We start from the raw sequence: 72,089 nt of genomic DNA, 5'->3' as shown, positions 1-72,089 counted from the left end.
TATTGCAATAATCAGCGGTAAGGTGTCTGTAATTAAACTTTATTGATAATCCTTGGTCCCAAGCAAAAAATTTTTAACCCCTTAACGCTCTGCGCCGTAGCTCTACGGCGCAAAGGTATAAGGGATGTATGAAGAGGGCTCACGAGTCCTCTTCATACAGAGGTGGGGGTTTTTGCATTTTGCACAAAACCCCCACCGCTAATAACCGCGGTCAGTGCTTGCACCGATCGCGGCTATTAACCCTCTAAACGCCGCCCGCAGAGTCGCGGGCGGCGTTTAAAAGACGGCGGCGCGCAGGCGCCGCCATCTTTTTTTCGATCGCCACGCCCCGAACGTCATCGGGGGGCAGCGATCGGTTACCATGGTAGCCTCGGGTCTTCTTTTGACACGAGGCTACATGGTTTATGCAGGTTCGTTACAATGAGCCAGTGGCTCATTGTAATGTATGACCTGCAAAAATGCCATATATTGCAATACTGTAGTATTGCAGTATATGGTAGGAGCGATCTGACCATCTAGGGTTAATGTACCCTAGATGGTCTAAAAAATAGTTAAAAAAAAAAGAAAAAAAAAAGTTTAAAAAATAAAAAAAATTAATAAAATATTAAAAGTTCAAATCACCCCCCTTTCCCTAGAACGGATATAAAACATAACAAACAGTAAAAATCACAGACATATTAGGTATCGCCGCGTCCCAAAATGCCCGATCTATCAAAATATAAAAACGGTTACGGCCGGCGGTGACCTCTGAGGCGGGAAATGGCGCCCAAATGTCCGAAATGCGACTTTTACACCTTTTTACATAACATAAAAAATGAAATAAAAAATGATCAAAATGTCGCACAGACCTCAAAATGGTAGCAATGAAAACGTCGCCTCATTTCGCAAAAAATGACCCCTCACACATTTCCGTGCGCCAAAGTATGAAAAAGTTATTAGCGTCAGAAGATGGCAAAAAAATTTTTTTCTTTTTTGTACACATTCGTTTAATTTTTGAAAATGTATTAAAACACAATAAAACCTATATAAATTTGGTATCACCGCGATCGCACCGAACCAAAGAATAAAGTAGGCATGTTATTTGGAGCGAAGAATGAAAGTCGTAAAAACTGAGCCCACAAGAACGTGACGCACGTGCGGTTTTTTTTCAATTTTTCCACATTTGGAATTTTTTTTCAGCTTCGCAGTACACGGCATGTTAAAATAAATAACATTACGGGAAAGTAAAATTTGTTACGCACAAAATAAGCCCTCACACAGGTCTGTACACGTAAAAATGAAAAAGTTATGGATTTTTGAAGTTGGAGAGCGAGAAATTAGCCGAAAAACCCTCCGTCCTTAAGGGGTTAAAACTCCAATTGTCACCTGGGGCCAACATTTTTTTTGTCTGGATCTACAATTATAAAATATACAGTTTCGATTTACATACAAATTCTACTTAAGAACAAACCTCCGGACCCTATCTTGTACATAACCCGGGGACTGCCTGTATTTTAATCCATTGGTAATGAGCTAGAAATAAGGTACTATACTTAGTCTGCTCCTGCTGCCAGTTCCAGCATGAATAGATGGCACCCAAGGGCAAACGCAGGTACACTTTTTTTCCCCTTATGCCTGCCCCTACCCGCTTTAACATGAATTCCAAGAAGATGCCTAAATGGGGTTTGCCCATGAAAGAATATTCTCAAATTTAAATACCCTAGTGATGTTTACACAATAAAGACCATTTTAACCGTTTTATTGCTGTTTTAGGTCCTATTACTCAGTGATGGTCAGTGTAAAATTCCAGGGTGTGTGCAGGGACTCTCTAAGCAGACACATTACCATAGCGCATGCAGCAGATGCTGTAATTTTGAAATGTTTATGCCTTGGGCCCCCTGATCCCTGTATTTCCCCCTCCCTCTCCAATCAGTCCTACAGGGGTGGGGAAGTTGGGAAGAAGCATGGCCCCGGGCTTGATTCCACCTTTCAATTTTGACAGTGGAGCACTCTGCTGCTCTACATCCATCTCTCAAACCAACTGCTGTGTGAAATAGTGGAGATGCGCAGATGCACAATAGACATAATAATAATATTAATTCTTTTATTCATATAGTGCACACCGATTAGCACTGCACAGAGCTTGCCAAATAAGTCCCTGTCCCCAATGGGACTCACAATCTAATCGACCTAACAGTACGTTTTGGAGTGTGGTAGAAAAACAGAGGAACCAGAGGAAACCCACGCAAACACAGAGAGAACATATTAAACTCTTTGCAGATGTTGACGCTGGGACCTGGTCCCCAGTGCTGCACGGCTATAGTGCTAACCACTAAGCCACTGTGCTGCCTTTATGTGATGATACTTTTGCATGCACAGGGTCTGCACCACAGCTCATGTGTCAAGTAAATAAGGCTTGAAGAGGATAGAAATAAGACAAGTATTTTATTTTTTACTTTTTGGAGACTATGGTGCAAGGGACTGGGACTAATGACTACTGTGGGGGGAATGGGATTGGGGCTACTGTGAGGGCTCTGGGAGTAACAGATACTGTGGGTGCCTCTGGTACTAATGGCTAATGTAGGAGGGAATTGGGACTTGGCTACTGTGGGGAGCACTGGAATATGGATATTGTGGGGGCATTGTGAACTGGCTACTATGAGGGGTACTGTGACTTGGGGATACTGTGACTCTATTTACTACTGCAGGGCCTCTGTGACTATATTGGCTACTGTGGGGCCACTGTGACTATATTGGCTACTAAGGGGTGCCTGTGACTTTATTGCAAATGTGGAGGCACTGTTACTAGATTGGCTTCTGTGGGGACAAGTCATGGCTGGAAGAGGCTGACATGATGGACAGATAGAGGAAGACAATTAGAAATTAATAAGAAAGGGACTTATTAGGAACTTTGCGGCAAGGCTCAGAGGACTCTAATTACGCCACTGCCCTTATGTATTAAGTCATGACAAATAAAAATATAAAGACACAAATCTTTCACATTTAAGGTATTACCTAAAGAGGAATTGCAAAAATAAAAAATAAGTAGCTCCCACGAATCAAAATGTGTAACAGTGTCACAAATAATGAAACAGAAATACTTGCTTTATCATACACAGGTAACACTGCCAAAACATGACGGCATTGCTATTAAGCAAAGTGGCAGGATACTGAGAATATTTGAATAAAGCATACTTCAGAAGAAAGCAAATAAGGAATTCCAATTAGAGAGATGACACTTAAAGAACGCTATAACAATACAGCTACTTGAGCTTTCAGTACAGTCTGAGGCTGTCTGCAACTATGAATATTAACCCTGTTAGAACCTAGTCAGGATTGTATAGAGCAGGCGCCCATTCCTCATGAAGCTGGCGCTCCTGCACTGGCCCGACAGAGTTTACCAACTTTTTTTGGTACACCTTTAACATAGGAGTATGTGACACAATTCTGTCGGAATTTACATGATAAATATGACGGTTTGACTGAGCATCAGAATGTCCCATAATTAGTGTTGCATGATGCCTAATGCAGCTGCTCCACAAAAGGGTTGCGTGTGACACACCTGTGGTGCAGAAACTTCTTAAATACATGTGCAAGCAGTTTGCACCTAAAACATGAAAACTGGTGCACAGCCCTTAGTAAATGTGCCCCAATATGCATATAATGGTGCACATCATTTAGTGTTTCAAATCGGGTGACCAGGGCCCCCTGACACTGCGGGTCCCATAGCAGCTGCTACAGCTGTAGTTACGCCCCGGTTATAGAGGTTTCTGTTCTTCAAGAATATTGTTGTCATATCACTGTCACTTGGTGCAATGTGCAATGATACAATCCTATTTATCCCAGGTGTCTAATGATTGCAGTTGTATCAGTATCATGGTGGGATTATAACAAATTTAATCCATATGCCCTGACTAAACTAACCTTTGGCACAGAGTGAACACTGATGTAAAAATAAGACAACCTCTAGTTAATTCAACGTAGAACTGTGTGGTTGCATTACGTAGCACCAGTTTAAATGAACTTTTTGGTTATGACAAACCAATGGTAACTTAGCCTCAGGCCCTTAGTTCTCCTGCTGCGGGCCGGGGAACTAGCCCAGCTCTCTCCACACCCCGGCTCTGACGTCACCAGCCAGATCATAATTCCCCGGCCGGGACCAGGAGGAGGCTTGCAGGATGGCGTGCATAAATTATAAGCCTGGCGCTGTCAGCACGAACGCCTCCGGCACTTTTACAAAGTTAATATTTTGTTAATAAAGATGCAAGAAAAGGTCTAATAAACAGTCCCTCCATCCCCTGTATGTAATGAGCAGCCTAATAATCAGCAGTTATTTAGTGATTATGGTATAAGACTGAACCTAAATGTATGTGAAAATGGTTGTCAGCTCACATACTGTAACTACTAGTATATCAGCACAAGAGTAGTCTGACTCCCATTCTGCAATAGAAATATATGCAAGTGAGCGATAAGTATTTAGAAAATGAAGAAAGCAACAAATATGACTTATGACACAGCTTTCCTGCAAACATCTCCAGTGATTCATCAGTGACGCTTCTCCATTACATTTGAGGTCCATTACCCAGTGCTGCTATAAATACCATATGTATAAATATATTCTGCTGGACATGCCCCCAAGACAAGGACATGAGATATACTGGGCTTTGATGTTGTATTGTCATTTTTCATATGTATAATTCTTCTTATCTGGACACCAATCCTATAAACACTGTAGACTTTCTCCAAAATACACCTAAGGCTACATTCACACTACAGTATGGGGGACATATATATACGGCTGACGTATATACGGCCGACATACGTCCCCCATACACTTCTATGGGCTCACGGCGCCCTACGGGAGCGGTACGGTGCAGCACACGTGCGGCACCGTACCGATCCGTAGCCCGGGAAAAGATAGGACATGTCCTATCTTTTCCCCTATTACGGCGCCACGGCCATATATTGCTATGGAGAGGGGCGGGGGTGAGCTGCGGTCACCTCCTCCTCCTCTCCCCGCGCTGCCATGTGCCCGCCGTGCTACGGTGCGGCGGGCTCACGGCAGTGTGAATGTAGCCTAAGTATACAGCATGGAACCCAATATTTTTGGGTTCCTGGTTGGGTTGGCTGAAATGTCTGCCAGACAGCCGTTCCACTTTTTCCGGCACCCACTGACAATGGAGCATATAAGTGACATACTGCCAACTCCTGCCCAGGCCTGGATTTTGGAAAAGAAAATTACATTTTTTTAAGTTTTATTCTTTAAGGCACACAAACGTATGATTTCTCCAGTTCTCTAATTCTGTGTTGTATGAATCTGTATATATGTGATGTTTTTCATGCGTATTTTCATGTATGTCCCTGTATCTGTATAAAATACGGTGGGCTGGCAAATGATGTATGGCTGACTATTGGCTGGCTCATAGAATGCACCTCCCACTGGTTCTGGTCTCCCTGGATACTGTACCTATGTATGGCCGCATAAGGTGCACAACAGTATTCAATAATTATTTTAAAGGCTACCATAGAATTCTATTGGGCATACGGAATAGAAACACTGGAGAAAATAGCACATGCTCTATGTTTTTTACGTCTTGCTCAAGGTATTTTATGGTGGACAATATGACTATGTAAGTGGTTGACCATATTGCCTATTAAAATGAATGTGGCAGTGTGCTACCTATATAAAAACAGTACTATATGGGCAGTATACAGCCTTTTACATACATTCGTGTAAAAGGCGCCTTAGTTGGTTAAAGTGTACAGTTATAGTGCTAGCTACATATAACACCCACATAGCAATATCAGCAACACAAGTGAAAAATACAGATACAACTTAAGGGAGGTCATTTATCTTAGTAAAGCTAAATGACCCCTAAGGTGTCATCCGTATTTGTGGATCAGTTACTAGGTTAAAACAATGCAAAACACTGGGTTCTCATTACTGACCACAGAGGGAGTTGATGGCAGGGGCAAAAGAGGGGGTTTTAATATGAGGGGAGCTGGGAGCACATTATCAGAAGGGGTACAATATGACATGGAGCTGGTGGGACACAATTCGAGGTAAAGATGGAGACGCTAAGGTGGAAATTATACTGTGTGGGGTTGGAGTAAGGTTGGAGAGAAATTTTGTCTTTCACCCACGCCGCATTCTTTATCCCTCCATCTCTGCTATGATAGTTGGAAGGAATGCTGGGTGCATTTTGAAATGCAATTGAGACAGAAAGTGTGAACACAGCCTAAATGCTGCAAGTCTCTTTGACACTACTGTCAAAGACTTTTGCCTTTCTGCTTCTAACAAACCCTCCAGTAACTTCCTCTCTTTGCGGGAATACCATGACACAGGCTTTAGTGCTATGAAATGGCATAACAGGAGACACACTTTAAAAAAAAAAAAAACAAGAAAAAGGAGGAGGATACATAAAGTAGACAGATGGTGAAAGTACTAAAAGGTTATTACTTGACCATTCCCCGGTGCACACAATGCATTTTTTTCAACACTTTACAGCCTATGCTGTTAAATATTAAAAAGCATGGGTCAGGAACTATGGAAAGGTTCATTGGAGTGGCTTTCTGTATGTTATTTAGTTTGCTCCCTAGAATTGAGAACTTTCACCCACTAAAACAATTTTAGTGGAATTTAGGTCATTCTGAGTGATTTCAACACGCAGGTGCAACCTTATGGTCATCATCACATGACCAGAGCAAAGCTCTTATTCAATGACAGAAAGCATAGATCTTAAAGTAAATCTATTACCAGGATGAAGGATTGTAAAGCAACTGTAAACCGACTGACCTACTGGTGTGTGCACCCTCTGGCACGATATGCTTTTTATGCCATTGTTTTTAGAATGAAAAGGCTTTAAAAATCATGCAAATGAGCCTGAGGGGTTCCAAGATGCATATGTGTTAATGGAGCCTGGAGTCCCTCAGGCTCATTTGAATGATTTTAAAAGCCTTTAAAAAACAGGGCATAAGAAGCTAAACGAAGAGCAGATCCTGTCAGAGGGGGCACACACCAGTATGTCATTGTGCTTGGTTTACAATCCTTCATCCTGGTGGTAGATTTCCTTCAAAGAAAATCATGAATTGTGACAAAAAGTCCCATTTATTATTGACAAATTCTTTTACTATACAATGGATAAACTTTATTGGCTGTAATATTCATTCCATTCAATCTATCATCTAAACGTGATGACCAAAACCTTCTAATTAAAAATGAGTTTTTAATGATTTGTATGGTGTCTCCGGTCCTATTATTGATTAACTCCAAAGAGAGGTTTCCATTTTTTAACATTTGCATGTAAGTTCTGAGATGGTAAAATTGCAGCTGTCACTCCCTATTCCAACAGTGACACTTAATGAGGCCTCTGTGACAATTAATATTACAGTTTGGTCTAATCACAGAACAGGGATTTCACTAATGTTTTGTGATTCAAACCATTTAACCTATAAAGCTTCATTATTCTCTAGCTGGTGATATTTGCCAGTCCCATGGTTACCTTTCATTTAATTTTTAGCTCTGATCCATTACTGGTTGCCATATAATGAAAATGTTGTCATTATAAAAGAATGAACATAGTTTTAGTATTCCTCCATATACAGATAAAACTAATTTCTGAGTCACAAGAGTTCTTGTGTAGCGAATAACTAATGATCTCCATATCCAAAATGCTGAGGTGCCCATTTATCATGGCTTATATGAGAGGTGGTTTTATCCATGCAATTGTATGAAGCCTAGGAGCTCAATGCAGCTGTTTCAGAGAAGGGAAGAGCAGGGACCTTCATTCCTGTGCTTTGAACTGTTCAGGGCCAATAAACTTTAAAGCTATGGCAGAGCTGAGAACAATAAACTTCTAAAATGTAGCTCTGTAATGGAAGGCACCCAGCGAATAATGGTTTTGCATTGAGTTTTTCCCAGACACATCAATACTTTGGGCCCAAGAAATGCCAAATTTGCCACGGCTTGTACTCTAGTTTTCTGATCTACAAGGCATGGCAATAGTGGGTCTCATGCTGGCAGTATAAGGCTAAGAGACAGGCAGAGGTTAAAACCCTGAGATCTACCGTATACTTTTCATGTGCTGATTACTGACTAAACAAACCCCCCCTCCTGACTCCTGTTGCTGTTTTGGCTATTCTGACTTTTCTTGGGACTTCTCCTTTGAGCTTTGACATATTCTCCTGTTGGGACTTTTTGCTTGGATTATCACTTGGCTAGTTATTTGGATCTTAACATACAAATATCTGGTAAAGACCTGGCTGACTCTTGCAGTGCTCTAGTACTCCTTCCCCTTTTTACCTAGTGTAGGGATTGTCACCCAGTTGGGGCCCATCATTTAGGATGGTCATGAAGTAGGCAGGGATAATTTAGGAGGTTTATACAAAGATTTGGAGAGGAAAAAAAATCTGGGTTGTCTATTCACACATTACATTACACTATAATCTATTGGCGGTAGAATAAATTAATAAATAGAACTTGAGGTTGGTAGTAGCATTTTGATGAAATTAACCTCTACATAGTGACCTCATTTTAGTGGGATCCTAACTCTTTTCTTTGTCAATATGATGTCCATATTTTTTTCTCCCCAAATGTTGATATAGTTTCACATCATTTATTTTGTTTTATTTCAGGTTCTCTGCCCCATTTGGCCCAGGTGGTAATTCACAGGAGACTGCATAAAGTACTTGCCTACTTGCTCTCATCTCAGCTTCTAAGCCCATATAGAACACAAAACATTCAAGACCTTTGATGTCTTTGACAATGTCAACAGTTAGATCACCTACACTTAAAAAAGAAATCAACTGTGAGCAGAATTAATATTACATCATTGAATATCAAATAGTAAGTACTCTAAGTTTGAGTCATTATGAGACTTGCAGTTCAACAGCTAAAACAACTGGTTCCAGTGCTTACAGGATAGTGACAGTTATTTTGGACCAGGTGCACGGAGACCAAACCGGCTTTATGCCGGGTAAATCCACCACTATTAATATTCGCCGTCTATTTATGAATTTGCAGATGTCCCCGGAGAATGCGACCTGCAGGGCTATCCTCTCTCCCAAAGCTTTAGACAGAGTTGAGTGGGAATTTCTATGGGGAGTCATGAGGAGGTTGGGATTTGGGCCATATTATCTGCGGTAGGTACAACTTTTGTACTCAGAGCCAAAAGCCAGACTCAGGGTAAATGGAATACTGATGGATCCCTCCACGCAGGGGGGCGGAGCTTAGCAAGTGGCCTGGGTATCCCGCCAGTGAGGATTTTGGTGGGCTGGAGCTCCTTGCGGCACCACACAGACTTCCAGAGGTTTTGCAGGGTTTAACCTCCTGGATTCTGGAGCAGCGCTCGACAGCATGTGGCAGTGAAATAACACAGTCTATGTTGTAGAACACAATCACTTAACCCGGATGGCAGCAGGGTTAGGCAGCACAGTCTTGTAATAAAAAGGACAGTCTTAAGTGCCAGTATAAGGCACAGGAGTAAATATCCTGTTTGTGATGCCACTTGAAACATCCCCCACCAGGGCCTAGCCTTTTCTTGGGGCCTGGAGGAAGCCAGGGCCCAGAATACCAGAGTGGCTGGCGGTTGCGGCCTAGGCACGCTGATGTCATGTTGCTTGGTATGGGGACTGGAGGGCTGTCTTACAGCATGGCAGGTCTCCAGCAGGTGGTGTGTGCAATAAATATGGAAGGAGAGGCTGATGTACTGGTTCACCCTGGGGCAACCACTAAGTGTCTGTAAGATATGTCCCTGGGTAATGGATGGGGAGCCCATGGTGGTAGTCAGCTGTATCCAGGAAGGAGGCAACGTTGTGCAAAATAACTCATGGTTCTTTATTGAACAACAACAGGCAATGGGCCTTAGCACTCTCACAGCAGATTCGGATAACTGGAGTGGTCATGGAGAGTGGTCCTCAGGAATAGTGCACCGGCCTGGTAGAAGATGCAGGCTGGGATGGAGCTGTGTCCAAGTTGTGTCCAAGCCGTGAAAGCTGCAGCTCTGAGTCTCCTGACTCTGGTCCTGCGATTAGGTTAAGTGTCAGCACTGATGGTGCACTGACACTGTCTCTCTCTTCACTCAGTCCATGTGCTGAGAAATCTGGTGTTAAAGCAGAAGAGCAGGCTCCTGAGAAGGAGCATGAGGTCCAAGAGGCCTGTGCTCCCACTGCTCAGGGGTTTTATCACTTCCCCTGGTCAGGTGGTAGCACCTCTCCAATCACACTCCAGTTTACAAGGCAGCAACATCATTGGTCAACATCATACACATAGTTAACTGTTGCCTTTCCAGGCAGTATTCACAGGCTGTATTTACTAAGTCTCTCATGTTACAGCTTCTGACATGGAGCGAGAAACTTTCACAACACCTACCTAACCCTTTGCATCTGCAGGGGTGTTGTATAGGCATATGGAGTTCAGGAGCATTTTTCTGCACACTGCTTGTGATTGTTATACACATTGATATGTGTTTACATTGTTTTTATCTTTGTTTGTGATCTCTGTGATTAAATAAAGATTTAGTTTTTTTCCCTATGTAAGTACAGGCAGTCCCCGGGTTACGTACAAGATAGGGTCCGGAGGTTTGTTCTTAAGTTGAATTTGTTGGCAATTCAAAACTGTATATTTTATAATTGTAGATCCAGACAAAGAAAATGTTGGCCCCAGGTGACAATTGGAGTTTAAACATTTTTTGCTGTAATGGGACCAAGAATTATCCATAAAGCTTCATTACAGACATCTTACAGCTGATTATTGCAGTCTGGGACTATAGTAAAGCATTCAGAAAGCTTCACCAGAGGTCACAGGGGTCTGTCTGTAACTATGGGTTGTTTGTAAGTCGGGTGTCCTTAAGTAGGGGACCGTCTGTAGTGGTATTCAAAGAGCCATAACACATCAATGTTTTTTTGTGTTTACTTCTTGAGCATTCAAGACCTCTTCACACAGTGCAGTGCTGCATAGCGTCCGCTGTTTACGTGATGCAGTGCCATGGGTGCTTAGTCTGCCATTATGGATACTGGCCATCTTCTGGATCTTGGTTCCTGCTTGTGCTGTGATGCCGCCACCACCAGCCTAGCAACCCACTAAAACGGGTTCATTGTGAAGAGGTTAGTGAGCTTATGCAATTACATCAAAATGTAACCAAAAATCTTTAGTTTGATTTGTTAATGTAGCTGAGTGGTAATAGATCATTGTATAATGTGTGGATGTGAAGTCTTTTCCTCTCCAAATGTTGGTATAGTTTAGATGGTTTAATGTTATGAATCTTTATGAGTCCCGAGAGGAGGCGTTGGTGTAACCAATTTACTTTAAGGTGTGCCAGAAAGCTGGAACAAGAAACCTATGACAGTACCTTGCTGGTGCAGATTTCAATGCTGGCAAATGGGACCTTTGGAGAATTACAGTTCCACACTTGTTCCAGACTTTGCTCCACAAAACATATTTATCCTATATATACTTAATAGGAGAGGACTGAGTATCCAACCACTGGGACCAGCGATGAGGAGAATAATGCACTGAAAGTCCCTCTTTGAATAGAGCATGGATACACATGTGAACGGAGAAGAAAATAACTTCACAGCACAGGTCAAGGCCTCTTATTCTGGCACATTTTATGGCAGTGGTTTAATGGATTAAGTCCATAATATAAAAGCACCATACTGGAAGTTTAACAGCAATTTCAATATAACACATTCTTTATTCACAAAAGTCATTGTAAAAACAGAGAATCTGAGAAAATTATTTGATACCATGACATTGGCAGGGAAGGCTTGAAGGTGACATACTGCATGGAGGAGATTGTGATTAATTACAGATTAATCTTAATTAACAGGAAATCATATCTTATAACCAAGAAATCGTGTCCCTTCATTGTACATTTTCAATATATAACCTTCTGCTATTACTGATGCACAGTCTAATCTAACCAAAGCCCTACATGTTTTTCACTGACTTAGGGGAATGACAATTGTGAAAGTAGAACAAAATGTAACCTCTTTTTTAGTCAATTATTAAAAATGGCCGAAATGTGAAAACAATAGACCTGACTAGCAATGTGACTTATAGGCACCGTGCCCAGGGATGTTGGCTACACTTCACAATCAACACAGCCTAAAGTCTGAGTTCTGCAGGCAAAACCTGTATTATGGAGAAGACTTATTCATACAATCTTAAAGTTTAACAGATAAAAACCAGACCCCAAAGCCATGTATTGTGTATTGTCTGTTATGCAGATCCTTTGTGAAATTTTTACACGTGGGAATAAATTTGCAATAGGCAGAGCTGCCACATCTCTGGGAATAAGTTACTGGAATTTATAACCAAGCAGATTGTGTAGATCTTCGTTAGAAAAGGTTACCCCCCCCCTTAATACTTGGTTTGGGGGGTTAGTACTCCCTTGAAATCATAACCAGAAGTGACTAATATTCTAAATATATAGTATTTTTCACAATCAATAGTATTACAGTTTTTTTTTAAATATACCTTTTATATATTTAAACCTTACTTGGATAACTATAATTTTTTTAAAGACAATTAAATACACTAGAGCTCAGTTAATAAAAGTTATATTTTAACAGTGAAATATAGCATTTTGTTTCTTTGATGAAGAATGGTACGTAGTTACATAATAGAAGCACTGTTACTTGTCTATTTTTATTGACTATATGCAATATCAGCATCTGGATGCATCACATTTACTAAGCAAGACATCAAATAACAAGCAATGTTGCCCACAGCTGGGTATAACATCCTTAAAGGAAACCTACCACTTAAAAGTGGTAGGTTTAGACACATATACATGGCACCATGCGCGTGCCCGTGCGTGCGCCGGATTCTAACGTGCTGGAGAGCCGGTGACGTCACCGAGCTCTCCGGCACACGAACGCCTGCGCAACTTAGCACGGAGAAACAGGCCGTGCTAAGTTGCGCAGGCGCGCGTGTGCCGGAGAGATCGGTGACGTCACCGGCTCTCCAGCACTTTAGAATCCGGCGCATGCACGGGCATGCGCATGGTGCGCCGTGCCCAAGTGCGGTGCGCCGAGTTATAAGTTAATAAAACTTATAAAACGGCGATAGGGGCTTTGTTCCCCTAACAAAAAGGTGCCATGGTGCCATGTATATGTGTCTAAACCTACCACTTGTAAGTGGTAGGTTTCCTTTAACCCTCATGCACACAACAAGGACTTGGTGCGTTGTATGAAGCTCAATGAGTGCTGCATGTCAGAAATATATTCCCCTAAAGGCAATGGGGAACATTTGGTAAAAACAGTACAAACTGCACTATGTGCAGTTTTTCTGTTTAGTGTGTAGAGGGCGCTAGATTCATGCACCAACTTTATTTTGGTGCACCTTTAATATGGGGCATGCAACACACTTCTTTTGGATTTTGCATGTTAAATGTGGCGCATGATCCGATGTGCAACGGAACACCTATTTGACTAAATTTGTATTGTGTGAAGAATAGTGCAGCTGCTACACAAAAGGGTTGCATGCATCAGCCATGTGGCTTGGGCACTTCTTGAATACATATGCAAGCAGTTTGCACATGAAAGAAAACTGGTACAAGCACCTTAATAAATGTGCCCCAATGTTTCAGACAGAATACCTATAACACCGTATTCCATATAAAAGCCTCCATATAACTTCATATGCAATAATTTTCCCAACATTACATTAGTTTACAGTTAAAGGGGTTGTCTGCAGGTTTAAAAACATGGCTGCTTTCTTCTAAAATCAGTGTCTCTTTGGAACATGGTTTGTGCTAGGATTACAGCTCAGCTGAACTGAGATGACTGAAGCTTAGATGCAATACCATGCATTATCCATGGTCAGGAAAGGAGGTGTTTTTGGAAGACAGTAGCCAAGTTTGTCAACCTCCAGACAACCCCTTTAAGCGACAGTGACATGCATGGTATGTGAAAAACATCAGATGAGGTAATAATTGTTTATATTCCCTTTAAGCTGGATTAGAACTATTATTGCTGTAATAATTTCAGCAATGAATCCAATGGCATCATCTTAGGTACACACTTACAAATGAGTTCAGGCACATCCCTGCTGAGCAGTAAAAGGGAGGATGACACAGGAGAGGGGGAGGAAAAAGGAGAGTGGTAAAGGAGGGACCAGCAGGAGAAGGCCGTCTAAAATTGGACACCCTGAGTAACAGGTCCAGTCCCTTCTGGGAGTCATCAGCTGTTGCAAGAGCAGATTCTTAGAGGGTGTTTCATAGGCTCCAAATACCCAGCTGACAGGCCACAGGCTGCGAGCATAGAGAGGAGGATATAAATAGGAGCCATTTACTGCAGCGCAGAAGTTTACAGAACTTTCTCGGCTGATGGGAGTGATGTTTATTATAGCTGGTGCAGGGCATTTGCAGACTGAAGCCAGAGGATCAAGACGCAGCGCTTACTCCCAATGACTCTGCTTAATTCTCTGAAGAATTTATAATACTTTTTGGCTGAGCTTCAACCTCTTTGCATTTTCATCCTCTGGAAGTAACTGATCATTGCAGCAATAGTAGCCTGAATACTATTCCTTTCATTTGGAGTTTTTCTCTTTTATTTTGTTGATATCTTTTCACGGATATGGCAGACAGTCAATTGCCCTTCACTTGTCATTATCCTGCAAGTAGACTTAGCAGATCTCGGGATCCTTTCCGGGAACAAGGCCTGCCTTCACGTATGCTAGATGATGATTTTGGATTTCCAGATGAGTTAACTATGGACTGGCCAGACTGGGCAAGGCCTAGGCTCACTACCTCCTGGCCAGGCCCTCTGAGATCTGGCCTGGCACGGACAGCTGGTGTCTCCCCTCCTGGATACAGCGCTAGATACACTGGTTATCCTGAACCTCGTAACACTGTGGCTGCCCCTAGCCAGCCCTGGAAGGTCTGTGTTAATGTGCAAAGTTTCAAGCCAGAGGAACTGACAGTGAAAACCAAGGATGGATTTGTAGAAGTGTCAGGTAAGTGAACAGTAAACTAACCTTGACAAAATATTTTGTTAAAAAATCATATGGTTGCTTCCAGGCAATGTCACATGCTTTAATAGCATAATTTAGATTGACAGGAGTAGCTGTGGATGACAACCATACCAGATCAGCTCTTTTATCCTTATACGGCAGGTTGCAGGCACATGACTTTGCATTTGAGAAAGGACTGTAGTGAATTATCCAAATTTGTATATATAAGTTTGGTGATTCTCCTTCTACAATGTTTTAACGACCTACAATCCAGGATATTTTTGTCTATTTAACGTACTGTCCTATAAACATAGTCATGAACCCTTTAATGTACCTCTGCCCAGCTATTATAATAGACTAAGAGAACCTTAAAGATACAGAGAACATTACAGAACTGATATAATGCTGCACAAAAGGTTGTCTTGTAATGTGTAAAGTAAGTCCAGGGCCCTTTATAGGCTTTGATGTTTCCCAATGATCTGTTATTTTATAGAAAAAATTTTCTCTAAAATTAACATGTCTAGAAAGTTTCTAAAATGCCAATCAAAATGCTCATTTTACTTGTATAGAAATTGGGGAAGACTCCTTCAAAATATAAATTTAAGGGGTTAATAGGCTGAGCTCCTAGAGCAAAAGTTCATCAGTAGGTTTTATCTTCCCCATTCATGACTTTAGGATGATATTAGTGCCTACACATTAATGTATAACTATGTAAATAAACACTCCCCCCTCCTCCCATCGTTCCCAAGATCCATTCTCAAGGCCCAGTTTTCGCAGTTCTACATGTACTCAGCAATCCCTGCATTATGTATGACCTCAGCTCGCACTCATGACTTTCTACAAATGTATAGTAGTCATTGTTGTTGGTTAGTCCAAGTGATAAATAGAACCTGACTCTGCAGATTAGAAGCTATACTGTTCTAGTAGGCCAAAAATCCAATTTAGCCCAAATTTTGTTCTTTTTTATTAAATAGCAGATGTTCTCTTGGGGTTTCTGTATGATATTTTCAAATAAATTTCTAGTGTAATAGTTGTTTGAACAATTTTGCTCCGAAAAAAAAAAAAAAATCAATGTCACTGACTCAAGGACGTATACTGCTCTCACAGTGCTTAAACGTGTAGCTCTTTGTATCACTTTAAATGAAGCTTTCTTTTACTTTTTAATACAATTTTCTATAGAAAAAGGTAGTTTTGAAGAGGGGAGATGTTTTATAACTGAGAAAAAAAATTCCTTCATAATTCTATCTAATAAGAATGACATAGAACTAGTGTAATATAGGTAATTTAGGTTGAAGCTACATGTGACATTACATTAACCACATGGTACCAATGAAAATACACCATTACTATAGTATACTATACTATACTATGTACTATGTCTACTACTGAGATCACTAGAATCTAAAAGAGGGCCTCTCTATAACATTGAAAGACCCTTATAGGGCATATTTTTTAAAGATCTACCATCATATTTACAGGGTAGACTGCCCAAACTTACTCGATTGTTATGTCTGCCAGGGTGATGACACCAATGGCACCATTTTTTATGTCCAGGAATGGCTGGATTCTTCTAAAAAAGACATTATAAAAATATAAAAATTTACTTAATTTTACAATTTTTACACCATGCATATATCTGATCACATGAAATCACAGCAGCCGGCATGGAGGCATGGAGAGGAGTAGAAGTCCATGGAATCTTACTGTGATTTCATGTGATCAAATATATGCATGGTGTACAGTTTGCTAATAATATTAGGAGGATTTAAGGACCTGATATGATGTCACCCTGGTCACATGACATTATACCTGCATGCTGAGAAAGCATGGGGATAAGTTGCTGGATTCGGCCTGTGGAGGCCACGCCCCCTCGATTAGATATAGATAGCCCTGGATACCAGGTAAAATCATAAAGATGATTATATGAGTGGAAACATTTTTAGCAAAAAGAGGGATGTTAGTTAGTTAATAGGGCTCTATGGGAACCTGTCTTTAGCTGTATTTGTGAAAAATGTGGTGCAGATTCTCTTAAACGATTTTGACTCAAATTGAATATCATAAGACATGAGTGTCAAACTCGTTTTCACCAAGTGTCCCATCATCTCTAAGAAAAATGTTTTATTTTTTTTATTGAAACGAAAGATTTTACTTTGGAAATTTTATTTCATTGTTTCCAAATACCATAAAATTGATGAAGCTCTTGCAGGGCTTCTGGTGTTTGTTATGGAGGCGGTGGCACGTGAATGCTGCAGCCAATCACTCCCGAGGGTAGTGTGCTATGTAAGTTGGCCTATAAGGTCATCTGGTAATTGTTTGCAACTATTTCTGTGTGTTTAGATAATGAAGATGGGCCTCTCTAGGGGTATTCATCCATTAGCTAAGCTTGAAGGCTATGTGAATACGCAGCTCTTAGTTGAAAAGGATCAGATCTAGTCTTGTAGCATAAATTTAAAAAAACAGATTTAAAGATGAACGACTGTGTAATTTCACAAATGTAATGTTTAGGTGTTTCTCTCTTAAATAGATATACTATAAGCAATGTGAAATATTAAATGACTACTGTGAGTCAATTCATGTATATAAAGTAACTAGGAGAGGATCGGCCCTATAGCAGATTTCTGCAAATATATACATATTTGGACACGTTTATACAATTACACACACATAGGCCCACATTTACTAAAGTCCCAGCACTCATTTTTGGTCTAAGTTTGCACTTTTTAGTGCAAACTGCTTGCATATGTATTTATAAAGTGTCCAAGACACTATACTCAACGTGTCACAAAATTCTGCACTGAAATGGGCGCTCCGGTGCACAGTCAGACTGTGCGACACATTTATCATGCATTGTGTTGCACGCTCTATGTTAAAGGTACACCAAAAAAGTTGGTCCACACTGTCTGAGCAGTGCGGGGGGCGCCAGATTTTTAATAAATGTGGGCCATAAAGTTCCACACTCAAAAACACACACATTTATGTACTCATGTATACATATACTTTTATACATATACATACACACATAGGGGGAGATTTATCAGTTCTTCTACAACAGTTTCTGGTCGCAAAATTCTAGGTTTTTATGCAAAGGTTTTTATACAAAACCATTTGCCTGTGTATATTTCAAAGGGTGCCAGATTCAGGATTCCTGGTGTCTGTTATTCATAAATCTGGTGCCCTCTGCACAGATCCAACAGAGTGCACCACTTTTTTTGGTTCTCCTTTAACATGGGGTATGCTACACACTTCAGACTTTGCATGTTGAATCTGGTACAAGGTCCGAATGTGCAAAGTCAGCTAGAAAACTGGCGCACAGCTCTTAGTAAATGAGCCCCATACTGTATAGCACATCCACATTGTATTCATACATATAGTATATATATCATATACTTAGACATACAGTATATACTCACCATACAGTATATACACATACATGCAGTATAATATAATGCACCATATACACAAATACTGCTTATATATACACAGCATATACACACATACAAAGGGGCATATTTATCAGGACTGACGTGACGTAGAGGCCCTGAAATAATCGCAAATGCTAGCACCGGCGATTATTTGCCCCAATCCGTGTGAAGGGGGGGCGTGGCCGGTCGAGCGGAGGGTGCGGCCGGCTGGGAGTGGGCCGGCGCGGGGTGTTACTGTGCTCCAGGTTCAGGAATTATGGCGAACATTCTTCACTCTGTATGATAAATGTGCTGCATGGCCAGACTGAGCACCAGAACACTCCTTTCAGTGCAGGATTTTGAGTTGTTTCGGGAATAGTGCAGTCGCGACAGAAATCAGTAGCCTGAGACAGATACATGGTGCAGACACTTCTTAAATACATGTGCAAGCACTTTGCACATAAAAGAACAGACACAATTCATCACAAAACTGGCAAACTGGCCTTAGTTAGTCTGGGCCGTTGACTAGAGAATAAGCCTTGGGTGACAAATGCATTGGTCTCATCTCCAGTAATGAAATGCCCCACACAGCCTCTCGTATTAATCATAGTATCATAGTATATAAGGCTGGAAGGAGACGCAAGTCCATCAAGTCCAACCTTTAAGAATTAAATAAATGTTTTATCCCCATAACCCGTGATATTTTTTCTCTCCAGAAAGTCATCCAGGCCTCTCTTGAACATGCAGCCTCCCCCATTAATCAAATGCCCAGCAGCCTCCCCCAGTAATGTAATGCCCAGCAGCCCCCTGATAATTTAATGCCCAGCAGCCTCCCCAGTAATGTAATGCCCAGCAGCCCCCCCGCTCTGCCCTGCAGACTGCTGATAATGTGATGCCAAGCAGCCTCCCCCAGTAATGTAATGCCCAGCAGCCCCCCTGATAATTTAATGCCCAGCAGCCTCCCTCAGTAATGTAATGCCCAGCGGCTCCCCCCACTCTGCCCTGCAGCCCCCCTGATAATGTGATGCCAAGCAGCCTCCCCCAGTAATGTAATGCCCAGCAGCCCCCTGATAATTTAATGCCCAGCAGCCTCCCTCAGTAATGTAATGCCCAGCGGCTCCCCCCACTCTGCCCTGCAGCCCCCCTGATAATGTAATGCCCAGCAGTCTCCTCCAGTTATGTAATGCCCAGCAGCCTCCCCCAGTAATGTAATGCCCAGCACCCCCCCCCCCACTCTGCCCTGCAGCCCCCATGATAATATAATGCCCAGCATCCTCCCACAGTAATGTGCTCCTCTTCTCTCCCATCTTCTTGAGCGGGCAGAGGCACATCTATGTGCTCTGCTGATTCACACACTATGATGCAGTGGTATCATCGCTGATGACGTCATAGAGTGTCTCTGTTACACATGAAGCTGCCGGAGGGGGAGTACAGTCAGTCGCCGACTGTAATAGCAGGATAAACTAAACATTTCAGGTTAATAAGCAGTAGGTTCAGCCATCTTTTATTATAATGCATAGGGTAGTAAACATGAAATTGAATGGGCAATAAAGGGGTTGTCCACAAGTTATACAATTTTCCAATACATTTTGTGTAACAGTTCCGCATAAATCTCTGCTTGCTGTATTTCTATTGGAAGCTTCTTTGTTTACCTCCTAAAGATAACCACCTTGTTTATCACACAGCTCTGATCACACTATGTGTTATAATGAGCCGTGCACCTGTGTGACATCACATGACCAAGGGCCAGTGTTTATCTACAGGAAATAAACAATGAAGCTTCCTGTTGAATGACAGCAAGCAGACAACAAGCACAGATCTTGGAAACTGTGAAGAAGTGATAGAGAATTTTTATTGGAAACATTTATATATTTTCATTACACAAACAATATCAATTAATTTCTGGAATGTGCTTAAAGTGGACAACCCCTTTAAGTTTTACAATGTTAATGGACTGCATGAAGCTTATTAAGTTGAATTTAAGAAGAATGTCAATAGTAACACATTTGATTGAATTAATATAGCTGTGGTGACTGGTTCCCTTTCAAAGTGATATCTCAATATATACAGGGTAAGAGTATCAAAAACTGTGTTGTGCCCATATATGGAGGATGTCAGTATTAGAACTGTGCTGTGACTATAGATGAAAACTCATTGTAGAGGTACTCTATAGTGCTCATGTATGCAGGAAAGGAGTAGTAGTACAGTGCCATAATCATATATGCAGAGTAGTATTAGTAGTTGTGCAGAGCCCATACACAGTTGCAAAGTATTAAATTATTAACTCTTTGTTTCATTGCAGCCAATTGGTAAGATAAAATTGTTCTTTTTTTTGGCTCGTTAATATATACTCTGCCCCCCATCTTGGAAAAACAGAAATGTAAATGTTTTTGCTAATTTATTAAACAAGAAAAACTGAAATATTACATGGTCATAATTATTCAGACCCTTTGCTGTGATACACTGTCCAAGTACTTCAGATCCTCCTGGAGTTGGTTCTACTCCTTTATTAGAGTGCAGCTGTGTTTGATTAAACTGTTTGGACTTCATTAGGAAAGGCACACCCTTGTCTATATAAGACCTCACAGTGCATATCAGAGCACATGAAAGCCATAAGATAAGGTTACAAAAGAATTTCTTCAGCACTCAAGGTTCTTAGGAGCAAAGTGGCCTCTATAATCCTTAAATGGAAGAAATTTTGGTTGACCACAACTCTTCCTTGACCTGGCCGTCCAGCCGAACTACGCAATTGTGGGAGATGAGCCTTGGTGAGAGAGGTAAAGAAGAACCCCATAATCATTGTGGCCAAGCTGCAGAAATGCAGTAGGGAGATGAAAGAAATTTCCACAAAGTCCACTATCACTGCAGCCCTCCACAATTTGGGGCTTTATGGCAGAATGTGCAGACGGAAGCCTCTCCTCAGTGCAAGACATATGAAAACCTGCAAACAGTTTGCAAAAACACATAACGGACTCATAATATAAGAAATAAGATTCTCTGGTCTGATCAGACAAAGATTGAAATTTTCGGTATGTGTGGAGAAAACCAGGCACTGTTCATCACCTGCCAAATACAATTGCAACAGTGAATGTGGCAAAGTACAGAGATATCCTGGATGAAAACCTGTTCCAGAGTGTTCGAGACCTCAAACTGGGCTGAAGATTTGAAATGGTAGATTTCCTTTAAAGAAGAGCATCTCCTTCCAGAGGGGGAACAGACCTACATGTCAATGTGCTTGGTTTACAATCCTTTATCCAAAGTGTCTTGTGGTTCAAAGGTTATCAACACAGAAAATTGTTGCAACAGCCATCTTAACCACTTACTGACATGTGACATATCTGTACGTCAAACGTTGGCCCCCCCTGTATGGGGAGGGCTCATGGTATCACCGCTCCATACAAGGTGGGCGTTTGCTGCTCCATACAATCTGGGCAAAGCTGGTGGAGGCATTGAAATCCCGGCGGCGAGCGGGCGCAAATGCCATATTGGATTTGTTCACCGCCCCCTGTCAAGAATGAAGACTGTCTGATTTTAACCCATTTATTTTCACATTGTAATAAAATGATGTGTACAATTCCCATAGACTGCCATAATGTAGTATGCCAGTATATGCTGGGACCAATCAGACAACCTAGGGTTAAAGAAGGGAAAAATAGTAAAAATAATTAAAAAAAAATATAATTAAAAAAATCTAAAAATTCTAATCACCCCCTCCCTTTCCCTTGCTCTCCCATGCTCCCAGTATGTGTTGGTCACAGAGCTGAAGGCACTGGATCCAAATGTTATAAATGCACATGAGAACCTGTGGAGAATCTCTGTGTTGGAAACTTTTGAATCACAAAAAGTTTTGCAAATCTGATTGCAGCAACTGGTTTCTGAGACCATTATCCCATTGCCCTTTATTCAATATGGAGGCTTTCAAGACTATGTTGATGTTAAAGACATGTTGCGGCCAGGCTGGACACAGGACATCTACCACTAGGATGAATGACTGTATGCAAATGAGCCTAAGGGGCTACAGGTTCCATTAACACCTATGTAGCCTGGAGCCCCTTAGACTCATTTGCATAGAAGTCCTTCATCCTGGTGGTAGATGCAGGAGAGAAGGAGGAGGTGACCCCCTCCTCCCTCCATAGAAAACAGCATAGAAACATCTTTTCTCGGTGTACGGCGCAGATCGGTGTGGCACCGTACTGCCATCGGACAAGCATTGTGGTCTATGGGGACGTAGATGCGACCACAAATATGCGGCTGCATATAGGTCCCCATAGACGGCCGTCTGAATGTACCCTTAGAGAAAGGCTCCTCACTTATTTCATGCTGGAGTATTCAGATATGTCATTTTCCATTTTTTGACTCTGTATATAAATGTTGAATTTTTCTTAAATTCTTTGGAATAGGGGAGATTAGAGTCTTCCCTGGTCTATGAGATTGCATGTAATATTCCTAACTGTGCTGAAAAAGTATTCTGGACAGAGTTGCCTTTAATTAAACATTCAATAATAGAGAGAAATCATGATCTATTCAATGTTATTAGGGTTTGTGAAGGTCTGTAACAACTTCTCACTTGTTTCCATGGTAAACATCTGAATTATAGATAAACTTGTGCAGCTATAGTGTAACTGAATTATATTTTTTGGAAATCCAGTATAAAGAAATGTAATAACTGCACAGTTGGCCGGCCATATACGATGTGAAAGACGTATTGATCATTTAAGCAATGATTACCCTTGTAATGTCCTATAATACATTACAAAGTATCAGTTGATTAAACATTGAAATCTTTATAATAATGATATATCTTTGTACCAGGGTGTAACTAAGAGACGCAGGGCCCCGTTGTAGACTTCTGAATGGGGCCCCGTCTACGCTCTTAAAATAATATACATATTTGTATACTCACACGTGTGTTACAGTCACACAAATTTATGCAATCATATATACACACAGTTCTTCACTCATACACATGTATATACTCTCACACACATACACATATTCATACACTCATTTGCATGTACAATGTGTAGCATTACATGTATATAATGGTGCACATCCTTCATTTTTTTGTGTGTCAGGTTGGCTTCTGGGGCCCCCTGACACCAAGGGCCCCATAGCAGCTGCTATCGCTGCTACTCCTGTAGTTACACCCCTCCTTTTTAACTTTTAAATATTCTCATTGGTGTTCTCAGTACATGCAATTAGATTGTACATCAATTTCACCTAACATGTGCCCGACACCAGGCACACATGCATTATTGCTGCCGTTTACTGCTTTGGCCACATTGAATCTGTTTTAACAGTAAAGGCATTTTAAGTGCCCCAAAATGGTAAATGTACCATAAAGGTCTAATAGATAGGACGTACTATTCTTGGACCTAGCATCTACTGTAACAATATTGTTTCAGGTCCTCTGTGCTGCTGTTAATAGAGATGTTCAAATTAGGGTGGAGCTCTCACCCAACCATTCTTTGGAAGTCCTGAAAAGGGCCAGAATGAACATATTTTTGACACACATGTATGATAAAAACTCTTTAGCAGATTACAAAAATATAATGAGGGCTGAATTTAAAGCTCTTCTTCATATAATCATTGTGCTACAGGAGCTTGTGGTATTCATAGCTCAGTATAGTTAAAAATGTTGTCTGCTCATTACAAGTTTTCCCCTATCCATAGGAGAAGGGATAACTTTCTGAGCAGTGGGAGGTCCAATGGTGGGACCTTTGTGGATCTAGAAAAAATTTTGTAGTACCGCATATGATTGAAGTGACAGGTCAGACATAAATCTTGATTACAAAATGCAGGGTTGGCGCTAGCACTGGGCATATTCGGGCAAGTGCCAGGGCCCAGAGCTCCTGGGGGGGGCCCACCTGTGGCTGTACATAAGGAAATCATAAGGGTGAGGAAGGCTGTATCTAATAAATCCATTGGGGGTTATGGGGCTTTATACTGTTTAAAATAAACACAAGGGGGCTGTATAAAAAAATAACCATGAGGGGGGTGTTTGATATGATAAACTAGGGAACATTTTAGGGAACAGGAGACTTTTTTAGTTTCTGAATTTTTTATTGCGCCACATGAGTTTACTGAAAAGGGGCCCACTGAGGCTCTATCGCTGTGGGGCCAATGAAAACCCGGAGCAGACCCTGACAAAGTGGATGTACAAATGATATAAATTTGGGACCAACATTACACAATATCCCAATGATATGTTCTGGTTATATGATGAAGAATACAGGTCTGCTGATCATTATTGGCTGCCTTATGTTGATGTTCCTGATTAGTTCATTTATTTTTAGATCATAGGAGAATAATACTATTTGTAAGTATATTCAGACAACTGGAGTGTGAATATCTTCAGAGCTGCAAATGACCCTTCTGACATCTTCAACAACAGCTGCGCCAAAGGGCCATGTGCATGAGAATAGATTAGGGAACAGCTGAGGGGGAGGGTTGAAGGAGAGCACCGAATAACAGCTCAGATCATTCTTATAATTAATATGCATTAAAGAATCTAACTAGCTTATTGCCATATCATTGACTCATACTTGCTACTTTTTAATCCAATTAAAGAAATAAGGTTCAAAAGGACGTAGGAAAATAGCACAGATGATTTCCAGCAGTGATTGCATCTACTCAAAGATTTAATTGCTGCTTCTAAAGTACCAAATATTAACATAAAAATGACTTATGACTAACAAAAAAGCTAATAAAAGCTTCTGATTTCACCGACTTATTTAACATATCTGTCACTGCATGTGCTATAAGGTCAGGCAGATGTACAATCTCTACAGGACATAAAGGTATTAGTCAAAATATGTAAGCAGAATTCAGAATATACAAAAGGATTAAAGGAAACGAGTCATCAGTTTTGTGCTCCCCAGGCCATGGGCAGCATATTGAAATAAAATATATTCTAATCTAAAATATTATTTCTTTTCATAAAAAATAGTAGAGCTAATTTACCGAACTAAATATTTCAGTGTTATGGCTTAAAAGAAATCTATCATCAAAATCTATAATGATAAACCAGGAACACTTACTCATAGATCCAGGCACTGTGACTTATATTTCATGACCCTTTCCCTCCTTCCTTCTAAAATCAGCTTTTAAAATGATGCTAATGAGCCAAAAGGGTTCTGGGGGGATTTCTAGAGCCCCTCCATGCTGTAGCTTCACAGGCTGTTGCACTGTTTAGGAGCCCCTCTTCTCTCCCACTGTGTGAGGGGGAGCAGGGGGAGAGAGTGTAAGAGCCTATTAAGCAAGACATGACTACGGACTTTGTCCGAAACGAGTAGGCTGATTCACTTGATATAGCCTACATGTTTTGTCACATACCATGTGATTGTACTAAATTTGAAATAAATCATAAAGATTTTAATGGATGTGCTGAGGTGTTTCTCTTGAATCTTTGGGATTAGGGTCTTAGTATCTGCAGTCACTGGCCACTTGAGCACTCGTTTTCTTACATTTTCATAACAGTATGTGAAGCCAGAGCACAAAGGGCTCTGGTAATGCCCCACAGAGCCTTTCTGGCTTAATAGCATCATTTTAAAAAGTTGATTTTAGAAGTAAGGAGGCCATTGGTCACAAATATAAGAATATTACCAACGTCACGGTGCCTGAATCTATCAGTAAGTGTCCTTGGTTTATCATGCTTAATTTTGATAGAAGATTTCCTTTCACATGTTGTCCCAAACTTATTGGGGGCAATCTACTGATTCCCCCACAATGACCTATTTACTATAATCCTATGACCTATTTACTATCGTCTCTGCCGGAGAAGACCTGTTTTGAAATGAAACGCTTAGCCAGCTAGGGGAAAATGCCAAACTCTGCTCATTAGGTGTTTCAGACATTTTTAGCCTTGTTCAAAAATGGTTGTAATCTTTGTTGTTGGTTTAACCCTGGACTACAAGTTCTGAAGGAGTACCAAATGTATCTTCCATAATGGAAAATATAAGGATTTGAAGCTTGCACTGTAGTTATAATAATTTTTGACTATAAAGAGTAACTTGTGGGCTATGTGGAACAGTGAAAATGAATGGAATATTAATAAACATACCAATACTTGCTGAGTCTTATTTTTTAGTAATCTTGTATTGGGAAATTTGATGATGGACAGTTTCTAATATCTATTATTCAAAACCATCATCTTCACTGACTTAAAGCTGCAAAAGTTAAACACGGGAGTAAAAATGAAATGCTAATACATTTCACCATTATGAATAGACACTCTTGTTTTGCATCTTATACTGAAATAAAAACGACATGTGTGATTCCAGCCTTATTGGGTTTTTAATGTGTAGGTGTCTAGATTACGGGAAAGTACGGCTAAGTTCATTTTCTGTTTCTACCGTCCTCGGATACATTCAACTTCAGTAAAAACTGTTGTATCCAATAAAAATCCCATTGAAATCAATGTAAATTTTTATGCCATCCGTTGTCATCCGTTATTCCTCTGTTTTTTGGACGGCAAAAATGACTGAGCTTGAAGTACTTATTTCCGTTTGGAAAAACAGATTCATAAAGAATGATGCCTAACTGATATAACAGATGACATTAAGTTATCTTTTACATTGAAGTCAATGGGGATGGATAGTAAGTGTCAGTTTTTAGAGTTTTTTTTAGATGAAAAAAATAAAGAGAGACAGAAATAATTAATATATAGATAGAAAAATAGCTGATGGAAAGATTGTAGAAAATGTGAGGTATAGGGAGAAAGATAGGTAGGCAGATAGAAATGAGAGATCAATAGGTAGAAAGATAAGTATTGGAAAGTCCAGAGCAGCACAGCAACTAGGTCGGGTGCAAAGTCCTTGACACTCTGGCTAAAGCGTCCTGAGTATATAATTCCACAAATAGGCAGCACTCCTGGTTAGTGTTCAAAAGCGGTGGGGTATCTTTATTCCATGTGCAACGTTTCAGCTCACGCAGAGCCTTTATCAAGCATAGTGTGTATGGCCAGTGAACAAACATATAAGGGCCAACATTACATTTCATTGGTCCACAACCGGACCGTGCCAATTACATTCAATAGGTTACAAAACATGATAAAGTACTTAGTACAAGTGCAAGGGTAATACATCAAAACTAATCAATAGTTGATACTGTGAAAATATAGCATTAAATCAGTGAACAATGCAAGAGTATGTGCAGTTAAGTAAGTAAATACCCTCCCATCTGGGATCGGACCGCCCACAGTCTCGGCTTTCCATTGATAAAATGTGATGGGCAGCTGGATCTGGGCGTCAGGAGTGTCAGCATCCAATGGTGTTCAAGCCGCGTCACCGGAAGTCAACGAGGTCACATGAGCGGCCGCCCTCCGCGTGATCTTGGCGATGCGCACTCGCTGTCTGTGTAGCGGTCGCCATTTTGTTTAAGGGAAAAAACCACACAGTCACAGTCAGATCCCATATCAGGGTACGAACGATGTTGTGACACTCCAAAACCGGGTGCATGTAAGTGACAACAGGTAGTGGTAACACCACCGTTGTCCTCCTGCTCGGATTATCGGGATTTCATACGGTATCCTGTAAAAGGACCTCCGTTGTTCCATCCCTTCATCCTGCCTAGGTAGAAAGATAGGTAGATAGAAAAACAAGATTGATAGGTGGGTAGAAATGAGACATCTATAGATGACATCTATGAGGGATAGATAGATACTTTAAGAAAGCTCTCAGCACAAGCTACCAGGGCCAGGCAAACATGTCCTCAAAAATATGTACAAGAAAAAAAGCAGCACTCCACTGCAGGTAGATGTAAGGTGAAAAGGTGGTGTCATTATTCCATTGTGATAAGTGGTGAGGTTTCGGCTCAGTATGAGCTTTTCTGGGGGCTTTTTCCAAACCCTGCAAAGGCAATCTCCAAAGAGATAATGAATGCCTTCCTGACGTAGGTTCATTGCCACTTACCTCGTCAAACTAGTTCCATATACTACTACTATGTTGACATCAAAACTCAGTTTGAATTTTATCCCTTATGTCAAAATGCTCCTTAACAGTCAGACATAGATGTGTAGGGAGCCTCCTTCTTTATGGTTTCATTGGAGACATACTGTAGATCTCCTGTTCTCACCCTGGAAAGTTATTTGAGTATTATTTTATGAAAACTAATATGCAAGGGTTGATTTGGTCATGTCATGGTGTCAGTAGATATAATATTTCACTTTGAGCAGGTGCTAATTTTTCAACGGTTTTATAATAAATGCAGCCGCCCACATTTACTAAAGCCTGTTCTGTCTGACTCTACACATTTTTTCTAGTGCAAACGGCTTGCACATGTATTTAAGAAGTGCCATATGTATGCAATGTATGCATGGTACATATGTTTGCAATGAAATGGGTGTTTCGGTGCACAGTCGGTCGACAGAAATGTGTTGCAGGCCCTATCCTAAAGGGGCACCAAAAATGTTGGGGAAGTGCACAGGGCCCCAGATTCATGAAGAACATGCACCTGAATCTGCCACCTTCTGCACATTACATAGGCAAACCACATGGTTTTTGATAAATGTGGACCAGGGTGTTTATATAAAATTGTGTATTTTTGCACTACCTAAGCTTTTATAATGCTTTCATTTTTGTTCAGTTGCATCCAAGATAAAAAATCATCTACATGTGGAGCCTGAACTTCTCTAAGAGACTGTAGTGGATATAACACATCCGATATGAATTAAAATTTTTCTTTGTTGTTTTTAATTCCAGGGAACCATGAAGAACAACAGAAGGAGGGAGGGATAGTCTCTAAGAATTTTACCAAGAAGATTCAGTAAGTACATGTTACTGCTGATCATAACTGCTGACCCCTGACTGTGTGTTATTTAGAAAATGCCAGTAATGATCGCTATCTGTATCAGGCTATTAAAAGCTGCAGACACAATGAAGGTATTAGTGACTGTAGCCAGGGAAAGACAAACTAGATACAACATAATATATTAACATTTTATAAACATGCTGGAAAAATCCATATCCATTACCATGGCAGGTTAGGGTTACATGGCTTCTATATATTACAGAGCCATAATCACCGAGGATCACAGAGTTAAGATGTTTTACCCATACTTTTACAAGGATATCTTATGTTTAGTACACAACATGATTTTGGGACTTTATTTACAGGATATTTATTCAAACTGCAGAGACTACAATTACTGTACATACAAAAAATGTGCTGAAAAACCCTAACTCGGCTTATACTGGAGTCTAGAAAAAAAAAAAAACTGTGTGCTCACCTCCCGACGCTTCCAGGCAGGTCCTCTTCAACCGGTCGATGCTCCAGTATCTTCTCCGTGTCCCCGTGCCGTTACCCCAGGGGGCTGGCAGGCTATATACCCCAGGGGGCTGGCAGGCTATATAACACAGGGGGCTTGCAGGCTATATACCACAGGGGTATACTACCACAAAAAACGGAGTTACAACGTTCTTTAGTAAAACCAAAAAATCAATATCTTTATTTCATGCATAAAACAACACAGAATTGTATTGTCATAAAATAATTAATATGACAGAGGAATTCCAAACAATAAGTCAGACAGGACAAAGCCACATGACCACATTGAAGGGTATATTACTCATTCCCCTAGATAGCACATGGTTAATATCAAAGGTAAACATAGGATGTGCACCCAAGAATAAAGTTTCCCAAGTAAAAGACTAGTGTCCTACCCATATCACGCGGTCTGTGGTTGCCTCTCAGACTCCCATATACCACAGGGGGCTGGCAGGCTATATACTACTTGGGGCTGGCTATGTACTACAGGGGGCAGTCTGGCTATATACTGGGGGCTGTGACCAATGAATTCCCCACCCTCGGCTTAAAATTAGGGGTCTCAGCTTATAAATCATAATATAAAAACTTAGAAAAATAATCCTCAAAGCGACAGGAGAGTAAAGGAAGATGGAAAGAAGACACAGAAAGGTATCAAGGCGTTGAAATTAACTATGAAGGATACAAGTGTAAGACTATAGGGCAAAGATACATGACCACAGAACCCAACCTAGCTCTACTAATGCTGATAGAGAGGTGAATTGTGAAAAAGCAACAAATAATTAGCATTATAGAGGAATTGCCCTCACAAGGGGAGCAGTCAGTCTGAGAGTGGAGTGTTAGAAGACGAGCTTTCCTGGCTACTGCTCTCACTGCTGACACATTTCTCAGTTGGTTTGGTGTCATTTATACTTATTCACTCAAAATACAGTTCAGAGGGAGTCTGCCTATCAGATCTAAGCAGTAGTATTTTACATACACCAGACGTGGCATAAAGTAGAGCATTAATGCAATAGTAGGATAGGAATCAGGAGAAAGCTTGGGCTTATTAATATTCATGAGATTTACTTTGCCTGTGCTACATATAAGAGGCTTTATAAGATCTTTTGTAACTAACAATAGAAAAAGACATAGTGACAGTGACTGGTGTACTTGTGGCAAAAATGTGGCATAAAAGTCAACATATAAATGGTGTATTTGAGGCACAAAATGTACAGTACAGTAGCATACATTTTTATAACACAAATGTGCCGAAAAATACAGTACATAAAGTACATCCATGGTTACCCTTGCTGGACACTTAAACCAGAGTTTCATAACTCTGCATCTCACATGCTCTAGCGGGTCTTGTTTCCCAGGCCTTTCTTATTGTTGCACAGATGCAATAATGATTATTATTATTTATTTATATAGCGCACAGAGATTAAGCAGCACTGCACAAAGCATGACAAATTGGTCCCTGTCCCCATGGGGCTCACAATCTAAACAACCTAACAGTGCGTTTTTATTGAAGTGTGGGAAGAAACCGGAGTACGCGGAGGAAACCCACGCAAACACGGAAAGAACATACAAACTCTTTGCAGATGTAGACCTGGGTGGGATTAGAACTCCAGGACTCCAGCCCTGCAAGGCAGAAGTGCTACTCACTCAGCCACCGTGCTGGCCTCAACAATCACTGCAGCAGTAAATACTATAAGGGTCCTTCCCTATACTACTAGGGGAGTATAGCAGCGTACAAATTGGAGAGGGGATTTATCACAGCTCTAATTGGTCTGCTGTACGTGTGTGTATTTTGGTGCACATCTATAATATTTTAAACAAAATTGGCGCCATTACAGTGAATGGTATTATTCAATCTTGCATTTATTTAGGATGATTCTCTGGAACTCAACAATGTTTGATAACAGGATTGAACTACCATAGCAAAGTACTACTAGTGTTATCATGGGGAAACATGGAACAACACTGCCGGAAAAATGATACTTCCAAAGCCAGATCAGTTAAAAACTGTTAAAAGCATTTATTGTAGTTTTCTCCATAACATGGTATTTAAACCATAGGAAATGAAAAGGGAAGTAGGTGAGAACAAAAAAGGTAGATGTTACAAGTATAGTATAAACCTATACACAAAGCATTAGTTTATTGCAGAAATTATCATGTTACTCAATAGTATATACTACAGGCAGTCCCCAGGTCACGTACAAGTCAGAATTGTATATTTTATAATTGTAATCCCAGCCAAAAATTTTTTGGTCTCTGTAACAATTGGATTTTAAAAATGTTGGATTGTCATAAGAACCAGGATTAATAATAAAGCTTAATTTCAGACACCATTAATAACTGTTACAGCTGTTTGATGTATCCTGGGACTAAAGTACAATAAATTACCAACAGCCAGTGGTCCGTTTGTAACTAGGGGTCATCTGTAAGTTGGGTGTTTTTAAGTAGGGGACCACCTGTATAGTAAAATTAATAGTTTAATTCATAATAATTCCAAACTTCTATGTATCGATTGGACTACTGATCAAATGATTCAGTCACATTACTTGTACTTCTGTATAAATCGCAGACCAAAAATATTGTCCAAGAGAGATATTATTACTAGTCGGGTGGTAACGTGACTATGACGTCTGAAGTCTCACTTGATGACTGATTAATATGTCTGCAAAATTGGCCTCATTTAGTTGTGTCCCCTAGACAAGGTGGAGAGTCTCTGGGATCTTTCTAGTCTCCTAGGCTTGTGTCCTATACATGCTATTGTAAAGTTTGTTCAAGACCTTCCTAAAAGTCCTTGTATGGATGAAAATGTATTGTCACATAGCATTGGCAGGCTGCCATGAATGCTGCTGATTCGCCTTTCTTCAGCTTGCAGAAACTTCAAGAAATTTCACGCCGAGCACTTGTGAATATAGTCCAAACTTTGCAGATTAAACAGAAAGTCACAATGAGGTGTAAGGCAAACACTTTGTCAGCTTATTTATACACAGTGTGATGGAAGAACGTGCGCTGGAATTGCCTGTTCCTGAAGTTTATTGTAGATTTCCCGGACGACACTGGGTTTTGTCATACAGTGTTATATGACTTCAGGTTATCTGGCTCACTTACAGTATCTAGCCATATACAATGATGGATCCATAACATGGGAGCAGGTTTAGTGGAGTGTCTGAGTATTTTTAGTTTATGTTTTCTTTCTTCCTTTTATTGTAACATTTTCAGATGTTAAAACATGAAAGCAGACAATTACAGATTTATAGATGTAATGATCCAGGCGCCAAATACTGAGAATTTCCAGAGATTGTTATTTTCACTTGTCTTTGGATGATATACAAGTTCTTTATGCTGATTATGTTACACGGAGCTCGGGTTTTAGTTAGCAACAAATAAGGATTATAAGGATCTGAAAAAACAGGTTAAGAAGGAGGTGAGGTCATAGCAGGCGAATAACAACTATGTCTCATAGGATTACTCACATTATGGAGGGTGTGGAGCAATTTAGGGAGATTGTATTTCATTTCTTCAGCCACAGATCAGTGGCCATGTTATATTTTATTAGGTTTTTGTAGGCTGCAAAGGAATAAATAGATGCCTACAAAATGTGACTTTATATTTTCACAATAAAAGTTAATAGAAAGTAAAGACATTAGTAAAGATGTGTATATCTTTCATTTTAGCATAAGCCTAATTAAATGTCCAATAATATTATGGATTCAAAATACCCTTCTGAAGAAAATGTTAAGTTTTAAAGTCTCATTGTATGGGTTCCGTGGCCCCTACACTGGTTTGAGACAAATATTTATACCACTGAATAAAAAGTTCCTGAAACCCACATCTGTACCCAATTCCTTTTGTGTCTTCGAATCCCTCATTACCTCTGAATCTGGTGGAAATCACAATGGTGTTCTATTTTGACTAAACAGCAGCAGCCCTAAACACCTCAAATTATTAAAGGGATTGGCCACTTGATCTGACCTCATCAACTGTAAATCCTGTCCATAACATGGGAGGAGATGGAGGGTCATTTGATCCTAACAGTCCATGATCAATCAACCTTTCAGGACCTTATGGCAGTATTCATGAATACAAGCTTTTTCACGTGGTTTGCCCATGAAAGAAAGTTCCCAAATTTCAATCCCCTAGTGATGCTTACATAATAAAGATCATTTTTAACCCATTACTTTACAATTCTACTCAGTTTTATTGCAGTTTAGTTCCTATCACTCATGATGGTCAGTGTAAGAGTGTGGGCTGGGAATCTCTAAACAGACACTTCATGATTCCTGTGTGCTGTATGAGTTGCTGTGTGCTGACAATGTGCTTAGATTATCAGGGTACAGGGTTTTATTTAGCTGACTCATAGAAAAAGAGAAGAGACAGATCAGAGATGAGAGATGATGAGATCCATGAGATAAATATAAAACACATTAACACTCTCGGCTCTGTTCAACTCACCTATAACACCCACAGAGTCAGCTCTGCTATATGCCTCGCTCCCAGATAAAGACCTTATCTTTCCTGTAGCTAGTAGAGTAAGTCTCTGCACACTGCTGCTTGCTTGTAGGAATTGCTTGTGTTGGAGCTGGCCTTGGTATGCAGAGGGAAGGTGCAGGAGGCAGAAAGCACACTCAGGTGTGCCAAGAGAAGTTATTTATGAGAAGATTCCGACCGTAGTCAGAAGAATGACAGTTGGATCCAAGGGCAACCAAAATTGTAAACACCAGGACTGATAGAGACAGGCTGGAATTATATCTGTGAAATGCTGTATTTTTATTAAAGACAGTGAATTAGCAAATGTGTTATTTTGAGTACATCTAAGAATCTTTTCTTCCTGGGAATACCCTTTTAAGGGGGATTGGTCAAAAAACATTAAAAAAACCTATAAATACCCACCTCTGCTCCTTATCATATCGGCAGTGTCCTTTACTAGTCTTGACACGCCAGAATCACCTAGGAAAGAAACTTATAATTAACAGTATAGAGCATGGGGACAAGATGTCCAGAGCTCCAGGCTGCTAATTATGCATGCCCTCCCCACCTCCCTCTCCCATGCAAGAAGTCATGTGACCTCATGTGACGTCATGCGAGAGGTGTGAATTCAGGTGCAGGGCTTGTATAATTAGCAGCCTGGAGTGCCGGACATGTTGTCCTCCCCCTTATAAGTTTGTTTCCTGGATGATTCCGACATGTCAAGACTAACGGAGGACAGCATCGGGATCAAGATGAAGAGAATTGGAGGTGAGTATTTCTAGTTTTTTTATGTTTTTTAAGTGGTAGATTTCGATTAAGTCTTTTTTAATCAAATCTATTATATGTTTACCTATTAAGATTGTGCCTAGATTTTTTCTACAGACAGAGCAGTATGTCAACACCACTCCTATACATATTATTCATCATCATTTATTCCTGTATAATTGATTGAGATAAGATATTTAACATACAGTATCCACCTAACATACAGAATCCACCCAAATTCTTTAACTTAATAAAGTTATTGAATTCAAGAGAATATATGATTATTCTAATCACCTGTTATACTTACATGGGTGGAGGGAGTCAAGAATCTTTTGGTGTGACCGTTTAGGGCTTATATTTTGGAACAACTGAAATACATAATAAGTAGTAAGACTAACAGTGACTGTCACTTCTAGTCCATTGTAAGATGAGCGTACATATGGGTGCGGGTCGTCTGCCAGACCAGGAGCTACAGAAACAACCTAGTGGGGTGTGCTATGCAGCTTTCTACCTCCCAGAGAGCTGAAAGTTAGTTATAGAAACAATTTAGCATGGAAAACTATTCTGTGTAATATCTATCCACTTTTATGACAGTTAGGAAAATGGTGCACCTTTGCAATCATTAGGGCAGTATCATACCGGTAACTGTTGTATGGTAAGAGAGTGGAGAGCTAGACGTGACAGCTTTATACTCCACCAGTTTTTTTGAGTTACTTGATTTGTTGTATGTTGAAGTCTTATTACATTTGCCAGCAGTATCTCTGCTATCACTTCCTCCATGTTGCAATTATGGAGAGGCCCTTGTCTTGATTTATAAAACACCCCATAAAAGCGGTTTTCCTACAAAACAAGTGGAGCTCGGAGTGGAGAGTTAGATGTGACAGTCTTATGCTGCACCAGTTTTTCTGAGTTACTTGATTTGTGGAGAGTTAGATGTGACAGCCTTTTGCTGCACCAGGTTCATTACGGTGTCGGTGTCGATGATAAATCTGATGTAGTATAAGATGTAGTCATATTCTGCAACTCCTATTAGTTGCCTGGCGAATCAGCATTATTTTTGGCACACTTTTTGCTACAGAACCACGCCCCCCTTAACATAGACCACGCCTCTTTGTCACACTAGTCGTAAAAGTGGAACAGTATTGTGCATGGCATATGATGCAGGTATAAGTCACCGTGTAGCCATGGTTTTATTGTATGAACCAGACAAACAAAAATCTATATACATCAATTTTGGGATCAATTGTCCTGTCGAAATATACCATACAATAGATCTTCATGTCTCGGATACAAAATTATATTACCAGTATTTCCCTGTCGGCAAGATAATATGTTCTAGTACTAAATAGCTGCATTTATGTTACACCAGGCTAAATCATGTATAAAACGACTTAATTTGTGTAGTAGTTCCCCTTTAAAGCTAGTCATTGGCAGGGAAAAAGTTAACATTGAATAATTTCAATCCATCTGTTTCAATTTCTAGTTACAACAGCAAATAGGGCATCATTCACAAGTGGTGTCGTAAAAGAGGAAGATAAAAGTGATTTAAATTCCTTAGAACTTCATGACTACACCATAGGATGCATCTGTTGTACTTGGTGACGTGTATAAATCAAAGAATTGGGAGGCCCAGGTCTGGTAAATGCTAACCTGCTAAAATATCTGAGAGGAATAAAAACTGATGCTAAAAATTAGGTTCCGATGAAAATTCCATCTTTAGTATGCCTGAGTTTATCAATTATCCATGGGATGATGTAGCAGTTAGGAGTCCATTGTAATTTTTTGGAAGCACATAGTAAAAATGAGTGTCAGTAAACATTCATCAGATCAGAACTTTTCTTCAAAGAGCAAAGTGGATGACTCTAAACTTCTGCAAATTCCAGGCAATGATGTCCTATATCCATGGCAAAAATTGGTCAGCAATATTACATACCAAGGCAAACAGTTTGTAGGTTATTTATCATACACCGGCACTTGTGTGATAGCCCCACCATGCATTTAGAGACATATGACCGGAGTCAGCAATATAAATCAATTTTTCTTTATATCCAAATGTGAAAAGACATAAAACACCAGTACATCACCATATCTTCGGCAAACAGTGTCAATTGTCCATAAAATTGTAGCACGCTAGGAGATCATGGCTTTTCACTGAGCAACTGACGCCCGTATGGTCTAGTGTGACGTTTCGGAGGTGTGTCCTCCTTCCTCAGACATGCGTGATACTAGGTAGGTGGAGATTTAAATGCTTTCTTAATACTCATAGTTACACATAACTTATTATATAGCAAAATCTACATCAAATACCACTAACCTAGAAACGAAATACAACAGACATACATACTTACAAAAATACATTAAAATGACATTGTTCGTTCAGACCACGGGGCTGGACGGTGTCCAACGCTGCTATCCAGTAAACTTCACGCTGAAGTAACTTTTTCTTAAGAGCGGTCTCTTCTTTTATTTCCACACTCTCTAGCACTAGCCATCTAAGATCACTGACATTATGTCTATACTCACGAAAGTGTCTGGCAACACCAGTCTCATGTTTAACCCTTTCACTGACGCTTTTAAGCTCCTCCTCCGTTTTACTAAGGAACTGTCTAATAACAGATCTATGTTCATTAAGTCTAGTTTTGATGGATCTTGTTGTTTGCCCTACATATGCCAAGCCGCATGGGCATTTTAACATATACACGACTGACTGAGTATTACAGGTAAAAAATCCTTTAATCTGTATTGGTGTCCCTTTCCTAGGGTGGTTAAAAGTGTCTCCTTTAATAATACCTGTACAATTTTGACAAGATAGGCAAGCAAATGTACCCTTTTTTATTTGTAGCTAAGAACGTTTGTCGTGTTTTTTTCTTTACTGCGATGTCAGATCTGATTAACTCATTGGCGATCGAGCGCCCTTTCTTATAAATGAATTTTGGACAGCTTTTGAATAGTGATCCAAACTTCGGATCGTGGGTAAGTATAGGCCAGTGTTTGGTTATGGTCTTTTTAACCAAATGGGCATGTTTATCGAATTGGGATATATATACAATATCCTCTCTTGGTTATTCTTAGGTTTAAATGACCTAACTTGGTCTCTGGGTAGACGGGAAACTTCGATGCCAACTCTTTCTACTTCTTTTCTCGGATAGCCTCTCTGTACAAATTTTTTAACTAATTTTTCCATCTGAATCAGATATTCACTATCATTACTACAAATCCTGCGAGCTCTTATAAATTGCCCTTTCGGGATCCCTTTAAACGTCTGAGGGGCATGGTAGCTATCGTGTTTAAGCAGGTTATTTCGATCTGTTTCTTTAGTATATAGAGTAGTGATGAATTGGTCTTGAAATTTCCTCACTTCAACATCTAGGTAATGAATTACTTGCTTACTTTTCTCTGCAGAAAATTTAATAAGGGGATGACATTGGTTCAGATATGTGATAAATTCTTCTAGACTTTGTTCAGCCCCACCATGCATCTCACACAGACGAATACATCAAGAGGCTCCGGACTATTGTAAATTGATTGGGGGAGTGGCAGGGAAGTGACCTGTGCAGCAATACACAAAGAGGGGAATGTATTTTTTCAAGACTTCTGGTGTAATTTGTAAAAAAAAATGCTTTCCGCCACATTTATCAAGTTTTTTAGACCACTTTTCCATTGTGCCTTGTGGTGCAAAATAAGTAGGAGATAGCAGTTTTAAACTGCACCAAAATTAACATCAAAATTATGAATCTTGCACAACAAAAAACAGTGGCGTCTACTTTGCACTGCCGGACCCTGTGCCACATTGATATGCTCCCCCCAATATGTTGGCACCATGTAAGCAATTAATGAGTAGTTGACAGACACATATCAGAAACATTTTGCTGATTGCTAAATGTTTAATAATGTATAACAAGTAAATGTCTAACTCTTGGACATATGGCACACCAATCTTATTTTCCACGTGGGTGTATTCAGAGACCTAGACCTCTTAAGAGCACAGGGAATTCTCAGGGCTATTAATACATTGCAGAGAACAGAGGCAGTGCAGGCTGCTGGACTCCACTTAGTGCTTAGTAATCAGAACAATAGGAATTTTTGGTAAAAGATGTGTAATGAATAGGTTCAGTAATGTTATGAAAGGTTTTATTACGAAGGTAGAAATTTTATGTGGTAGAATATAAGCCTGATGGAAACAAGAAATGGGAGGGGAGAGCAATGTATATCAAGCATACGGCAGCAAAATAGCTTCCCCCAACATGTTTATTGTAATAATTGTTTCCCTCCTCCAAAGGACCTTGAGCTCATGCCGATGAGTATTGTGCTGGATGAGCTGCATTCTTTTGAAATCATGTGTCTACTGGCATAGAGCTGCTCCAAACATTATTTATTCATCGTTTATGCATATAATTGTTTTCCCTTGGCTCTTATGATCAAAGGTGAAATTAATTTTGCATCCTTTACATGATTAAGAATGCCTTCTTCTATCCCTTGTCGATAGCACTGATAATTTTAGAATTAGTCTTAAAGTGCTGTTACCATTTCAGCGTATGAATGTTGTACGTAGGAAAAGTAATAGAATTCTTCATTATATTTTCTGTATCAATTCCTGATTGTGAGGTGCACTGCTTGTTAAAACTAAGAGCTCAGATACCGAGCCTTGTGTGACACCGGTGTGACATCACATGACCATGGACAGTTTTCTATCCACTGGAAGTAAACTTAGGAAGCATAGAATGACAGGAAGCAGAGATCTAGAAAACCATCTGGAATTGATATAGAAAATGTATTGGAAAATAGTATAAATTTTCATTATAACATTTGCCAAGACAGCTCATCATCTTATATTTGCTATGACAGTGTCAATTATTTTAGAAATGTTCCTGTCCTTACCAGACATACCAAGCTTTTGTTTAAGCCATCAATGTGAACTCTGGGCAAGTGGTGTCCATTTATGTAATACTTGAAAACTAAAGCATCTCCTAATTTAAAGAGAACCTGTCATGGCGATACCAGTGGTTCATCGTCCAAACTTCCCTGTTTGATTTTAAGTCATCCTGGAAAAAAAACGTAATATTCACCTTGTATCTTCCAGCAAGTGAAGCTGGAATATTGCCAGGTAAATATCTAAGGTTATTTTTCACATTTTAACATATCAAAACTTCAAAAAGGGTTGGCTTAGGGTCCCAAATCTACATGACAGGTCTTCTTTAAAAAAAAAACGGTACACACTGCTGTGGACAGTAAACAACCACACAAAAAATGTAGCAGCGCCTAAAACGCATGCCAAGATAAATATATTCTGAAACTATAAATTTAATTTCTGCTAAAATATGATGTTCTTAGAGTAAACTTCGATGTCAGTCGGTCTCCATATCCAGGCACCCTCACATTCTATGAATGATGAGGCCAAAGCCAAAGCCCTGCCCTGGCACCGAGTCGCCTCCACTGTTTGTTTCTGCAAAGCTGATCTCCATCACTTGATTTGCAGTAAACCAAAATGTGGCCCCATCCAATTGAAAGAGGTTGGCAACTGTAGAAAGCGTTGCCTCTTATAACTTTACAAATAATAAGATTAAACATATTAGAAAAAAATCTCATAATATGCTATGTATGTAAAGATTTATTATTATGTATTATGTTCTCTATGTAGGATAATAAAGGACAATAATTTCTTAGATGCTTGAAATATGACTCTGTAAAAGTAATTTGTTATATCAGACAAATTATAACAAATCATATATTCACATATTTGATGGAATGAAAAAAAAAAGTTAATTTAGAGAACATCCAGCCCTACAAACAGGATTCCAACTTAGTAATAGCATGGACAAAGGCAAACACCACAGACAACGACCAACATTTTTCGGCTACAGGTAAACAGGTGAAAAGAGTATGTGAACAGAGAAGCATTGGAGGAGATGTATTCATGAGTCGATCTTTAGAGCAATACAGAGTAGAACTAGACAGGTCTCTGCTGCGCCAGATTAATTCTTGTGTTGGATGCTGGATGTTTAATCTGGTGCATTATAAGACTGGTGAGTCGTATTTTGTACCCCCTATTAGTTGCTCTAGTTTGATAATATTGGTTAAGCAGGCAAGAGACAGCAACCAAAAAATTACCAGTTATTAAATTGGGTGATGCATGCAGCTCATGCTTGACAAAGATTCATGGCGAATTGAAACGTTGCAGTTTTTTCATGCCTGTGTGAATAAAGGTTTATCACTTTTTTCATCATATTGGATGCTTTGGCCTTTTCCTATTGGTTGTTTTTACAGCACAGACTGAATGTTCTGATTCATGGGTTATTTTCGGGCACAGCTACGCCCCCTTTTACCTAGGACACGCCCTTTTTCAGAGGGGTTGACAGATTGATACATCTCCCCTGATGTGCTCTGAATAATGTAACTGTTAAGTTGTACTTTGCACATATTATTTGACTTAGTTTACCAAAAACTCATTCCCCTTTTTGTTAGATAACACCTTCTTCGTTATACTAGTCGTAAAAGTCACTGGAAACAAATTATTACAGAATTGTGACAATACTGATTGACAGATTAAACCACACAGGCGCGGATTTATAAATCTAATTCTTTATTTATATAGCACACACAGATTATGCAGCGCTACACAGAGCTTGCCAAATAGGTAGCAGCTTAGCCTGCAATGTATGCTTTTAAGTATGCTTTTATTAGTTTGGAAGTGAAGGAAGGGCAAAAGCAGGAGTGAGGGACTGAAGATGTAGAAAATACAGGTAGACATGTAGGATGTCTTATATGAGAGCAGTTTGTAAAAGTTTAAAGGGGTATTCCAGGAATCAGCATAATTCATATACAAATGGGTACTAAAAATATAAGCTAATATGTAATTACCGTATATACTTGAGTATAAGCCGACCCGAGTATAAGCCGAAACCCCTAATTTTACCACCAAAAACTGGGGAAACCTAATGACTCGAGTATAAGCCGAGGGTGGGAAATGCAATGGTCACAGACCCCCCCCACAGTATATAGCCAGCCCCCTATAATATACAGCCTCCCCCCTGCAGTGTACAGCCTGCCCAGCTTGCCCCCAGTAGTATACAGCCTGCCCCAGCCTGCCTCCAGTAGTATACAGCCTGCCCCCAGTAGTATACAGCCACCCCAGCCTTCCCCCAGTAGTATACAGCCTGCCCCCAGTAGTATACAGCCTGCCCCCAGTAGTATACAGCCTGACCCCAGTAGTATACAGCCTGCCCCCAGTAGTATAGAGCCTGACCCCAGTAGTATACAGCCACCCCAGCCTGCCCCCAGTAGTATACAGCCTGCTCCCAGTAGTATACAGCCTGCTCCCAGTAGTATACAGCCTGCCCCCAGTAGTATACAGCCTGCCCCCAGTAGTATACAGCACTGCCCAGCCTGCCCCCAGTAGTATACAGCCACCCCAGCCTGCCCCCAGTAGTATACAGCCACCCCAGCCTGCCTTCAGTAGTGTACAGCCTGCCCCCAGTAGTATACAGCCACCCCAGCCTGCCCACAGTAGTATACAGCGTGCCCCCAGTAGTATACAGTCAGCCCAGAATAAAAAAAAAACTTATATACTCACCCTCTGGTGGCCCCGATGGGCAGCGCTGCTCCCCCGATGTCTTCTTTAACATCGTGCTGGGCGCCGCCATTGTTCTCTCCCAGCACGATGTTAAAGAAGACAGAAGACGGGCGCTGAAGCAAGAAGAGGAGCCGGGAAGCCAGAAGAGGATCCACAATGACATCGGGGGAGCAGCACTGCGCATCGGGGCCACCGGAGGGTGAGTATATAAGTTTATTATTTTTTAAGTCCATTTTTTATTATTTTTTACTTGTATTAACTCGTGTATAAGCCGAGGGGACGTTTTTCAGCACATTTTTTGCGCTAAAAAACTTGGCTTATACACAAGTATATACGGTAGTTGCTATTTAAAATTGTGATCCTCTTAGCAGAAAAATGCTGTTGACATAGACTGTAATGAAGAATTAAAATGCTACTGGCCCTTTAATCAGTCTGTTAATTTCCTCTGTGCGGAGGAGACACAGGACAAAAGATGGAGGCTGGTCACATGTCCACATCACATGTCCTGCACCTGCCTGGGCAGGTCATGTGATCACCACTAATTTTGGCTATAGTCGATTGGTTGCAGTGCATCCAGTATATCCAGTGTTTTGGTGATGGCAGTTACACATCATTACTATGGTAATAGAGCAAGAAAACCTGTTACATCATCACCGGGAGCAGAGCATAAGAGGGAGGAGGAGTTACTGAGAACTAAAGGATCTTGGGACTTTCCAGTGGCGGCCATCTTGGTGATAACTCCTTATATTTTAGAGAGGCCATAACATTTTGTGAATCATAAAATCAAACTAATTAAGTTCCATTTTGTGACTAATGACATTGAGTTTTGTTACATTCATTTATTTATAGCATCATGGGTTTGTTTTTTCAGATGTTCTTATTCCTGGAATACCCCTTTAAGTTTGTATCATCCATGCAGAACCTGCGCCAGCACTGGGTGTACATGGGCAAGTGCTGGGGCCCAGGGCTGCTGGGTGGAGGGGGCAACATTAGGCTGTACATAAGGAATCCAGGGGTGGTGAGGGGGGCTGTATGTAATGAATCCATAGGGGTTGAGGGGGCTTAGTATAAAATAACTATAAGGGGCTGTTTGTGTTGATAAACTAGGGAAAATTTAGGGAACAGGAGACAGTTTTAGTTTCTGAATTTTGAATGCCACCACGTGAATTCACTGCAAAGGGGCCCACTGAGGCACTGTCACCCAGGGGCCTACTGAAACTTGTAGCCGACGCTGCATCCATGCATTGTGAGAATATCTCGAAGTGATTATAACTGGAGATATATGAGATATAGTAGAGGTCATGGAAACACCATGCAAGCTTTACCCATGAATTGGCTGCTTTATGAGAACAATAGGTTCCATTCAGCTGCACTAGAATAGAGAAAATATGGACTTTAGTTTCTCTGTGAATGCACAGATTTTCTGACTCTGTAGTAAATGACATAAAAGACATAAGCATTAAACAAAGGAGGCTAGTACCAGTTATTATACCACTAGTGACAGGTTGCAGAGGTTATTTAAACATGGACACAACACTGTATTGCTTCCTATTTCACAGAAAATGATCCCCATGTCTGCACTTGCAAAAACAGAATTCCATGCATAGGGCACATATGTTATCAGTATGTAAATTATTCTAAAGGTGGTGTCTATTTCTTACTATACTTTAACAATAGAAATAAAGATCTATGACAAAGTACATAAAGCTTAAATTATTGACAGATATGAGGAAAAGGGATAATTATTCAGGCCATAAATGTTACAAAGTTGGAAGAAATATCATCTATTGTGTCAGATTCACAAACATAAGATCATTAATTAAGGAGAATTAAAGACACTGGCCCAGATTTATCATTAGTGAGGCAAACACCATTACATGCACTTTGCCTCACTAAAGTGCAGAGTGCGCCAGGTTATTGAAGACCGGCATACAGTTTTCAATAATATGGTGGATCCTTCATGCGCCAATAGCGCTAAAACTGCATTCAGTTTAATTGGCGTGTGCCACAATTATGTCAGACTTTTGACTTAAATCTTACTTCCGGTGCAAGGGTTTTTGGGTTGCTGCAGACATAGTACATCTGTGACACAAAACTGGCGTAAACATTTCATAAATACATATGCAAGCAGTTTACACATGTGTTTATGTGCAAACCGCTCTGGTAAACTGGTGCAGCCAGTATGATAACTGTGCCCCACTAAGGAATGCCTGGTGCCACTTCCCCATGGAGACAAATGACAACCCACTCATCTAGCTATACTCCCATCTGAAAGGAGGGGGGGTAGCCTATGTGCCATGCCTGTAGGCCTCCTCCACCACCACACGGATGGACAGGCTCAGGGGAACACGTGAAGTAAGAGATGGTGGCCCATGTAACATCCAATTTGGCACAACACTTAATCACAACCCTGAAAGACTCCCTTACAGTAGCCCCAGTAGAGGGGAGCCCAGTCAGCTTGTAGAACTGCCACATTGACAGAGGAACACAGTGGACAGAGATGCAATCTAAAGGTGATTGTACAAGTAAGTTCATTAAACAAACTATAAGTTGGTTACAAGGTCTGATGCTGCACCACTGGGAGACGAGTGAGGCAAGCAGTTACAGGTTTCCTTCTAAGATGTACAGCATAATCTCCCCCAAAAGAGAACATAGGGGGTCAATTTACTAAGGGCCTGAATCGCGTTTTTACGTCGGGTTACCGGTATTTTACCGTTTTGCGCCGATTTTCCCTGAATTGCCCTGGGATTTTGGTGCACGCGATCGGATTGTGGCGCATCGGCGCCGGCATGCACATGATGGAAATCGGGAGGCGTGGCCGTCGAAAAACCTGCCGTATTTAAAAAAAAAAGTGTCACTTGACACGTGTTTACCTGCACCCGGCCTGCCTTTGTGAACTTCAGTGCACTCCAACGGAATTCAGCGCAGCAGCTACATCTGGTGGACATCGGGGGAACTACCTTAGTGAATCGTCGGAAGACCCGGATCCTCCACAGAGAAAGCGCCGCTGGATTGCGAATAGACCGGGTAAGTAAATCTGCCCCATAGACCCACATCTTGCCTGAGATTTAAACTGGTGCCATCTGGATCTAGAAGGGACGCCAGCACATTTGGACCCTAAATGTGTCATTGCTTCTATGTTTCCACTCGGATTTCTGTTTATCTCCCCACCTATGGGTCCTAGAACAGATTGGGACTCATTTGGGCTTTGTGCACGCTCCCTGGCTAGAATATACAATACATGTAACTGTAAATAAGGAAACCTTTTGGGTGAGGGTAACTGTATCTAATAAATCCATAGGGAGTTGGGGGGTTAAGTGTAACCATGGTGGGGCTGTACATAAAATAACCATGGTGGGGCTGTACATAAAATAACCATGGTGGGGCTGTACATAAAATAATCATGGGGGGCTGGTACATAAAAAACCATGAGGGGGCTGTAAATAAAATAGCCATGAGGGGGGTATATATAAAATAACCATGAGGGGGGTGTTTGGTACGATAAACAGAATGAATGGAATATTTTAGGGGACAGGAGATTGTTTTAGTTTCTGAATTGTTAATGCCGCAATGTGAGTTCACTGCAAAGGGGCCCACTATGGCTCTGTCATCCAGGGGCCTACTGAAACTTGGAGCCAGCCCTGGAACATAGGCTACCCCCCCTTCCTTTCCTGGGCCAACCTCTCTTACTTCATGTGTCTTCCTAAGCCTGTCAATGTGGTGTTTGTAAAAACAGTATTAAGATGACCTTACAGAGGCCTATGGGCAGGACCACCATGTATAGAACATGTCAACCACTGCAGCTATGTGCTGCCTTACACTTCAGCAGTTATGAATAAATGTTGATGCAGTTTGTTTATAAATATAGATGTGTAAGGTAGTCAATGGCACAGAGCTATTAAAATGGCTGCGCCAGTTTTTTTAGTACACCTAAAAAATAAAATTGTGCACATTTTCAGAGCAATAATCTAGCGCACCCCGCACATTTGTGACACATTGGGGCAGATTTATCAAGTGTCTGGAAGTCAGAATATTTCCAGTTGCCCATGCCAACCAATCACAGCTCAGCTTTCATTTAACCAGAGCTCATGAATATTTTAAAGCTGAGCTGTGATTGGTTGCCATGGGCAACTGGAAATATTCTGACTTTCAGACACTTGATAAATCTGCCCCATTATTGTTACATTTGGGCCAATTGGTTTTTATTTATTGTGCTGCCACAGAGCACCAAATAAGGGTATATTTTCACTTTTTTTAAAAAAAAATTTATAGTTCATCTGTTACTTAAGCCATCATTGTAATGGATGTAAAGTGGAATGCGTAGACCCTTGTTGGAACACTCCCATATCGGGCAGATTTACATATAAATAAGCTGCAAAAGTGGCCTAAATTCATCCAACTATGATGTAGCATTAAGTTCTAAACAAGTGTACAAATATATACTTTAAAAAATAGCACAAGGCACAATGAAAATTTTGTTGCATCCTATATAACACAAAGCTGATTTGAGACAGTATTAATGTCCTTTGTGTTATACTAATGAAGGGCATGGGTGAACACAGTGATACTTTCTTTGATGTAATATATTTCCCTATGTCATTCATACCCCTTCCCCGTAGACCCCGCTCTATGCAGAACAGAGTGTACTGACCTTTAACTGGAAGCCTGAGCTTTCTTTTTTGCACCCCTGCCCGGGGCCCAGGGGGTTTTCCTGGAACACCTTTTTAACTAATGTTAGTATTTAAAAATGTATTAAATTACCACTTGACACCTGTTATCCATCAAATGGATGTTTACATAAAGATAACAATAGAAAAATGCTCAGAATTTATTGCATTATTTGCATTGACATATGGAAACATAACATAAAAGATAAATTTTTGCCAACCCAACACTGTACCCTGTAATAAGTGAGCTGCATTTCACTGCCCATCAGTAATAAGCTTCCCATAATCTCTGTCTCTTTACTATCAGTGACAGTCTGTGCCAAGCATATCCCATAAAACTTTATAATATGAATTCATCAATCAATTACACGTGTATGGAACTGGCAGTGAGCACAAAAAGAAGAAGCAGATGATAGTTTTCACTGAAGTTGCTACAATAAAGATTAGATGATGATTCATATGTTTAACTGTGAATTGTACCTCTTAGTGAAAAGAAGTATTATTAGTAGGAGAGTAAAAAGCAGGCACTTCTAGCGAAGCAGTTAGAGGTGTTACTGTATTAATATAATAACAACACAGTATTTATAACATACTATATATTGGAACCTAGAGACACTACCCTTAAAGGAAATCTACCATCAAAATCAAGCATGGATAATCCAGGGACACTAACTCATAGATCGAGGCACCGTGACTGTGGTAATTTTCTTATCTTTGTTATCCATTTACCCCTCCCGTCTAAAATCCACTTCTGTCAAAAATATGCTAATGGCCTGGAGATGCTCTTTGAGTGTGACCAAAGCCCCCCCCCCCCAGTTTCACAGGTTGTTACACTGGGCAGCTTGCCCCTACCCCCTTCTCCCTTAGAACTCCTTCCTCCCTTGGTTTGCTGTAATCTTACTACAGCAGTGAGTTTTAACACACAATTGAGTTTTACCATAATTTTAAAAGTTGATTTTAGAAGGAAGAAGACCGGGGATAACAAACATTACATGATAACCACAGTTACTTTGCCTGGATCTCTGAGTATTATGCTTTATTATGCTTGATTTTGATGGTATAATTCTTTTAAAGTAACCTAAAGTATCTAAAAGCGGTCTGCTGGGGCTCTGGCTCTACTCCCTCCCCCTGCTCCATCTGTACTCTCCCACCTCCTGCTTGCTGTAATCTTAGCGGGAGACGTGCAGGTCATACTTTGTGCTGCCATGAGATTACAGCAGGCAGAGGAAGGGAGGAGAGGGAATAAACCAGAGCCACAGAGATCAGAGGGGCTTTGGTGACTTCTTCCCCCCAAAGCCCTTCTATTTAATTTACATAAAGATTAAAGTACATTTTTAACCAAACTTAAGAAGCAGAGCTCCTTATAAAGTTATAGCTGTATTCACCCTTCTGGGAGCTACTCAACAGCATTAACAGTGAATACAGCTATAAACCAATGATAAGTTTTCTTTAACCCCTTAATACTCTGCAACGGATATATCCACCACAGAGCTATGAAGGGTGGGCTTTGCTGCATATAACAGCAAAGACCCATCGCTTTCACCCGCGGTCAGTTAACCTCTTCTCTGCCGCCGGCAAAGTCGCTGGTTGCACTTAAGACATGGCGGCACGTGGGCGCCGTCATCTTTCTTCAGATCGTCGCTCCCCTGAACGCCATCAAGGTCCCTTGCCATGACAACCTCGGGTCTAGGGTTAATGTACCCTAGAGGGTCTAAGAAATAGTGAAAAAAAAGGAAAAAAAAGTTTAAAAAAATTTAAAAAAATTTATAAAATATTAAAAATTCAAATCAAATAACCCTAGAACTGATATAATACATAATAAACAGTAAAAATCACAAACACAATAGGTATCACCGCGTCCCAAAATGCCCGATCTATCAAAATATAAAAACGGCTATAACCGGCGGTGACCTCCAAAATGGGAAATGATGCATAAACGCGACTTTTACACCTTTTTACATGACATAAAAAATAGAATAAAAAGTGATCAAAATGTTGCACAGTCCTCAAAAGAGGGCAATGAAAACATCGGCTCATTTTGCAAAAAATGACACATCACACAGCTCACTACACCAAAGCATGAAAAAGTTATTAGGGTCAGAAGATGGGCAAATTTTTTTTCTTTTTCGTACACATTCGTTTAATTTTTGAAAATGTATTAAAACGAAATAAAACCTATATAAATTTGGTATCACCGCGATCGCACCGAACCAAAGAATAAAGTAGAGGTGTTATTTGGAGCGCAGAGTGAATTTCGAAAAAACTGAGCCCACAAGAACATGCGTTTTTTTCAATTTTTTGGATTTTTTTTTTCCCGCTTCCCAGAACAGGCATGGAATAATAAATAACATCACAGGAAAGTAAAAAAGGTAATGCACAAAATAAGCCCCCCACAGCTCTCTACATAGAAAAAGTTATGGATTTTTTAAGGTGGAGAGCGAGAAATGAGCAATATAAAATATATAATTTTTTATATTGTGTTAGGGAAGTTATGTGAACATTTTTCTAATATACTTAGTAAAGAAATTCTTCTTAGTTTGTAAAGAAAAGGGCTGCAATATGCCCCTTAATTACAATGTTACTTCTATGTTGCTTTGGCAAATCTACAGGATTGAATACAGGTCTATCTCTCCTCTCCTGTTTGTTACACAGCTGTGAGTGGTAATCCTTCCTGCTTGTTCCCTGACTGCAGTATGCTATGAGCATTGTTTTCAAACATCATGCTGAAAGTAAAGGGGTTAATCTTCCCATCTCAGAGCTGTTTAACCAAACATAGAGAGATTAGATGTGATCTCATGCGTCCTCCATAGACACTCACTTTACAGGCTGGAATACGCAATCTATATGAAAGTACGGAGGTAGCTTGATTATTTTTTTTTTTACAAACTAAGCAGAATATGTGTATGAAGTATATCAGAAGTATAAATGAAGTATATTAGAAAAATATTCAAATATTCACAACTTTCCCCCACAATAATATAAAACTTATCTCAAAAGATTTCTATTAAAGAATAAAACCTGTGCAATTGTCTTTGTGTATACATACATGCACTTAAATGAAGGGTGTCACCAGAAACTGACATATTTTCATTCCATTTTTTGTTTAACATATTTTTTAAAAACTTTTTAAAACATTTTTTTCATTTCTCTGTCTATAATTAATTAAAAAGGTTGTACTTTAACCTTCCAATTCTCACTCTGGACAGCACGCTTACAAATAGATTGACACTAATTCTGAAAGGGTTTTCTAAGCAGCAGTCATCTATTTTACCTCACAAAGAAGGCAAAAAGCATTACATTTGTAGATAACACCTAGACAAAAGAAACACCTCCATTGCTGACACTCCATGATGTCACAGCTTGTCTACACCTTCTATGAGCACAAAGCATGCCTAAAAACTCACCATAATGAGTCCTCTCCAGATAATTCTGTCTATGGTCAGGAGACTGCTGTAAAGCACGTCACAAGATGCTGTTACTAGAAGTCAGGCAAGATAGTTAACCCGATAATCATAAGCAAAATATAGAAGAAATAAAATCCACAATCAAAAAATGCCAAAAAGTGATACATTTTGTTATCCGATTTTTATTATTTTGATTTGAATAAAAAAATTTTTTGCCAGAATTAGAATTCAACAATATTTTAGCGTATTCGGCTTCATGCACACATCCATGTGAGTGGACATGTGCTGTGTGCCACCCCCAAAACCTTTTTCTTATTAAGGCTCTTGTTTTACCTGTAATTTTGTAGCATTTAATGTTTTAATTGTTCTCTTTATAATAACTAACAATATGTATCCTATATTCTTTTTTTAGATTGCCCCCTGAGGTGGATCCCTTGACAGTGTTTGCCTCCCTTTCTCCAGAAGGTCTACTTATAATTGAAGCCCCATTGGTCCCATCCTACCATCAGCAAGGAGATGATACTTATACCTATGAGCTTCCTCTTGACCCCCAAGACGTTAATGCTTCGTAATCTTAGCCAAGAAAAGCCTCCTCTGGAGAATCTCACTTGAATTCCACACAAAGCTGCATCAGTGACCCAGAAGAGTACATTGTATCTTGTATGTTTGGATTTATGTATAATTTCGCATTGTTAGATTTCCACTCTAGACATAGACATACAATATTTCTGGAACCATTAAATGCACTTGATATGTCTCGGATGCAGTGACAGCTGAATGGCTACTTGTCCAATACGATATAACATTTTATATTGCTGTGTAGTCAGGAGTTGTATAACAAGAAAGGCCTAAATGTAAAATGCAAATATTTGATTCTTTTTATTTACTGTTATTACACTCTTTCATCCCATAGCTTAAACACAACAAATTGTCTCTTAATAAATTTACTATATTAGATTCTATCAGAAATGTTTTTTTTTGCTCTGCGAGATTGGAACAGGATAAGATATAATAAAGCTGTAGCTGTCAGCATTGGAAATCACATATAGAAGTCTAGATTGCTCAGTCTCTTTGAAGTAACGCTTGTATATCCAGTTTACATGAATCACAAGTCACTAATGATTACACTGCAAACCATGTGTCATTAAAAGATGCCTCTGACTTCTAATTAATGAAAACAGTAGACCAACGTGCAACACGGATTCATATCCTTCAGGTCTTACATGTTCTTTGATTTTTATCTGTTTTCCTTACTAGAGATCACAAAAGCTGAGCTTTTCCATTGTGCACTGTAGGAGGAAAAATAAAATTGGCTTACTTACCTGGGGTGTAATGTAACTCGAGGTTTGTATGTATATTGGAGAATTTAGATGGTGTTTTTCATTTGATTGTCTTGCAACAATATGGTGATTAAATATTTATAAACAAGTATGGTTTATATGTGTTTTATTCTTTTATTCACATGACTGCTAGCAACACAATACTTCTATAAGATCAGTGTATTAATTAAACAACAGAAAGGTTTGGAGCCATCATTAAATTCCTGGGTTGCAAAAATTGTAAAGGGAATCTGTCAGTAGAAATTTACCTAATAACTACAGGCAGAATCTTTTCAAGCAGATAAATAATATTGAAATCATGTTCCTTTATGGTCCCGTTTGATGGCACAATGTATAACATTAACTTTGAAGTTAGATGTTAATAACTTATATAAAGTCATTGAAGTCACTAAAGTCACTAAAGTCAAGCTCTCCCCACCTCTGCTGTTGCCTCTAGCGATGTCACTAGGCGGTAAGCCTGAAGAAGGTAAAGATGTCAATCACAGCCTGGGGGGGGGGGGGGTTGGTTGAAGGAGGGAGGGATCGTTTTGATTATTAAGTTCTGAATTCTGGGGCTCTATGTCTTTAGTCAGGTTATATCACCTGAAAGTTTAATTTATGGGTCATGCCAACATGATCTAAAAAGCTTTAATGTACCATTTTATCTCCTACTAGTTTGCAAATAGTTTTATTTTTGGGGTTAACTTCTGACAACAGTTTTCCTTTAAGTGGTCATATATATTACATAAATAACATAAACCGACCGATTTTATAGGGATTGGCTGACCATTTAATATGTTTAGTGATATATAGTGGTATATATAGTGGCGTATATATGTCGGCCGTATATAAGTCCCCCATATGGCAGTGTAAACCACATTTGTGCAGCCATATGCTGAAAAGAGAATGATAGAGGCTTGTTTATTTTGGGAAAAGGCAATGATTATGTTGACAATTTTATAGGGTACATCAGACTTTTCCATCACTTTCTATTAAATTTTTTCTGGAGGTAGGAAGCACTAAAATTGCAATTTTTTATTAGATTTTTATTTTTTATACCCTTTACAATACGGGTATAATATTGTTATATCTGCTTGGCCAAGGTAGCTATGGACACTAAGGTACCAAATTTCTGGGGTGGGTTTTATTATTTAATTTTTTTATGCAAAATATAATCATATAGGGAATGGTTGATTTTTGTGGTTTTTTTAACCTTTTATTTAACTGATTAATTACTGTCTCACTAGGGAACATACTGTATTAGTGACACCTTGATCCCTTATACAATACATTGTCCTGTTCTGTCCTGCATCACAGTTTGGTAAAATGTTGTGGATCTCAAAATTACATAATTTGTAGGTGCAATCAAATGTAAACATGGTTTAAAGGAAATCTACCACCAGGATGAAGGATTGTAAACCAAGCAGACTGAAACACTGGGGTGTGTCCCCTCTGTCAGAATCTGCTCTTCTTTAAGCTTCTTAAGCCCTTGTTTTTATGACAAACTTTTTTAAAAATAATGAAAATGAGCCTGAGGGACTCCAGTCTCTATTGACATCTATAGAGCCCAGAGCCCATCAGGCTCATTTGCATAAATTTTAAAAACAGTTTTGAGTAAAAACAAGGGTTTAAGAAGATAAGAGAAGAGTGGATCCTGACAGAGGGGGCACACATCGACATCTAAGTGTGTTTGCTTTACAACACTCGATCCTTGTGGTATATTTCCTTTAAACAAATGTGAGTCTTTAGTCAATCTTCACAAACATTGATACCATTCCAGACAATCTGAGAGTACAAATATACAAGAAGGACCATGAAGCAACATGCAAGGCTATGCCTGAAACGCGTAGGTCCGCTACTATGCATTTTTTAACAGGCAGCACCATGTCTATTTAGCACTTCCGGTGCATCCCATGTTTCTTCCATAAAGAGTTTTTTACGATTTTTGGAATCTAATAAAGTATATGCTATTTTAACTTACTTACCACGAGTGCTGGATCTACAGAATTTTTTTTTTCAAGTCCTATACCTGGAGCGGCACAGGCTTTGCTTTTGTTTCATGACCCGGGCACCGTTCACACTGCTTATGTGGAATACCGGATACAGGACTGCTACCTATTGAACGTCGGCTGATAAGGTGAGCTGTAAGCCTTCATTTTTTCTACCATCTATATTTTTCCATGTTTCTATATACAAGAAGGAAGGCTTTCTTAAATAATTGAACTAATATAGTTTTATCTAGTAGTATTATAAACTGTGAAGTATCATAACTTATTGTGTGCATGCTTGTTAATATCATGTCATAAAATGTTGCTTCATAAATGAATGCTTAAAACATCTTCTATGGGTTCAGCAGGGAGAAGTCGCATGCTGTGGTTTAGCATTTAAAAAAAATACAATATTTAATATTTACATAAAAAATAATCAGTTGATAAATAAAATTAGATTTTTCACCCATAAGTGAGTACTCATTATCATTTTATTATGTCTCAGCCAATAGAGATTTCCTGGATCATAAGTTTCTAATGAATCTATTCATCAAGCACAGATCCAGTGTCCCACAACTCCCTTAGGTTAATATTATCGGCCTCAATACGGTTCTCGCCATAATCCATACATAACACCACCTCCATAGTTCATGAATAAGAACTGTGACCCTTTCTTAAAATCTGTTGTCAATTGATTCCCAAAGCCTTTGACCTCTATGTGCCATTGTTTTTCCTCTTTATTTTCGCATGTAATATATCTAGTTTGAGGGTTTTTTTAAACACAGAACTATACGATTCTTTTTATTTGACTCATTCTCCAGATTAAAATGTGTGTCTGCTCATTGAAATCTTATCAAGGAGTGATAATGACTTCTTTGTCAATTATATTACTTTTTATGGGTATATGGCAATTATTCCGGGGGTTTATGGAGTAATAATATATAACATTTTATGGTTTCCTATCTTCTTTAATATAGAGTTGTTTGAGTGCAGAATTTTAAGGTGAATGCCTTGGGGTCATAACATGTAGACTTTAGCTACAGCATAAACTTAACTTATTGGTGTCTGCAGAGACTTTCACAAATTAGTTTATGCTCCACAATGAGCATTGGAGTCTAGCAGTAACTCCAAACTTTCCCAAAGGAAAACACACACAGTAAGAAACCACATTTAGGCTAAAACACACAACCGTGCTTGGCCCATGAATCTCAAATTGGGCCGTGTTATGTTTCACAGATCAACCAAATTGCTGGAGCTGGGATTTGATGCATGGAGGCCCCTCACCGGCAGTGTGGTTGGTCTGTGAAAAATAGTGTTTTACCCCTAAGTGTTTGCATAAGGGACATACAGAGGTATAGCTGTGTACAGAGAAATCGGTTTTCATCAGACAGCTATTGAATCTGAATGGGCATAAGAGGGGTCTCTTTTCTAGACCCTCATCTATCTACAAAGCTCCAAAAAGCATCAGTGGAACCAGAATCTTATGGAATGCTTTGGCTTACAAATTATTTGCTTTTATTTTTTATTTTACAACCTCACAAAAATTACATAAGGAATACAAAGGATATCTGAAACTTATTTAATGGGATTTTTTTCTCTTATTACTTTATTTTCCTTCCAGTACTGTTGCATAGAAACTATACACTTTTTCACCAGGTTCCAGTCATTCTTTGTGGATTTTAGTAAGATCAACTTATTCTTGAGGTATCTAAGAAAAACTCCTTTCATCTGTTCATACATCAGTAATAGAAATTAAATGAACAATAACTAACAATAACTAATAAGTAAAGTTGCCAAAATTGTTTAGGTCTGTTTTGTAGATGTATATATTGGGATTCAGATATATTCTATCTGAACATAATTTTCTCCATACAGTTCCTGAGCTAGATGATGTTTCATTGTAGAGTTTGTATGTTCTCTTTTTGCTCTCAGGTTTTATTTGACCGCCCTGGTTACCTTCCAAACTTCAAAAAAAATACTGGCCCATATTGTTTTGGGCCATTATTTCAACAACTAGAATACAGATGTAGTTCAGTCTGTGATTTTCATGGCCTTTTCTGTGAGCCGACTGACAACAGGCAGTCTTTTTCTACTGACATCGGCCGATGACACATGGACGACAAAAAGGTCAGTTGTTCTCAGCACAAAACTCTGCAAAGAAAGGATGGCAAACTACACAGTGAATGTGGCTCAAAGCCACAGTATGTTGGTGGTCCATGTATCATCAAAATTAAGTCTCTTACACAAGTCCTTAGAAAGCACAGTTGTGTGCATTAGCCTATTGAATTACATGGGTCTGTTTTCCAGCCATTGAAACACTGGCTAGTAGAAGCCAAAAAAAAGATTAAAGAGAACCCGTCATGCAAAATAACCCCCCTAATCTAAATATATTTTTATACACTGCCATTAGAGAGCTTTGCCTCTATCCCTTTATTGTCCCTCTACATGCCTGTAAACCTAAGCAATGAGGTCCTAAAGCTTTATGCAAATGACCTGTGAAATGTCCAATAAGTCATTAGCAGCTTATTCATGAGTGGGAGGCACAGCCACACCCCCAGTGCTTGACTGACAGCCTGTATAATGATGTGATGGCTGCTCCATGTGCTTGCTGGTGGTCACGCCCCCTGCAGCCTGTGTGTGGATAGGAGACATACAACAGCTCCAGGGTGCAGCCATGTCAGGTACTTGTGTAGCTGATGTCTGTGTCTCTCACATATGTATTAGGAGGATGCAGCATGTGAGCAGATGCAGCACACACACTAGCAATGCTTTACCATACAATACACGCAGGCATGAGCAGGGGGAGGAGAGGGGAGGGGTAACAGCGGTGATATCACTGCTTCTGACCACGTGACCAGCCTCATTTACATAATAAAGAATAGATGATTTTATAATGATTAATGTATGAAATAACTAGATAAAGGTAGGGGTGGGATCCTTGTGAGCTGCTCCAACAGGTAGTAGTGACAGGAATAGTGACACAGACCTAAAAACAGGTGTCCTTTAAACATGTGGTCTAAAGAAGAACTTTTTTGTCTGATTATTGCTATGGCCGGGTCTGCTGAAAAATGTCATCTAGCACCTAAGGGAACAGTAAAATCTCGAAATTCATTGTCACTTAGTCTCACGTATATACCATACATATAACTAAGAAATTTCGCAATAGAATTTCCAAAAATATGAAATAATAGTGCAACGTAGTGATTATTGATTATTTCAAGAGTATTTTCACAGCTATATAGATAGTTTCACCTATTATTTTCCCAGCAAGTGGTTAAACCATAGAAGGAATTACTTAGGGCTTTTGGTTCCTAACTTTTGGAACATTGATTTGCAATAGCCGAAGGCAGCGGAAACGCTAATTATAAACTTGATTACTTTCATTAACTATCCTTGTCAAAATAGCAATGTTTAAATTTTACTGCAAATAATACCCAGAGGGCTAACTAAATCTCCAAGTGTTATAGATGTTTGTCACAAGCCAATTTTACAATGTACCAAAATTGTGTTAAAATTAACAAGCAATGATTCAACCAGCATTCAATTAGGTGAAAAATAAAAGAATGGCATCCATGATTAAAAGTGTTCTTCTGCGTTAGGGCACTAAAGACTTCTCTATTAAACAAAATCATTATATTAAATAACCTAATATATACGCTCACTATCGGAAACTGTACCAGGCACAACACATTCCCTGGGACGGCCCCGGAGCTCTGCAAGGCCAAGTTGACAGCTTTCTCTCTATGCTGGGCACATACGGTATCATGCGAAATTCTTACAAACCACATTTACATGGTTGACAAGTATAAGTCAGTAGTAGAGATGAGCGAGCACTAAAATGCTCGGGTGCTCGTTATTCGAGACGAACTTTTCCCGATGCTCGAGTGCTCGTCTCGAATAACAAACCCCATTGAAGTCAATGGGAGACTCGAGCATTTTTCAAGGGGACCAAGGGTCTGCACAGGGAAGCTTGGCCAAACATCTGGAAACCTCAGAAAATGATGGAAACACCACGGAAATGGACAGGAAACAGAAGGGGCAGCATGCATGGATGCCTCTGAGGCTGCTTAATCGCACCATTATGCCAAAATTATGGGCAACAGCATGGCGATGACAGAGTGACTGAATGAGTCTAGATAGCATCTGCAACACCCTCGCCGATACAATGGCGAAGGAGTGCTTGCGAATAAGCCCCACAGCATGTCATCACATCACACAGGGGACATTGCAGTGGTTAATCCTGCCTGGCAAGGCAGAAGTTAATCTGTGTATGATGTAAGAGTCTAGTATCCAATGATCTGTGTTACATCCTGTCTCTGTGAGCTGAGAGGTAATTGGAGGAGCAGCCACCACCTGACCAAGGGGAGATAATAAAACCCCTGGCTAAGGATATTCTAGAGAGCAGTTAGCTGAGCAGTAGCTCAGAAGCAGACTGGAGTCTCTCCAGTACAGACTCTTCGGAGTCTGTACAGCTAGCACACCAGACCAGAGCAGGAAGAGCCTAGCCCCTGCCTGAAGTGGAGCTAATAGCTAGGTAGTGAGGAAAGGGGTATCATCCTACCTTCAAGGGTGATATCTGAAGATATCCAGGATCAAGCTGAAGCATCCTATTAGGACACAGCTGCCTCCCAGCCTGCCATTGCATCCAGGCTGGTGACCTACATCCTGTGGCTCCCTCCAAATACCTCTCCAGTACTCCACCATCTTGTTAAAGGCACGTTGCTGATGTTCCTGTCGGTTCCAATAAAGAACTGTAAGTTGTTTTTGTTCAACCTCTGCCTCCGTCTGGTCCCTGCTACTACTGCTGCCATCATCACAGGCACCCTGTCCACCACACAGAGACTTATACTCTAGACACCAAAGGGTTGCCCCAGGGAGATCCGCTATAGCAGCCTCTCCCTCATCATTTCTTGCCAACACCACCCTGCTGGAGACCTGCCAGGCTGTAGGACAGCCCTCCGGTTCCCCATACCAAGCACCGTGACACTAGCGTGCCTAGGCCGCAACCGCCAGCCACTCAGGTACTGCGGGCCCCGGCTGACTCCAGGCCCCGAGAAAAGGCTAGGCCCCAGTGGGGGATGTTGCACATCTAAAACATCCAATAATTGACCCTGACACTATAGAAGACGGCATGCAGAGGCAGCGGCGGCAGGCTAGAGAGTGGCATGGCGACATACCCCAAATGGACTCAGGCTTCAAACCAATTTAAAAAAATCCTTTTGGCGAGGATAACGTGTAGCAATGTATGTATCAGTATTTTGCCTGGTTAAGGTGGGAGGTGAGCAAGAAGCGCTGAAATGATTTCCTATGTCAACAAAAGGTTGACGGTATATTTAGTCGATAACACAGCATGGTGGCGACATAGTGGCCAAGTTCCATAACGTATCTGCTGAAACACCCGAAAAATGAGCCTGACACAGCTCGTTTGATAAGGGGACGACATGTGGAGGCAGCCATGGAAACGACTTCCATGATTAAGAGTGACAGTATGGGGCATCCATATTGCGCTGCTATGATTGAAACTTCAGGTCTCCAGCATGGCGGCGACAGATGGGCCGAGTTCCATTATGTATCTGGTGAAACACCTGAAAATTCTGCCGGACACAGCTTGTTTGATAAGGGGATGATGTGCTGTATTTCCTCTCGCGCTCCAGCGTCTGGGGTATAGACAGTTGAAAGTTGCGCATGGAGACATTGGTGGACGCTGTGAGGGATTGTGGAGGCGAAATGGACAGGAAACAGCAGGGGCAGTATGCATGGATGCCTCTGAGGCTGCCTAATCTTGGGATGGAGCTGGCGGTCCGTTGCCAGGCGAGCTTTCGCCTGTCCAAGCCCCTGTCTTTCGGCTCCTCCACACCCAAAATGGGCCTGGGGGCCAGAAGCGTTAACTTTGAAAAAATCACAATTTTCAAAGCAGGCGGGGTCGTTTGAATATTTCATCTAGGAATAATGGAATAGCATAGCGGTTCTATTTTTAATAGTTTTTTCGGAAATGGTTCCATGATTAAGAGCGACAGTATGAGTATCCATATTGCGCTGCTATGATTGCAACTTCAGGTCTCCAGCATGGCGGCGACAGATGGGCTGAGTTCCATTATGTATCTGGTGAAACACCTGAAAATTCTGCCTGACACAGCTTGTTTGATAAGGGGACGATGTATGGAGGCAGTAAAGCAGTAGTAGATTAAAGGTGCTGCAGTTAAAACTATGTTAGTTGGATCTTGGGATGGAGCTGGCGGTCCGCTGCCAGGCGAGCTTTCTCCTGTCCAAGCCCCTGCCTCTCGGCCCCTGCCTCTCGGCTCCTCCCCACCTAAAATGGGCCTGGGGGCCAGAAGCGTTAACTTTGAAAAAATTATAATTTTCAAAGCAGGCGGGGGCTACAAACAGCACTTCTAAGAACCTTTTGTATAAGATCAAGTGTAGTACTGTTCTTATAAGTTTTGGTTATGGCGGGTGAGGGGAATGTAAACAGATGCGCAAGAAGCGCTGAAATAATATCGGTAAATGATAAAAGTTTGCCAGTATATTTTGTGGATAACACAGTATGGTGGCGACAAAGTTAACAAGTTTGATGTGGAAGCCATGAAAACAACCCAAAATTCTGCCTGACACAGCTCGTTTGCTAAGGGGACGATGTATGGAGGCAGCTATATGGACGACTTTGGGAGGCAGCTATGGAGACAATGTGTAGAGGCAGCTATAAAGACGACGTGTGGAGGCTGCTATGGAGACAATTAAATTTGGATAGTGCCTGTATGTGGCAGTCCAAAAAAGTTTTCAAACCAGAGGAGCAGGTAGGTGGTCCTCCAGAAAAATTAAATAGATTATGTGCCTGTATGTGGCACTCCCAAAAATTGTTTAAAACAGAGGACCGGGTAGGTTGCTCTCCAGAAAAATTAAATACATAGAGTACTATAGCTAGAGCCAGTTGGCCCTGGTAAAAAATAGCCAGTTTCCTCTGCTTTAGTGTACAGAGAGCAGGAGAAGGAGGAAAATGAGGTGGAGGAGTGCATACATTATTCAGGTTGATCTTCTTTCACCTGGTGGAGAATGGAAATTATGAGAAATCCAGGCTTTATTCATCTTGATAAGCGTCAGCCTGTCAGCGCTGTCAGTTGACAGGCGTGTACGCTTATCGGTGATGATGCCACCAGCTGCACTGAAAACCTGCTCGGACAACACGCTAGCGGCAGGGCAGGCAAGAACCTCCAAGGCGTACAGCGCCAGTTCGTGCCACATGTCCAGCTTTGAAACCCAGTAATTGTAGGGAGCTGTGTGATCATTTAGGACGATGGTATTGTCAGCTACGTACTCCCTCACCATCTTCCTGTAAAGATCAGACCTACTCTGCCGAGACTGGGGACAGGTGACAGTGTCTTGCTGGGGTGACATAAAACTGGCAAAGGCCTTATAAAGCGTACCCCTGCCAGTGCTGGACAAGCTGCCTGCTCGCCTACTCTCCCTCGCAACTTGTCCCGCAGAAGTACGCCCTCTGCCGCTAGCGAGAAGGGAAATACTGTTTCAGCTTGTGCAACAGGGACCATGCATTCTCACACTCCTTTCCTCTCCAGGGATGAGAGTGGAAAGATTTTGCTTGTACCGTGGGTCCAGGAGAGTGAATACCCAGTAATCGGTGCTGGAATAAATTCTTTGAACGCGAGGATCACAGGATAGGCAGCCTAGCATGTAATCTGCCATATGCGCCAGAGCCCCAACTCGCAAGAATTCACTCCCCTCACTGGCCTGACTGTCCATTTCCTCCTCCTCCAACTCCTCTTCTTCTGCCCATACACGCTGAACAGTGAAGGACTGAGCAATGCTCCCCTCTTATGTCTCGCCAACATTCTCCTCCTCTTCCTCCTCATCCTCCTCCACCTCCTCCGATATGCGCTGAGAAACAGACCTGAGGGTGCTTTGGCTATCAAAAAGGGAATCTTCTTCCCCCGTCTCTTGTGATGAGCGCAAAGCTTCTGACTTCATGCTGACCAAAGAGTTTTTCAACAGGCCAAGCAGCGGGATGGTGAGGCTGATGATGGCGGCATCGCCACTGACCATCTGTGTTGACTCCTCAAAGTTACTCAGCACCTGACAGATATCAGACATCCACGTCCACTCCTCATTGTAGACTTGAGGAAGCTGACTGACCTGACTACCAGTTCTGGTGGAAGTTGACATCTGGCAGTCTACAATCGCTCTGCGCTGCTGGTAAACTCTGGATAACATGGTTAATGTTGAATTCCACCTCGTGGGCACGTGGGCCCCTGAGAGTGGCAGCATCGGTGCTGGACCTCCTGAAATGCGCACAGATGCGGCGCACCTTCGTGAGCAAATCAGACAGATTGGGGTATGTCTTGAGGAACCGCTGAACTATGAGATTTAACACATGGGCCAGGCATGGCACATGTGTCAGTCTGCCGAGTTGGAGAGCCGCCACCAGGTTACGGCAGTTGTCACACACAACCATGCCTGGCTTCAGGTTCAGCGGTGCCAGCCACAGATCGGTCTGCGCCGTGATGCCCTGTAATAGCTCTTGGGCGGTGTGCCTCTTATCGCCTAGGCTCATGGTACCATGCCCACGGATGAGGAGGAGTAGGTGGAGGAGGGGTGGGAGGAGGAGGAGGCATAGTAGGCCTGAGAGACCTGGACCGAGGAAGGCACCGCAATCCTCGGCGTCGGCAGTATATGACCAGCCCCAGGGTCAGACTCGGTCCCAGCCTCCACCAAGTTAACCCAATGTGCCGTCAGCAATATATAGTGGCCCTGCCTGGCAGCACTCGTAGACGTGTCCGTGGTCAGGTGGATCTTGTCAGAAACGGCGTTGGTTAGGGCACGGATGATGCTCGTGCTCGTGCAGGGCTGGGACGGCACATCTGGAAAAATAGTGGCGGCTGGGGACCGAATACCGAGGGGCGGCGGCCGACATGAGGTTGCAAAAGGCCTCGGTCTCTACCAGCCTATAGGGCAGCATCTCCAGGCTGAGTAATTTGGAGATATGGACGTTGAGGGCTTGGTTGTGTGGGTGAGTTGCACTGTATTTCCTCTTGCTCTCCAACGGCTGGGGTATAGAGAGCTGGACACTGCGCATGGAGACATTGGTGGATGCTGTGGAGGATCGTGGAGGCGAAGGTGTGGTTTTCGCACGGGAGATGTTTGGGTCGGAGTCCTGGGCAGGGGGCTGACTAGCAGAGGCAGCAGATGACACAGGGGAAGGAGCAGTGGTGTACCCGGCCGGAGGTGAACGGCCTTGGTTCCATTGAGTGGGGTGTTTAGCATTCATATGCCTGCCCATACTGGTGGTGATTAAGCTGGTAGTGGTGGAACCCCTGCTGATCCTGGTGTGGCATCCAGTGTTTCTTTAAAGAACATCCAGACTTCTGAAAATCTAGCCCTCGCCACTGGAGCTTCACTACATGAAACATTTGGCGCTGATGCACCAGCTCTCGCCTGCCTCTCCGTCTGGCCCCATTACTGCCTCTTCCAACCTGTTCTCGTTGAGGACTCGCCTCCGTCTCAGAAGCACTGTGTTCACCCGGCCTATCAACCCAGTTTGGGTCTGTCACCTCATCATCCTCCGATCCCTCAGTCTGCTCCCCCCTCGGACTTCCTGCCCTGACAACAACTTCACCACTGTCTGACAACCGTGTCTCCTCATCGTCCGACACCTCTTTACACACTTCTTCCACTACGTCAACAATGTCATCATCACCCACAGACTGCGACCGGTGGTAAACCTGCGCATTGGGAAAGAGCTCAGCAGCAACCGGACAAGTGGTTTGTGACTCTGGGAAGGGTGCAGAAAACAGTTCCTCAGAGTATACCGGTTCAAATGCCAAATTTTCCTGCGAGGGGGCAGACTGGGGGGAAGGAGGCTGAGGTGGAGGAGCTGGAGGAGTGCTGATTTCGGTGACATGGGTGGACTGCGTGAACGACTGGCTGGTGGACAAATGGCTAGAATCATTGTCCGCAATACACGACATCACCTGTTCGCACTGTGCTGGCCTCAACAGTGCTCTACCACGAGTCCCAGTAACTTGAGACATGAACCTAGGGAGTGTAGCTCTGCGGCGTTCCCCTGCTACCTCATCAGCAGGTGGTGTCTCACACCACCCAGGACCACGGCCTCTGACCCCTGCAGTAGTTGGACGCCGACGCCCTCGTCCTCTACCCCTACCCCTAGCCCTCGGGTTCAACATTTTCAAAATTAAAGTTTAAACTGTACATTTTTTTGTGGATTTTTTTTTTAGTTTATTTGTGTGTTTTTTGTGTTTTTTTTTTAACAAAGCAATCAGAAGAAATCACACAGCAACCACAAAAGATGATGATGATTGCTATGGCTAGTTTCTAACCTACACTGACACCACACAACTGGATTTTGTGGTGTGCCTGTCACTTTAAGTTTTGAAAAAAAAAAAAAATCGGCAGACTGTGCCTAATTCAATCAAACCCCTAATAAATTGTCCCACTTAGGTATTTGAGATGGATATGTGCGTCACTAAGAGCTAAATAGAACGTTCACAAGTCTCCCTGCAAATTCCTCACAATATGGTACTAGCTGCACTACTAGTGCCAGCAAGGCCAGCCACAAGCAAATCAACAAAATATATATATAACGCTATTGTAGCCCTAAGAAAGCCGGTTGGGTTCTTGTATGCCTAGTTTCTAACCTACACTGACAGCACACAACTGGATTTTGTGGTTTGCCTGTCACTTTAAGTTTTGAAAAGAAAAAAGAAATCGGCAGATTGTGCCTAATCAATCAAACCCCTAATAAATTGTCCCACTTAGGTGTTTGAGATGGATATGTGTGTCACTAGGAGCTAAATAGAACGTTCGCAAGTCTCCCCGCAAATTCGTCACAATATGGTACTCGCTGCATTACTAGTGCCAGCAAGGCCAGCCACAAGCAAATCAACAAAATATATATATAACGCTATTGTAGCCCTAAGAAAGCCGGTTGGGTTCTTGTATTCCTAGTTTCTAACCTACACTGACAGCACACAACTGGACAATATGGTACTAGCTGCATTACTAGTGCCAGCAAGTCCAGCCACAAGCAAAGAAAAAAAAATATTCTAGCCCTAACAAGGGCTGTTGGGTTCTTGTAGACTCACTCCTGCCTAACAGTAAGCTAATATAACACCCTAACGCAATCCCTGCAGCAGCAGCAGCTCTCTCCCTAGCGGCATCCAGACAGAGAATGATGTGAGCAGCGTGGGCAGGGGCTAGTCTATTCCAGGGTCACCTGATCAGGCCAGCCAACCACTGCTATCGACGTGTAAGTGTACCACGACATGCTGGGTGGAGTGCAGAGTCTCCCGGCTTGTGATTGGCTCTGTTTCTGGCCGCCAAAAATCAAAACGGCGGGAGATGCCATTTTCTCGAGCTGGCAAAATATTCGTCCGAGCAACGAGCAGTTGCGAGTACGCTAATGCTCGAACGAGCATCAAGCTCGAACGAGTGTGTTCGCTCATCTCTAGTCAGTAGACCTTCGTCTCAAGTGTATTTGTATTTTGGGGAGGCTCTGAGAAATAGAAGTTGTCTGTGATGAGTCTCTAAGGGGCTGGATTTGCCTGCTAAGAAGAAGGTACATAAGGTTATTTGTCAATTGTTGACCTATTTTATCTAAAGTAGGAGCTAAAGGTGAACCGGTTAGCAAAATCAGAGGAATATGCAGCCACCAGACCGTAACTTTCCATTACAATCATCTATACCCCAGTGTCAGAGGGTGTTATATAACCACAAGCTCATGTGAACTCTTAGATTTGCAACCAGCAAGTCAGTTTTCCTGAAGTAAAGTGTATTATCAAACACAGAATTGGTACAGTACCAAGCACCTCTTAAATGGTATTACAGCTTGGTTCCATGATGCATGGAGTTCCTGCTTCCACCTATATGCAGCAGAGCCGACACTGTAATGGTTACGGCAAATGTGTTTTAGTCCATTAGCATCAGATTTATGTGATCTGCCATCTGTCAGGCCTCCCCTGATCTGATATTGATGACATGTTCAAAGAGGAATTAATTAACAATAAATTACCAGAAAACCCCTTTAAGTATAAGGGCCCTATCTAGAAATGGTTAAGGTTCTCCATTGTTAAGGTTTGCAGTGTAGTGTCTATGCTATAGTAAGACTACTCCAGTAAATAGGATCAAAGCTGCATTAACTCTCCACAGCCATTGCCCAGGGGATGGTGCCTCCTGCTTCCAGCTCTGAACCACAAATAGTTCCAGATGGCAAGCTGATCAATGGAGGTGGTGGATGTTGGTTCCCCATTAATCTAATATTGATGATATAGTCTTGGTTCATCTTGTTCCTACTTACTGCTCAACAACATGTACAATGAACTATCCAAACTCTTTCTCAATCTGTGGTTGTGCAGTTAGGAGTAATGAAGGGCTTAAAGAGAACCTGTCAGGGCGATTATGGGAACTAAATCACCCACAGGTCCTTATGGACTGGTGGTTTAGTGTCCCAATCACCTTCTATAAGGTTCCTACATGCGCACAATTAAAAAAAAAACTTTTATACTAACCTTCCTTCCTGAGTCAGCGCTTTGCAGCAAGTGAGGTTGGAGTACTACACCCAGGCCTCACTACGCATGCACCGTGGGTACGGCACTTGTGCAATGAAGCTGGGGACTATTCCCAGCTTCACAGAGCATCATGAGATGGGGCACGTGCAACACACATTTGCTGTTGAGAGTCCAATGTGCCTCATGGGGGCCACGTAGAGACCTTATGCCAGCTGATTTGGAACCCTAAACCAAAGGTCTATACAGACCTGTAGTTGGTTTAGGATCCCAAATGAGCATGACAGGTCGTCTTTAAGACTCCTGGAAGTCCCAATTATTGCACCCCAGCGATTGGACAATGATAACCTGTTCTGTGCAGATAAGTTTTCCAGGGTGGTATAAGGGAAGCCTCTTTTGTTGACTTGTAAGGAAGCCCCCTTCACCATCAGGCGTGACTTTCCGAATGCCTAATGACATGATGCGGGATTACAGCCAGACCAATTTATCTATTCCAGAAGGAACAGATTTCTAACTGTAGACAGTGCTGTGTCTTTTCAATACATTGTAGAGAACTATTTTAGGTGAGTGAGAGGCTTTTGACTAGGGCCAGATAATATGAGTTTCCTTCATGGAGACTTTGCCAACTTGTCCCATCCTGGAAAATGTATTAGCATATTTCCCTAAATCCCCTAATGGAGCATTAACATATGTATGTCTTCAGACAACTGCAAGGTGGCCTTGAATAAAAGGAAGGGCAGATGGGATCCTTTCTCTCTTTTCTTTTGTGTGCAATTCCCAGTCTCCAGAGGTTGGACCCGTGCAAGACGTACACCGGGCAAGGATTTGCTGTACCTTGAGGAAATGGGGGTAAGCAATTATCCTGTGAACATATGATCATATAAATTTTGGGAAAACTATATTAGATTTAAAAGAACTAAATTTACCTAGTGTGAATGGCTACTTTATGGATAACAAAAGGATTGTAATCTCTCAAACATTTTGCTAGGCTCACACAATGGAACTTATTTACTAAGGTTCGCGGATCACACTTTCGTCAGACTGTTCATGGTTTTCGGGATTTGCTCAGCTGGGACAGGTATTTAGCTGGGGATTGTGACTTGATCGAATTTTGGCGCAGCTGCTCTGGCTTACATGCGACAGAAATGGGGGGGGGGCGTCAACGATCCGACAGATTCAGACTGAGCGTGGGATTTAAGATTCAATCGCAAGATAATGCACTTACATACACCAGGAACAAGAAGGTGAATTCTGGCAGACCTGAGCGACTAATGCAGGATATCGGGCGCATGATCTTAGTGAATCGGGCCAGAGTGCATAATCTTCGGAACAATGCACTTTGGATGAACTCCTCGGATGGGTCCGAAAAAATGTGCCCCAATGTATCATTCTTTGGCCCACACAACTGCATTGCTCATCCGGTAAAAAGTTTGTGATAACTATGTAATGTCCATTTATTTCTTGATCTACAACTCATCCTCTGCTAAAGACCATTCCACAACCTATATTATGCTGACTTAATAATACAGATGAACTGACTAATACATTTTGGATCTGCAAGAAACAGAAAGGAATAGTAAGAAAATGAAAAAGTAAAGAATAAAAGTATTTGTCTCTTCTACACATGCCACTAGAATGTAACTAGCATTTAATGGAGAAGTTTTGTCTCCAGTCAGCAATAAATAGAGTATAACTGTGAAAAAGGATATTAGAGCTGGCTCATAGCACTGCTTGGTCATTGTATATGCAGGAGTTTGTTCCAGTTCTGCACTCTAGCATTCTAATGCATCGCATCCAATATCCTGTACAGGAACAAGTAATTCTAGAACCAAGTCATACTGCTGCTATTAAGTCGATTACTGGTAGAAAGCTCATTGTGATACATTTTCTGTAATGTTGCATTTTATGTTGTTATAAAATGTTTGCTAGGTAGTAAAGAAATTAGTAACGAGGTGAGAGAGAACATTTAGAATTCACCTATTTGCTTTTATTTACAATTTATCATTATTATAGCGTAACTGCAAAAAATCAGTTCTTCTCTAATTATCCTATTAGAAAACATGACTTCTTATATTCTAATAAAGAGAAAATATCATTTATCTAATTTAGCTAAGTGAATGGGCCTGTATTAAACTCTTTATTCTAAGCGGGGAATTTTATGTAATATCAACTATGCCATGACAATTTGATGGGTCAGTCATACCATTGGGTATGACTGTTTGCCCAATTCTTGTTCCTAGAGGAGAGGTGGTTACTCAAGCTGACTACTCCCACCTAAACACAACAGTTCATATGAAAATTAGTTGTGCCTACTTGAGCCAAAAGTGATTTTTTTATGTTAATGATATGGTTGACCTCAGGGCCCATGCCAGCACTGGGCATACATGAGCAAGTGTCAGGGCCCAGAGCTGCTCGGGGGACCCATATAAGGCTGTACATAAGGTATCCATGGAAGTGAGGGGGCTGTATCTAATCTAATCTATAGGGTGTCAGGGGGGCTTTTATAAAACAACCAGGAGGGAGCTGTACATAAAATATCCACGAATGAGCTATATATAAAATAACCATGAGGGGGTTGTTTGTAACTAGGGAACAGGAGACTGTTATAGTTTCTGAATTTTTAATGACACGGCGTGTTTTCCCTGCAAATGGATCTATTGAGGCTCTGTCGCCCAGGGGCCTATTGAAACCTGGAGCTGACCCTGGTTGACCTCTCTAACAAAAGATGAGAAGGTCAGACTATCAGAACCCCCAAGATCAATCAAAACAGAAAGCGTCTGGCACTGGAATCAACACAGAGAACTTCCGAATCGGAAGTCCAGCTTTTTTTATGGCAAATTTATGTAACTTTAGCTCAGCTTCCAAAGATATTTGTCACGGGCGCTCCCGCGATCCCTGTCTCGGATCGCGGGTGCATCCGTGCTCCTCCGTGTGCCCCCGCTGCAGCCCGGTCTCCTCACTTACCTCTCCCAGCTCCTGCTCTTCCCCGGACTACCATTGGCTCCTGCTGAAAATTTAAAGGGCCAGTGCACCGCTAATTGGTGCACTGGCTGAACACCTCAACTTTAAGAATCCTGCCTCTTCCTGTGTCCCCTGCCGGATCTTTGTGCCTCACAGCCTAAGAGAAAGCTTCCTAGTGATTATTCCTGCGTTCCTGTGTATTCCTGTGTGTCTCCGCTCCCGAGTCCTGTGTAGCCGTGTTACTCAAGTTCTTCCGTGTTGCTGTGTTCCGTGTGCCTGTGTTCCCATTCCCACCTGCCTGGACCTCCCATTGCTGACCCCGGATTTGGACTTGACCTCGCATCTCTGCCACCTGACTACAAGTCTTCTGCTAAGGTACCTCGACCTCGGCTGCCACCGCGGGCTGGTCGCGCCTGGGAACGACCTGCTGATATCCTGCCGCAGCAAGTCCAACCCGCTTTGCGGCGGGCTCTGGTGAAAACCAGGTGCCACTTGGATTCCGGTCCCAGGTGTCGGCTAGTTCCATCTCCGTGGTGGTCCAGAGGATCCACTGATCCTGACAATATTGATAAGTAATGTCAGATCAATGGGGTTCAATCTATCATTAACCAGGTCATCAATATCATTAACCTGGAAACCCCTTTAAAATCATATAAAGCATAACCCATTTCCATATCTATTTTTGCCTACAGTGGAGAGTAATCAACTAGAGCAGCAACTAAATCCTATGGTAATCTTTTTTTTTTAAAGTATTTTTTATTGAGTTTTCAAACAAATACAATAACATATAATGCAATCTATTTTGTTAACATTTTCAGTTGCAGGTTAAGATTCTAGAGTCATTAATACATGTCGGATATATATGGACTTCAGGCATATTAAATCAAAAAATGGAACCAAAAAAAATAGTTTGTGAAATTCAAATAGTTTTGTGTTCTTATCCTATGAAAACAACATGACTGCCTCATAGAAATAGAGTTATAAAAATGCATTATTTAATGTTATTATGCTCATGTCAAAATTCACCTTTAATCAGTGGAATCACACATTGTAACACATAAAACAGAAGCAATGACTTCTTAAACATATCTCACCATCACAGCTGTCAGCAGGATTTAACAAGCTGTCCATACTTTGACATCTTCCTCTTTTAGACCATATAGATAACTGTGCCAAAACAGGACCACCGGGGGTGATAAAGGTGAGAAAAATATACATGAAGGTGTTAGATCCTGCTAATAATAAATCAAGACATGATGTCAATGGGCATTCCTCTAGCTGTTTTATGGAACATTTACAATAACTCAAGTAATAAAACGCTTAATCCCATTCATTAAGCATTTTTATTACAGGGAAAGAGATGAAGACATACAGCACTGCAGAATCAGCCACTGTACGTTAAATATCAAATAATTTCAAACAATTCAAAACGTAAAAATAACTATACCTAGTAGCAACTTAGTGTACATCAACTTAAATGGATTGTCCTAAGTTTGGAAGCTTTCCCCTATCTGCAAGATAAGAGATAACAAAGTGATCAGTGTGGGTACATCTGCGGGGACGGCTCCCGGCCGGGGAATTAGGATCCGACAGGTGACGTCAGAGGGCCGGGAAGTGGAGAGAGCAGGGTGTGTGCTCTGTCCTAGTTCCCCGGCCAGCAGAAGGAGGAGGCTTGCAGTGGGGGCGTGCATAAATTAAAAGCCGGGTAACTCAGAGGCTCTAGTGCACTCTCAGCCTGAGCGCCTCCGGCTGTTTTACAAAGGTAATATTTAGTTACGGTATTAAAGATGCCAGAAAAAAAACAGTCATCCCCGTAACCAGAACGAACAGCCTAATCAGGACACTCTACCACCAGTAATCTGGTGGTGGATGTCCTTTATGTACCGCTAGCACACCACAGCCGCTAGAAACACTGCTTGGAGCTCAGTGGCGTTTTTGTCGTCATGGTGGTGAGTGAAGTGAGTGGTGATTGCCCTGCGTGCCACCCTCGAAATGGCTCTATAATCTGCCTCCTCATAGTAAATGCAGCCTTGCATATAGCAATGGTTTATTGATCTGTTTTGTTCTATTACTACGATATCAATGTACCAGAATTCTTTTTTTCTATTATTTGTGAAAACAAAAAAAACTATCAATAAAAAAAGGTAAAAACAAAAAATATGCCCAAATCTACAAACAACATCTAGAAATCTATTACACATTTAATGTAAACTATCTCTAAAATCTGGGCAAACCCATTTAACGCTAGAAAATGTCCCCTTATTATAACTCCTTGTCAGGTTCGCTAGGGAGAATGCTGGAACTTCTGGTGGTGGCAGCGTTCTCCGAACCCCGGCGCGTGTCCGCGCAGGCTCCACCTCTCGTCCTGGGCAGCGGCTGCTAAGATCTCGCGCTGTCTAGGAGTGGCTGGGACTTTGAACCTCTGCTTGGTGCCTGTTGTTCTGCACCGTGAGGGGTTAATTCCCAGATGCTGTCCAGCTCCTATCAGGTTCTGGAGGTGGAGTTCTGGCTGCATAAATTGCAGCTTCACTAGTCACCTGTGCCAGTGTTTGAAATCTCTTTCTCCACTTGCTTGCTGCACTAGGTTGTATTGCTCTGTATCTGTATTGTTGTTTACCTCGGCTAGTTTTTGACATTGACTATTTGCTTACTGACTTTGCTATTGACGTACCCTCCCGTTGTGACTCCGGCTAGTTTACGATTCTTTTGTGTTTTATGTTCGTCAGTCTGTTTGTATTTCCCTTCCCGCACTTAAACCAGAGTATTCCGAGTCTTCAAGTAGTCGCCCCACGGTTTAGCGTGGGGGGGCTATAGGAAGGGACA

General features: G+C 41.2%; 1 protein-coding gene across 1 annotated transcript; it reads left to right on the top strand.

The window, feature by feature from the left end:
• Positions 1-14,111: 14,111 nt before the first annotated feature.
• HSPB8 (heat shock protein family B (small) member 8) lies at positions 14,112-51,897 on the top strand. The gene is made up of 3 exons (XM_072142296.1): positions 14,112-14,938; positions 29,037-29,100; positions 50,881-51,897. Exons 1-3 carry the CDS (start codon positions 14,560-14,562, stop codon positions 51,038-51,040), a joined length of 603 nt encoding a protein of 200 aa, XP_071998397.1. The 5' UTR covers positions 14,112-14,559; the 3' UTR covers positions 51,041-51,897.
• Positions 51,898-72,089: the final 20,192 nt, after the last annotated feature.

The sequence above is a fragment of the Engystomops pustulosus genome, chromosome 1 (genome assembly GCF_040894005.1).
Source record: "Engystomops pustulosus chromosome 1, aEngPut4.maternal, whole genome shotgun sequence".
Lineage (NCBI taxonomy): Eukaryota > Metazoa > Chordata > Amphibia > Anura > Leptodactylidae > Engystomops > Engystomops pustulosus.
The sequence above is the reverse complement of the archived record's forward strand: the minus strand, read 5'-3'. Positions and strand labels throughout refer to the sequence as shown.

Coding starts and splice junctions, on each gene's coding strand:
- HSPB8 (XM_072142296.1), top strand. CDS start 14,560: ATGGCAGACAGTCAATTGCCCTTCACTTGTCATTATCCTGCAAGTAGA. Junction 14,939..29,036: donor TGGATTTGTAGAAGTGTCAG/GTAAGTGAACAG, acceptor TTTTAATTCCAG/GGAACCATGAAGAACAACAG. Junction 29,101..50,880: donor AATTTTACCAAGAAGATTCA/GTAAGTACATGT, acceptor TTCTTTTTTTAG/ATTGCCCCCTGAGGTGGATC.